The 70640-nt window shown below is 31.4% G+C and overlaps 3 protein-coding genes across 13 annotated transcripts; all 3 read right to left on the bottom strand.

Moving 5' to 3' along the window:
* Positions 1-33981: 33981 nt before the first annotated feature.
* LOC107417150 (1-aminocyclopropane-1-carboxylate oxidase) lies at positions 33982-35410 on the bottom strand. The gene is given in 4 exon segments (NM_001323868.1): positions 33982-34407; positions 34534-34867; positions 34978-35204; positions 35301-35410. Coding segments are annotated over 4 exon segments (960 nt in total). The 5' UTR covers positions 35406-35410; the 3' UTR covers positions 33982-34113.
* Positions 35411-50993: 15583 nt separating this feature from the next.
* LOC107417154 (uncharacterized) lies at positions 50994-52342 on the bottom strand. 2 transcript variants are annotated; one of them, XM_025073072.3, is made up of 2 exons: positions 52142-52342; positions 50994-51876 (listed from the first exon to the last, which is right to left on the bottom strand). In XM_025073072.3, the coding sequence occupies exon 2, from the start codon at positions 51861-51863 to the stop codon at positions 51285-51287; it is 579 nt and encodes a 192-aa protein (XP_024928840.1). In that variant the 5' UTR covers positions 51864-51876; positions 52142-52342; the 3' UTR covers positions 50994-51284. The 2 variants fall into 2 exon arrangements, with proteins under 2 accessions (XP_024928840.1, XP_015881224.1); XM_016025738.4 differs by having other exon boundaries at positions 52146-52338.
* An 892-nt stretch (positions 52343-53234) lies between these two features.
* LOC107417153 (uncharacterized) lies at positions 53235-60538 on the bottom strand. Of its 10 annotated transcripts, none has more exons than XR_007240462.2 (14): positions 60203-60535; positions 59476-60113; positions 59199-59362; positions 58523-58583; positions 57963-58028; positions 57552-57637; positions 57097-57160; positions 56600-56812; positions 55361-55426; positions 54870-54949; positions 54667-54788; positions 54106-54170; positions 53815-53877; positions 53235-53559 (listed from the first exon to the last, which is right to left on the bottom strand). XR_007240462.2 is itself a non-coding variant. In XM_048472334.2 (12 exons), the coding sequence occupies exons 1-11, from the start codon at positions 60342-60344 to the stop codon at positions 54674-54676; spliced, it is 1695 nt and encodes a 564-aa protein (XP_048328291.2). In that variant the 5' UTR covers positions 60345-60536; the 3' UTR covers positions 53235-53559; positions 54667-54673. The 10 variants fall into 10 exon arrangements, 2 of the variants coding, with proteins under 2 accessions (XP_048328291.2, XP_048328289.2); XR_007240463.2 differs by having other exon boundaries at positions 53235-53726; XR_007240465.2 differs by having other exon boundaries at positions 53815-53883.
* Between the last annotated feature and the right edge of the window lie 10102 nt (positions 60539-70640).

The following is a 70640-nucleotide window of genomic DNA, read 5'->3' on the forward strand; positions in this document are numbered from 1 at the left end:
TGAGATGGAAAAGCTAAAGGAATTGTCATTTGATGCATTTAAGTGAATGAATGAAAAACCTCCTAGATATTGGTCTAGGTCACATTTTGGCACTTGGCCAAAATGTGATATCCTTTTGAACAACCTGTGTGAGGCATTCAATGGATTAATAGTGGGGCCAAGGGATAAGCCTATTCTAACTTTGTTGAAGGAGATTAGGTGGAAGATCATGAGAAGAATGACATTCAAACGTGAGGCAGTTGCCAAGTGGAATGGAGAGGTTGGACGAAGGATTTTCAAGAACCTAGAGTCTTTGAAGGCTAATAGTAGGCAATGTATACTAGTATGGGCTGGTGAGATGAAATTTCAGGTTATAGTTGCCTCTAGTAGTCAATATGTTGTTGATTTAAGGGCATGCACATGCTCTTGTATGTATTGGAATTTAACAGGCATAACTTGTTTCCATGCAATTTCAGCCACTTTTAGTAGAAATATAGAACCTGAATCGTTTGTACATTATTGGTAAAAAAAAAAAAAAATACATATATCAAAACTTACAGTCTCATTCTCAATCTAATGAGTGGTCCAGATTTGTCTCCTAATACTGGAATATCCCTTTTGCACCACCAATGTTTAGAAAACAACTAGGTAGGCCAAGAAAGGTAAGAAGAAGAGATCGAAATGAGCAACAACCTGGTACCATGAAAAAGTTGGGAAGAAAAGGGATCGTCATGACATGTAGTAAATGTGGGCAGCAAGGGCATAATATGAGATTGTACAGGGTATCCAGAAGCACATCCAAGTTCCAAGTAATTATGTTCAATGCCTTTAATTTCAATATCAGTAATGACATTATCTTGTCAATTTATATGTTTATATTCATTTCAGGTATCAAGTAGCTCAGCAGCCCCATATGAGGTAATAAGGAACATAAGGAGAAAAAGGAGCACAACTTAATGAGTTCTACTTTGTGCATGCAGTTTAAGAGACCATCTAGGACAACAAATGGCTGTTTATTTGTGTTGTTAATAAAATTTGGTTTTTATCTATCTTGTAAAATGGAGCTACTCTATGACAATTTAGGGTAGTATATGTTGTTGAGTTGTGAAGTTGACCTTTTGTGACTACTATATGGCTGGGGTTGTTTATGTGCTGTTTAGGGTAGTTTATATGTGTGGTGTCATGAATTGGGCACAATGGTATTGTATACATGTATTTTGGATTTGTAAAAAAGTTATCATGTATTTAAATACTTAGACATATATTTTACGATGTATTTATCACTACATGCCTTGATAAATTTTGTTGTATTGTTTAATACAAATTCTCTTGCCAGATTACATTTACAAAATGGATAAACAAACTAAAAATATCAATGAGCTAGTAAATACAAGCTGGTAAACATATTCACAGGGTTGAATAAATACAAGAAAACATTCATATAAGCTGCTAATTATATATATATACTACATACAAAGTTGATACAAGCATACTAACATATGCTATCGTCTTCATCGACTCTATTACATATATCATTAGGGATATTGGTAGTTATTACATTCTCCATTTATCATCATTCTATACACCAACAATACACATACAACAAATCCAACCTAAATTATTTTCTTCAGTCTGGCCTTATCTTCCTCCAATCTTGTAATATCTTTTAGTAGTCCAAGTATAACCCTTGTTGAAAGCTGACACATTGGTGGATCATACCATTGGAAGAATCCACATTATTTTCTCACATTTTTCTGCAAACATAAGCCAAAAAAATTAAGTAACAGTTAGTAGCAATGGAATTAAGAAACCAAATTTCCTACTGAATAATGATCTTAAATCAACATTTCACTCAACAATATCAAAAATGCAATATCTTTAGAATATAAAAATGTAATCTTTGTTTTTTTCTCTCTGTTTTCTTCGACATATATTTAAAAAAATGTTTACAAAATTTTTAAATACTTTTCATAAATGCATAAACATGAATGATAATATACCTTATATTTTGGATACCCATGAAATCTCCTGCTTGAATTAATGTTAGTCCATGAAGTTCTTTCCACGGTTGGCATTCCACAGTGGCAGAAAATTTCCTCTATCAATTTGTTTGTTTGTTAATATTCTTCAATGTAAATTCATTCATTTGCTGCAGCTTGAGTCACAGTGTCTCCACGAGGTGCTTTCTTCTGCAGCTTGAGCTACTTCGTCAACTTTCTCGAGTCCTACAATCTCTTTCTCACCTTTTTGCAACTTTCTACAACTTAACTCGTCCATTTCACAATTGGGGCTAAAACTCCATTTTTTATGCCCTAATTTCTAAGCTGAAAACAGTAAGATGACCTGATCTACCCTTGCTTGATGATTTAGGATACAATGTGTCAACCTCGATAAAGTTCGGGGTGCATAGCTGCCAATATCTCTTGAATTTATGATGGGATATCCATTCTATGTTTCTTTGAATCATCATCTTCCACAATATATAAAATAACACAATGTTATTGCTTTTGTAACTTTTATTAAAGAAAGAGAGTCACTTATCTTCGTCATGTTGGTATGCCCTATAAAACTACTTTATTTTTCCAAGACAAATTGGCCGTGAAGACCTAAATCAAATGGTCAAAAGAGTTAATTGATTGGAGGATAATTCTTTGAACCATTGCATCGCCATAACTGATAATGTGAAAGAGAAAGCCTTACATCTAGGAGGCTTTAACTTGTATTACATGTTCATCCATTCATTATAGTTATGCAATTGTTACAAAGGATTGTTGTTCCTTTCATAAGCATGTAGTTGAGGCATTAATTTTTATGGTAATGTAGCTTGTAAGATCTATGTGGCAAATGGAGATGAGAGTTTTGAATCCTAGAATGTCATTGTCATTGCATTTTGAAGCTGAAGGTCATCCAATCGTCTATTAAGGTGATGGAGCTTTTCTTGAACACCATGGGAATAACTGTGTGGTTACAATGGCATACTTGGGCTTGTACTTTAGGGTACGCTTCTAGGATTGGATCGTGGTGGATATCATAATGCTAAAATTGGTATAGGACATCATGGGCATATAGGATACCATTAGTGGTACATATGCCAAAAGATATTATGGAACGTGTTGAGGAAAGTATACAAGTACCTAGGATGAAATGTGAAGAATGAGAGGAGCATCTTCTACTCTTAACGCATTACCATAAGGGTTTATCTTAGCATGATTTACATGGGAATCACTACTCGTATAGCCGCAACTTTCATGAGAATAGCTACCCACTGACTGGCTCCCCATTGAGCCCATTGAGAAATGTTGTTGAGGCAATGAAACATTTGTGGAAACAATGGTACAACAATTGCTTCATTGTCATACATTATTTATCATTCCTACGTCGAAACTCTATTAATCGTGGATCCTGATAGCTACCTATCTATGACCAGTTAGGATATGAAACAAGTGGAGGAATGCTTTTTGTCCATAAAAACTGTTCATGCCCCCTCCCTTACTATCTAAATGAATGGAAGTCGCAGTCTGATTCAGATCCATTCACCGAATTCTCCTTCTTAATTGAAATAAATGTGGACAATGCCAAATGATGACGCTCTTTCTCCACACCTAGGCTTAAACTTCAATCCCCATTATGCTCCAAGCTACTTGCATGAAGGCCTGAAGAGGGAATAGAAGTTTACTTTTTTTGACCCACCCTTCTGATGCTCTAGTAAGGAGAAATGCTAGCCCAAGCTTCTTAATATTAGAGAAAGGAAATGCAACATACCTCTATCATCTAGTTTATGGTGTTTATATATGAATTCATGTCCAATAAGAAACAAACAACACACCTAACTATAGTCACTTACACCTCCTACATGGACCAATGAGGGATGGACAACTCGCTTATCTTCCTAATTGATTGGACCTTCCCTATAAATGCATTTGGAGGACCACTTCATATCAAGATCGTTGATTTTGTGGATCTAATCTTCTAAGTTAGTTCAATTGGATTTGAGGCCTAGTGTTCTTGTAGCCTTTTTCCTTTTACACACCTTTAGGTCGGTTTTGGGCTCTAGCTTCTCCATTCATTTTAGACCCATGGACTTGGGCTATAAGCAGTTTCGATTGGGGCCAAAGCTAGGTCTTGGAGAGTAGCTTATATCATAAACAAATAATTAATGGTAGAGAAATAGAAAACTAGCATTAACAAATTTAAATCAAAGTCAAAGCAACAATAAAGTAACTGATCAACCCTAAGTCTCATTCTCTGAATTTGAACTCCTCAAGATTGTTGTTGTAAAATTTTCCCCTTGAAGTTTCAATTTTTTTTTTATATTTTATTTTTCACAAATTGTATGGTTAGCCCATTGGTATGCTTTGCACACCTATAATCTTAATGTTGTGGGTTTGAGTCATGCCTTTCTCTTTAAATTAGAAAATTATTGTAATTCTATCCAACCAAAAAAAAAAAGTTGCCTTCATTTACTTAACATGGTTTATTATTATTTTTTATAATGATACAATACCATTGATGTAAAATATTAAAAGTAAAAAAATAATTATTCCTTATCTTTGGAAATTATTTTATAAAAAATTTATTTGTCAGAATATAAAAAAATAAAGGATAAAATACCCCTCTTTGACAACAAATAATATTTAACTTTGTTTAACTTTAAAATATGTTTATTTGTATATGTTATATAAGGGCAGATTACAATAATTCCCCTTGTATATTGTTGTTTAATATTTTTACTTTGAAAGCATTTTATCACTATAAAATTTAAATCTTGCTAACTATCAAATTTCAAAGTTTGATATAGAAGAAGAAACTGTGCAAGTAAATTGAAACTACAAAAGGAGTATGTAATTTTTTTTTTCATTTTTTTAAAAGAGGGAAAATGAAGGTGTATATGCAAAATCTTGAAATTGAAAAGGGATTTTGTGTAATTTGGGCATTAAATTTTAAAAATTAAATGGGAGATATTAAAGTATAAATATATTATACACATAACCCCTCTAAACTATTATGATAGTTACAAATAATCTATTAGATTATAACATATAATCCATACTCATAGGCTTAATTCAATAGTTGTACCATTGAAAAAGAAAATCTTTTAGTCCAAAGGTTCAATTTAGGTTAAAAAAAAATAATAAAAAAAAAACTTCCCTTATCTCAATGTAAAAAAAAAAAATTAAAGAAAAAGGAAAGAAAAACTAATAATCCACCATAACTAGATGCAATAATAAATTAATCCCCTTGTGTTAATTTTGCAATAAAAAAATATTAAAATAGATTTTAGGATAGGATTTTCATTATGTTATACGGACAAATATTTTTCATTAAAGTGATAAATAATACGATATTATAGTTCTGTAAAAATAAAATAATATTATACTGAAGCATCATTGAGAATATAAATAAATTTAATTTTTTTATTATAATATGAAATATTATACAAATATTTTGTTAGAAAAATGCAAAAAATTAAAAGATGAATTTTTTGGTTACTAAAAATTTTTTGGTTACTAAAAAGATTATAAATAACTAAAAGGGTTAAAATATATTTGCATTCCTAAATTTTCCAATGGCTTTCATTTTGCATCACAATCTGTAAAAACTTTTAATTTCCACCCTAAGGTTTTATTTTACTCTCATTGTACAATTATTAACACCGTCTAAAATTTAGATAAAAAACCATTTAGGCAAGTTACATGCCTTCTAATAAAGGATATTTTTATACAATAGTTATTCAAATGAATAAAATTGAAAATATCTATTAAAAAAAACCATGTAAAAAAATTGATAAAGCGTGCTGTCATTAAAGTAGAGCAATGACTGTCATTGACTTAATAATTGAACAATTTTAAGCTTTTATAATTATTTTTTTAATTTTTCGATTTTCTTTTCACTCTTAGTTTTTATTTTATTTTATTTATTTTTCAAAAATATACTTTATTTAAACATAAATTTTCTTTTAGCCTATTGCATTTAAGGTGTGTTTGAAAGTGCTTTTAAAGCTCCAATACATACTTTTCCAATAAATACTTTTAATAAAAATATGGAAAAATTCCATATACCTCCCATGAGGTTTGCCATAATTCAGATCTAATCTCTCAGGTTTTTAATGTTATATTCAGCTACCTTACGGAAGAAACATAGGCTTGACAACATGTCATGTTATATTATGTTTGTGTGGAATTAAATTAATCCAAACACGACCCATTAAGCTTTCATGTAAAAATAGTTAAACCCGAACCCATTCGAGAAATTATCATGTAATCCGTCACCTAATCCGTTAACCCATTAACAATAAATACAAATTTAAAAATTTAAATTTCGCGTAGCTTTAAAATAATAAAATAATATTTTTTTAAAAAAATTACGAAAATTCTTGTTTGTTTTTATATTTTTTAAAAATTAAACTAAAAAAACTAAAATAATATATATTTAATAATAAATTAAGTAATTTTAATATTATAAAACTTATAAAATTACCAAATACCTCTTTTTAATGGGTCGAATAGGTTTATCGTGTTTCATCTGTTAAAACCCGTTAATTTATTGAATCTTATTAGGTGACACTTGTATGAGTAAAATAATTTGATAGGGACACGTCGCAAGACACGTCAGCAAAGTTTGTCTAATAAGCAGCAATGTCAACGGTAACATCCTAATGGCTACAATGCCTCGGTTAAAAGGGGATGGCTCGGGTCAAAAGTTCGATACATCCGAAATAATTAATTTTAAGCATCTTAGACAAGGCAAATTATCCGAAGGTAAGACACAATATTACAGGATCCGATTTAAAAGCAGAACTACTCGAAAGAAGTACATAAATAAAAACAATACTTGAGCAAATATCGGGATTTCTGAATACTAAAAGAAAGAAGAATCTAATCAAGATAGGTCAAAATCTCATAAAATCATTTCAAACAGAATTCAAATGGAAGTCAAAACGGAACAACAGAATTCCTAAAAAATCAGCCTGGGATATTATTATCAACCAGATAATATCATCCAATTCATTATTAAAAAAAAGAAGAGGCACCCCCGTTCAAGGTACGTAAGAAAAAATACAATCAACTACAGTTATTGAGTAAAAATTACAGCATCAACTGTGAGTTTGTAATCTGACTTGAGCGTCAGAGTGCCTTTGGCCGGTACCACACCGGTGTTAAGGTTACTAGTTGCCACGTCAGCATTTCGCCTTGCTGGAAGCTGTCCAAATTTCAGCACCAACAGTTTGGCGCACCAGGTAGGGGAGAAAACAGCAAACAAAAAGATCTGTTGAGGATTTTTGGTAATGGCTTCCCAAGATAAACCCACCCAAGGCGAACAAATTTTTACTTTACAGAATGAAGTGGAATCACTCCAATCAAAAGTCCAAGAAATGGCAACTATGTATAAGCAAACTCAAAAAGTGAACCAAGAATTGATACAACAATTACAACAATTACTCCCCATTTCAAGAGTAAGGAGAGAAGAAGTGCTAGGAGAACAGCAGTGAGACATAAGCCGAGAAAAGTCACACGAAGACAGGTTTTCTAAATCTCAACCACTTCGCAGTATCGCCGTAAAAAGTTATAATGACAAGGAACGAAAAAGGAAACATGACCAAAATAAAGGGACTTAAAAAATGAAGAAACCGACTTAGGGAGACAAAGAGGATTTGAGAGAAATAGTACAGAAAGAAGTTAAAAGACAGAAGGGTGTGGCCCAATTTGACCTACGATGGGTCTCAAATCTGGTGCATACCCTATTTGCCAGATGGATAGCCGAGACAAACCTGCCATCTCGATTCGTTCCCCCGAAGTTCGACCTTTATGATGGTACGTTCGACCCATTGGAACATTTGATGCAGTATCATCATGCTATGTTCCCACTCGGCTTACTCCCTGATAGAAAAGAAGCCATAATGTGCAAAATTTTTTGCTATAAGTCTCATAGGAGTTGCGCTAACCTGGTTTGACAGTCTCAAACTGGAATCCATTCATTCCTTTGAAGAACTCATCAACCATTTCGGAGCACAATTGCTTCTAGCATGAAGGTAAAGAAAGAAGTAAACCAACTTTTCATTATAACTCAAGGAAGAAATGAGTCTTTGAAGACCTACATGCAAAGAGGAATTACAGTTTTGTTATTTGCTATTGTGAAATATTTTGTAATTTCTACTATCTCTAAATAAATTTTTGTTATGGCATTGCATTTACTGGGTTGTGCTTATGGCGAAGTGAGAATCATCAAGTCTTAGCTCTTGGACTTGTGAGCTTGATGATTTGTCTCAATTAGCAAAAAAGATTATAAAAAAGAGTTAAATGAAAACTTCATATAAATTGATGATAATTGATGATAAGAAGCGAAAGCCACACAATGAGTAAAAAGACTTGTAATATTCTAAATAAGGAGTTGTATTTATTTGGCAAACAACTTTCATAGTTCAAAGTTACAATATGTGATTGGCTTATACAAGTATATACCCCCCTTATTGTTAAGCTTTTCATTTGAACTAGAAAAGGCCAAAAAGGCTTAAAACCATAGGTTCAAAAAAGCTCGCACAAGAGCTCATTTGAATGCACCTAATAGATATTTGCAAGAAGACCCTGTGAATGCAAAAGAACAGCTATTAAAACCACCACTTTATCATTAATAGTTCTATACCATGTCAACTGCGTACCTAAACCAAAAACCCAGTTCAAAATCTGCAAAAACACTAGTAATGCTATATAAATCGTGAGAAAAACCTGTTCAGAATATGCAAAAACTCTGTAAATTTAGTGACTTTGAATTTTACTTTAGTAACTGAACTATGCTCTTGGTCTTGGTAGTTGATGTGGTTTAGATGACAGAGTAGTGTTCTTAATGGATATATATATATATATATAAATATATATGTACATATATAAGGAAAGATATAATTCCATTCAACAAAGCTCTTGGGCAAACATGTATAAGCTTTTTTGCCTTTACGAGTCTTTCTGCCTTTTTTTTTCCTTTTTTTTTTTTAAAATACAGATTAAAGGTGTATGAGAGCCATAATCTTATTTTGCAGTTTTGGATTATGTATTAAAGCTCCTTACCAAAACATTTTCCGAGATTCCAATTATTTGACAAATTGTTGATCATGTTTCCTCTCTGCACCCTTAAGTTGTAAAAGTACTACATCTACAAAACAAGTATTAGTGGAACGATTGAATTGAAATATTTTTGACTTGGTATCAAAAATAAAAATATCATCATGGTTGAGTGATGACCGAGCAAAAGGAACCTATAACAAACGAAAAATGAAAGTTAATGAGGAACAAAGAATTCCCATTAAAAAAGAAACAAAGAAACAAAAACATAAAGGTCAAAAACCACCATATACACATAAGCATGCAATGCATATGACACACACACACACACACACAGAGACAAACAAATTTAGACCACAAACTTGTCATCTTGATTTTTCTGTCACCAGCAGAGAATTAATTAACATAGACTTGCCTCTTTTACATTGATAACATGTTTTCCTTTGCAGACAAACAATCGCGTCTTGTGTTCATCAGCTTTAGCATGTTTGAAGCCAGATGCAACTCCACCTTCTTGAGGTATAATACATGGTTTGAAATAGGATAGGAATTTCTCAGTTTCATGACCTTGTACTTCACGATATTGCATAGCACGTCCTCCAAGAGCTGCATCCAGTTCAACTGTCTTGATAGCTGCAGTACCAGTTTCATCCTGTTTTAACATTTATCAAAAAATTATAGAAGATATACTGGCAAATAAACACTGCAATGCTTGAACTAAGTAAGACTCACCTGAGAGGTATCTTTACCAAGCCAATAATGGATATCATGTCTCAATGCACCACTTTTTAAGGAGGTTGTCTACATTAAAAGGTAAACAATGCGTAAGTTATTCAACTCAAAAAGATTACAAATTATAACATAAATAAATAATTCATATAATTTAACAATCAGGTAAATCCAATAAGCCAATAAGTTGTAAAAGTACTACATCTACAAAACAAGTATTAGTGGAACGATTGAATTGAAATATTTTTGACTTGGTATCAAAAATAAAAATATCATCATAGTTGAGTGATGACCGAGCAAAAGGAACCTATAAAAAACGAAAAATGAAAGTTAATGAGGAACAAAGAATTCCCATTAAAAAAGAAACAAAGAAACAAAAACATAAAGGTCAAAAACCACCATATACACATAAGCATGCAATGCATATGACACACACACACACACACACACACAGAGACAAACAAATTTAGACCACAAACTTGTCATCTTGATTTTTCTGCCACCAGCAGAGAATTAATTAACATAGACTTGCCTCTTTTACATTGATAACATGTTTTCCTTTGCAGACAAACAATCGCGTCTTGTGTTCATCAGCTTTAGCATGTTTGAAGCCAGATGCAACTCCACCTTCTTGAGGTATAATACATGGTTTGAAATAAGATAGGAATTTCTCAGTTTCATGACCTTGTACTTCACGATATTGCACAGCATGTCTTCCAAGAGCTGCATCCAGTTCAACTGTCTTGATAGCTGCAGTACCAGTTTCATCCTGTTTTAACATTTATCAAAAAATTATAGAAGATATACTGGCAAATAAACACTGCAATGCTTGAACTAAGTAAGACTCACCTGAGAGGTATCTTTACCAAGCCAATAATGGATATCATGTCTCAATGCACCACTTTTTAAGGAGTTTGTCTACATTAAAAGGTAAACAATGCGTAAGTTATTCAACTCAAAAAGATTACAAATTATAACATAAATAAATAATTCATATAATTTAACAATCAAGTAAATCCAATAAGCTATAGGGGAAACATTGCTAGCTTAAAAGGTAAATTTTTTTATGAGGAACGTAGAAATAGCACTGCTTTTACGATAAGCAGACATTAAATGCCATGAAACCTAGCCGAACCGAAAGAAAATTCAGAATATAGGACTAATCCAAAATCTCAAAGTCTTAATCATTAACTCTCTGCCTATTCCCTCTATGGCTTTTCCCCATTAAACGAGGAGCAAAAGAAGAACATAATTGGATTGATTAAGACAAAAGTTCTAAACTTTACTTCTTATTCAGAAAAAGTTGTTAGGAGTTATATCTGTTTCTTACTCCACCCTAGAAGCCTCATACATGAACTGGTTCAGATAGGGCATTTTTTAGTTGAGATAAGTATCAGCTAAAAAAAACTGAGATTGAAATCACATTTCAAACCTTTTTCAAGTGATTAATGCTACAGCAGAAACAAAGGTCAGTATATTAGATTGCAATGAATCAATTGCGATAGAGGCTTTCAGGAAAGGTCTTTTGAGAGAAAATTGTTTGTACGAATCATTCACTAAAAAGGTCCCCGAAATAATGATCGAAGCAATGTCTCGAGCGACTAAGTACATCAACCTGGAAGAAGATTGAAAGATGGAGAAAAGAGATAGAACCCGAAACCTTAAGAAAGAAGAACCCGTGATGGAGGTAGATTGAACTTTGCCTCGTCAGAAACCTACTCGGCCCCCTCGATCCCAAATAAAGGCAACAAGGGTTGAAAGAAGAAGGCAAGATGAAGATAGCAATTCGTTCAAATACTATTCTCTGACCGTCACCTCCGAACGTCTGATTGAACACTTAGAAGGGAAGAAGTACATGAAATGGCCAGGGGAAAAAACAACAGATCCCCGACTCCGAGACACAGGAAATTTCTACATCTTTTACAATGACTACGGTCATCTTACTGCAAAGTGTAGATAGTTGAAGCCCTCATCAAGAGAGGGTCCTTGAGAGAATTCATATCGAAAGGAAAGAAGATGGACACAGAGGATGAAGAACCTCAGAAAAAATACGATAACATCATCAATACCATTCACGGCAGCTTTGCATCTGGTGGAACTTCGATGAAAGAAAGAGAGCAGTATATCAAGCTGGCAGAAGTGGCATCGGTAAGCTCTCCTAACCGAAAAACTCTGAAACTAGAATCATCACCCTTGATCGTGTTCTCAGATCACGACATGAAAGGTTTACACATGCCACATGATGATGCGTTGATCATCAAAACGGACATAGCAAACAACTTGGTCTTCAGAATCTTAGTAGATATCGGCAGTTCGGTCGAAATTTTCTTATCAATATTAAAAAAAATGAAGTGGAAAAGTGACAATACATAAAAGGTCGACGCCATGAACCTAGTCAGATTCAATGGGGAGACAAGCCGAGTTATGGGGAAAGTCACCGTGCCCATTCTCACCAAGGATAAGACAATGCTATCAAAAATAATTGTAATTGATGTGGATTGTGCATACAACGCATTTTAGGGAGACCTTGGATCCATTCAATGGAAGCCATACCATCTTTTTATCATCAAGTGATGAAGTTTCATTTCAGAGACTAGATCATGTCCGTAAAAAGTGACCCAGTCACCACCCGAAGTTGCTACATGGCCACCATGAAAGGAAAAACTTATAGGGATAAATAGCAACCACGAAACCTCAGAATTTCGACGGAAGAGATGAATGAAGTTGAGAATCCCGAGACAATTTAAAAAGTCAGAATCGGAGAATGTTTATCCAAAGAAATGAAAGGATGACTTTTGAGTTTTCCAAAAGAAAGAAGGCACTGTTTCGCTTGGGATGTTTCAGACATGGAAGAAATAGACCCAGAAGTAATCGCACATCAACCGAATGTAGATCTAAATCACAAACCGGTGAAATAGAGGAGAAGGAAATTTGCACTCGAAAGAAGTCGGATCATTAATGAAGAAATACAAAAGTTGGAGGATAGTGGACTCATCTGGGCAGTCTATTATCCGAAATGGTTAGCAAACAAGGTGGTAGTAATGAAAAAGAATTGAAAGCCACGAGTCTGTATTGACTTTACACACTTAAACAAGGCATACTTGAATGACAGTTTCCCATTCCTAATTATCGAAACCTTGGTAAATGCAATAGCTGGCCATGAGATGTTAAGTTTCTTGGATGCATATTCAGGGTATAATCAAATTCTGATGCATCCAAAAGATCAAGAGAAGACTTCATTTGTGACAGACCAAGGAATATACTGTTATAAGGTAATGCCTTTTGGTCTTAAAATGCAGGTGCGACTTATCAGAGACTGGTGAATAAAATGTTTAAAGACCAAATTGGAAAGACGATGGAGGTATACATAGATGACATGCTTGTGAAGTCAGCTAAAGCTAAAGATCATTTAGATCACTTGAGACAAACCTTCGATGTATTAGAAAAATACAGAATGAAGTTAAACCCGATAAAAGGCACCTTCGGAGTCCCGAGAGAAATGTTTCTCGGTCATGTCATTACCAAAAGAGGGATTGAGGCAAATCCAAAACAAATCAAAGCCCTGATTGACATGCCCTCACCTCGAACCAGAAAAGAAGTGGTGAAACTAAACTACAGAATCGTAGCTTTAAGCCGATTTATATCAAGGTCTTCAGATAGGAGTTACAAATTTTTCAACATCCTGAAAGGATGTAAAGATTTTGTTTGGACTGACGAGTGTGAAGCAGCATTTTAAGAGTTAAAGGTATATCTCGGTTCACCTCCCCTATTGGTGAAGCTGAATGCCGAAGATGTGCTTCAGTTATATCTTGCAGTATCGGACAAGGCAGTTATTTCAGTTTTAACAAAAATTGAGGACAAAAGATAGTATCCAATTTTCCACGTTAGTAAAATTTTTTCAGGTACTAAAACCTGATACAAAACATGGAGAAACTAGTACGAGCACTAGTAATAATGGTTCGAAAGATCAAGCCATACTTCCAGAGCAACAAAGTAGAGGTCGTAACAGCATACCCTATATGATCTATGCTACATAAACCGGATCTAGGAGGATGAATGATAATGTGGGTAGTGGAACTTGCAAATCATGGGATTGAGTATGTCGCAAAGTCAGTTATCAAATCTCAAATATCAGCCGATTTTGCAGTATCCGAAGCAGAGTTATAAGAAGGGTCCGTGCAAAGAAGGGCCTGTTCGTAGATGGATCTTCAAATGAAAAAGGTTTGGGAGCAGGAATACTGCTGAAAACACCAATTAGAGAACTTATTGAACATTCTCTCTGCTTTGGATTTTAAGCCTTAAACAATGAGGCAAAGTATGAGGCTTTGATCAAGCATTGGATTGAGCTCACAAGTTTGGAGCACGGAGGCTGAAGATACACAATGACGTGGCATTGGTAGTAAACCAGGTAAATGGAAATTTTTTGGATAATAACCTTGTGATGGCAGCATACTTGCGAAAGGTGAAACAGTTGATCGAAAAGTTCGAGGATATCGAGATAAAGCAACTGCGAGGGATGAAAACAGTCATGCAAATGCTTTAGCGAATATAGCCTTCTCAGTCAAATCTAATCATAAGAGAACCATCCCCATAGAGTATCTTACGGAAAAAAGTATATCCGAGGAAGAAATATCTCTCGATAACTGATCAGGTCGAAGAGAAAAGTTGGATGATGCCAATCTTTGAATATATTAACATCAGTGGTCAACCATTAGATAAATTCCAACCAAGGAAATTGAGAATGAGGTCGGCCAGATACTGTATCCTCAAGGGAGAACTTTATAGAAGATCCTATCTAGGGCCTCTATTGAAAGATCTAGGACCAGCGGCAGCATTAAAAGTCATGGCCGAAGTACATGAAGGCCATTGTGGCAATCATTGCAAGGGAAAAGCACTAGCCAGAAAAATAAAGCTACACGGTTTCTACTGGCTAACCTTGGTGAGACATTGCAAAAGGTATGTGAAGGAATGTGATAAATGCCCCATCCCAAAGTACATCAGAATTTTCTTCGCATTGATCGAGGTTGACCGGGTTTGACCGCCATTGATCGAGGAGGGGTAATTTTGACTTTTTGTTGTGGGTGGAATTTTGCATTGACCAAGGCACCGTTGTGAATTACGTGTCATTCTGAGGTCGTAGACTAGTAGTATGTTGAAATTGGAGCTACCATTTGAAAGTTATAAGCAAGACAAGTTGTGGTCCAAATTGTTCGAGGGTGCCAAGTTTGACTTTTTATTTATGAAGAATTTTGATTTGACTCTTTATGGTTATAAAATACTCATCGATACGAGTCCGTAGACTAGTGGCACGCCTAATTTGGACATTTGGTTGAAAAGTTATGGATTTGCAAAATTTTTCGAAGACCATATTATTTTAATAATAATTTAAACATGTATAAAACATGTGAACAGTGTATGCCATGTGTCATATTCTCAGGCAGTCCTGTGAGTGAACATTGTCACCCATAGGTGGCTTTTATTTGGCCAAAACGTGTGTTGGCCATGCGTGTGTGAGAGAAGAGAGAGAAAAAGGCGATAAGGAAGAGAGAAACCCACCGCCGGCCACCGCAGTTTCAACCTTTGCCGGCCACCCCTTGCTACACACACCTGATGGCCTTGTAGCGCATTCCATTTTCGTCCAGTGAGCTGAAAATCATGGCCAACTAGCCAAGCACGCGCCAGGATCGAGACAATTTTGGACGAGTGGCCGAAACTCTTCCAACCTTGGTTTCGCCCCAACCAGACCTCTGTTTGCTTCACCGTTGGTCCCATTGAGACACCCATCCTCAGATCTACCTCCCCTCCAAATTTCAAGGCCATTAGCCATCGAACGCACTACCGACGGTTGGCGTTTCTGGTTGGCACGGTGGCTAGTCGGAAAACACAGTTCTGACGAGTTCCAAGTGATCCCACCTACCTTTCTCCACTAATTCGACCTCCCTGGACCCAAATTTGAGGTTGGTTTCCTCCAATTCATGATGGTTTGAGAGGATCGAGGACTTGAATTTCGAGAACTTTTCGACGAGATTCCAGCTACCACGGGTCCAATTTTCAGAAGGTGAGACTCGATTCCTAACCCTCGTGTTGTAAGCTTCGTTTTGATATATTATTTGTAATTTTGGATACCGTTTGTGTTAGCCCCCCCGGTACCGTTTATTAATTACCCGAATAAAATATTAGTTTATTTGATCTTATATAATATTGATATTTTAGGAGCACGTGTGGGTTGTGAGATTGATCCTGTGGAGGATCTTGATTGATATGTGTGTTCGAGATGAGTGACCCACCTTCAAAATTATTTTGGGTTGATAAATTGTATATATTTTGTGTTGATTATATATTTGGAGATTATATTTCATGTATTAAATGTTTAGTAAATTTCTATTTGAAATTTTGATGCCGAATTGAATGATTTTTGAAAAATTATGAATTTAATTTTATTAAATTATTGCAAGTAAATTGTGGATTAATTATATTTGATAAAATGTTTTTATGTGAAATTATGCATCGTGAGTTTTATTGCAATTTTAAATAAATCTTATTTAAATTGGTTTCTTTGAGAAATTAAGGAAATATATGATTTGGAGTTATTATGCTTAAAAATATTTTATTATTCAGTTTCCATCACTGGTTTGAAGTGATGAATTTTTATGGATGATTAAAAAAGAAATGTGAAAATATTATGGGTTTAAAGGTGATGTGAATCAATCGATTTGAAGAGTGGAATTTATGAGATATCGATATTTGAAAATATAATGATTTATGATTTTTAGAAGCACTTATACAGTACTGACAGTACTGGTGTTCTGTACTGTATTTACATGGATATGATTAGCGCGCATGATTAGGCCATTGGACTTGAGGGTTGGTAGGGTATACTGCACAGTGAGCATAAGTCTCCCCTTCCATGGCCAGGTAACTGTTGATAGGATCGGCCCGGTGGGATGTCACGGTGACCAAATGCAGATTCTCTCTTAACCTCCCTGTCAGAAGGTGCTTTGGAATGCTGGGCACCATCGGACATCACTGATATATAATATGGTGCATCAGGATGTTTCAATATGAAACTTCTTCTACACAAAATTTATTTTAAAATCATATTTAAAATTTAATGGATTTAATCGTATTTTATCCTATTTGTAATAATTAATGTTTTCAAATTTTATTTGAAACTAAAGGTATTTAATCGTGATTTTATTATTTAATTAATTGGTATCTCTCATTATTTTATTTATTGCATATCAATTGCATTTTATTTATTAAATAGTATTTCTTGATTATTTCATTGATTCAATTTTTGTTAATTAATTTGATTTGTGCTAAATCTTTCCAATATAATTTTATTATTTATCATGCTTCGATTATTGATAATTTATTTAATTAATTGTACACTGTTCACTTTAATTAATTCTGCTTTCATTTTAAACCTATAAGTTTAGATATTTAATTTATTGTATATATTTGCAATTCATTTGATTAATTATTTTCTTGATAATTTTGGAGTAAATAGATATCAGGTTTTGTGAAATGTTTTAAAGGGACAACCTTTCTAACGGAGTGGATTGTGAAAGTTTTGAGTACAAATATTATTTTCCAATTATTGTTTATTATTATTATTATTGGTAGTAAATCGGGTCGTTCACTGAGATGATTAGCATCCCATATTTTGAAATTCTGTTCCCCTAGGCTCATGTTGTAGATGTAGATCGATCGGGTGAGCTCGACTACTTGTTCGTTTCGAAAATTTGAGAAGTCTTCATTCATCACTTTCCATCTTGCAATTTTCCTTTCTATTTCATGTTGTAATAACTACCCTACTTAGAATTTTATTAACGCTCTGTATCCTATGTTGGGTGTAATATTTAATTAACTATGCACTGTTTCCCTGTTAATTTTGAAATGCTGTAAGTGTGGAAATAAATTGTAATAAGGTAGGAGGAATAAAGTGGTGCATATAGAAGTGTATTTTTCTGTGCAAGGAATTTTTGTGGTAAGTCCAACCATTCGAGGAGATGCTGCAGGATTTTTCATTAGAGGATCCGGTATGATTTCTCTAGGATCAGGGCTTATCTAAAGTTCCGATGAAGAATTTTGGATAGGTCCTGACATTTGAGACAATGGAAATTCATCTTGATAGCAACTGATTACTTCTCAAAGTGGATCAAAGTCAAAGCCTACTCAAAAATCAAAGAGTGTCATTTGATAAATTTCGTATGGAAATTTATCATATGCAAGTTCGGTCTACCAAGGATGTTAATCTCTGACAATGGGTCCTAGTTTATCAGCTAAGGGTTAAAAGACTTCTGCAAGGAATGGAAGATAGAGCTCCGATACTCCTCACCAAGACATCCACAAGGAAATGGTCAGGCATAAGCATCAAACAAGAGTATACTGAATACTCTAAAAAAGCGACTGGAGGATACGAAGGAGTCCTATGGGCTTATAAAACAACAATCTGAACCCTGACAAATCAAACCCCATTTTCTCTCGTCTATGGAACCGAAGCAGTCATTCCTGCTAAGATATCATAAAGGAATTTGCGTACAAGTGGAAACCTCGGACAGCATAACGACCAGTTAATGAATCAGGTGCTTGATAAAACCAAAAAAATGAGAGAGCTGCTTCTATCAAACTTTCACAGTATTAGCAGATAGCAGTGAAACATTATAATTCGACAGTCAAGCCTCGGATCTTTCGAGAAGGCGACTTAGTCCTCAGAAAATTTTTTCATGGGGGTGAAGAACGTAATGTTAGGAAGTTAGGACTGAACTGGGAAGGACCCTACAAAGCTACCATGGTCGTTCGGCCAAGAACATACAAAATTCAAAGTCTTAAAGGCAAAGTTATCCCGAGGAATTGGCATTCAGATAATTTGAGAATTTATCATTCAACGTCATTCTTCTGAAATTGAAAAGCTACAAAATGTAATCAATGTATTTGCATTCTTTGAAAGTAATAAAATTGCAACAGGATTTATTCGAACACAACAGAAGTAAAGAAAAAAGAAATTTTATTTATTCTCAACAAAATTTACAAGAAAAAGCTACAAAACCCAAAACTCTGGGTATACATCGGATGTATAGATATAAAAAAAAAAAAAAAATTTCATGTCTTCTATGGCTTTCTACTTCGGACAAGGAAGGGAAAAAAAGAAGGGGATATGTCATGTCTTCTACGGCTTTCATTCTGGATGGGTAGAAAGGAAAGGAGAACCTCCTTCTCGAAGAAATCCCTTAGAAGATGAAAGACACGAAGCGAAGGTTGACGCTATCTCCTTGTACGATCAAAAATACCCCCTTGGCACTTCCGGAAGGAATGAGGAATACTTTTTATCTAAATTCTTTGAACTCCAGCAATAGTCATGCTAGAATTCAGGGAACAAGTGGATGGTTTCCGAGAAGAAAAGTGTGATGACACTATCCACACTCTCCACTAGAATAATTGCCCACCCAAGAAGACCGGAGACACTGTTGCAAGTCTCTGATCGTTGAGATCAACATTGCCAGTACCCAAAGGCATTCACCGAGGGAATAAGATCATCAGTGTTAGCATCCCCTGAGCAACCTTACAACACAGTGAAGACATAGAAGATATTGGCAATGATGATCTCATTGCCTAGGCAAGGCAAGAAAACCCAGAATAAACAATTTTTCTCTCATTTTTCGAGATTAAGAAAGGAAAAGCAAAAAAGAGAAAATTAGAAGGCATATTCAAAATGCGAAAAGCCACACCCTATTTATGATAGAAGGAAGAACTGCCTCCATCCCGCCTTTTGCATGACTTTCTAATCTATGGCTCAACACAGACCTAGAAAAAAAGGAGAGAATATCTACTTTGTACACGTAAGTGATACTTTTTCACACTATAAACAACGTATGTCTTTTCATATCCAGATAAGCATATCTATTGTCATGATTATCTTCCAATGGTGATAAATGAAAATTAAATGATCCGTGGAAAAATCATAACACTTTGATATTATCGAAAGAGGAGACTTGAAACGTCACGCACAAGGAGAGTTTGACTCAAAAGTAAGACACCCATGCAAAGGTTTTGAGCTTACAAAAACTACAAACTAGTTTCGGACTAGTATCATTAGGGATAGATCGATACATATCAAACGAAAGATAATTCGGTTCTCACCGAACAATCGCAACAAATCAGGCTAATTCGACAAAATCAGCTTGACACATATACATCGAATAAGGGATAACTCGACCCATAACGAATTAGAGCTTCAAGCTAAGCTCGGATTAGCATGGTAAGTAATAGTTTGGCTCATACGTATCAGCAAGAGATCATTCGGCCAGGACCAAAAAATAGGAACAAACTAGCCGTGAGGTTAGGTCGATCATAAATAACTTGACAAATGCACATCGGATGAACTATAATTTAGTTACGCTAAAGGGGAATAACAAAAAATCACAGACATGACAATAGACAGCACAAGCTCGGTCCTGCATTCAACCTGAAGGGTTTAACCAGACATAAATGAGCAATAAAAGAGTTACATCCAATGTCCCACAGAAAGGACTAGTAACCAAATCAAAACGCTACAAAATGTTATGTTATTATGTGAATCACTTTCCAAGTTTGAACACATAAAACCGATGGGTTCAACAAAGGTTGGCAAATGGAAAATGAGCAATTCCCTTCGATTAGGTCAATCTTCTGACTCAAAGTGAAAATCGAAGAACACCACAATGCAAATACAATAATATTAGAACAAAATCATGTACAACGAAATAAAATTTTATTCAATTTATGGATAAAATTACAAGACTAGATCGGATGACATAATACTTCTTAAAAACTACAAAGTGTATAGTATAAAAACAAGTTCCAAGAAGAAGAAAGGCTACAAAGTGGCAGAAATTTTGATGCCATACAATTTTATGAACTACCAAGGGGTAACTGCGGAGATCAAAAGACAAAAGTTCTCCATCCTAAAGCGGATGATTAGATCTACTCATCAGTTGGATCCCTTCTTTTTGAGAAACATAAATGCGTAGAACTTCAGAGCCTTCTTCAAAAGATGGTTGCAAAACTCGAAGAAGAACCATTTGAAACTGAAGTATTGATCTTCAACAGAACACTGCAACAATATTTTTATTATCCAATCAAGCTTTGAAAGTAAAAAAAAAAAAAAAAAATGTAGATCAAAAGATCTAGTTATCATTTTATTACCCAAATAAGCACAAGAGCTAAAAGTGGAACATTCTAAGTTCCACCGCATTTTGCCAAATCAAAAGCTTGATTGAATAATAAAATGAAAACCAATGCTTCGTAGGAATACTGCATAACTATGATATGGCAACAAAGGTTATAAGTATATATATAAAAAATAAAAACCGAGGATAAAAAACAATGTTTATCCATAAGCGATAAAGGAGAGCAACAAACATAAATGTTTATCCATAAGCAAGAGCAACAAATTATGTTTATCTACAAACATAATTGGATGTATCAACAAAATTTATCCAAAGAAAAAATAAAAAGGTACATCATTGATCAAGTTTGGAATTTTTAGCTGTAGCATCAGAAATTTCATCTTCGCCACTAACGATGAGGGACTTCAGACCCGCGGAGCTAGGAAGAACCGAACTAAGTTGCATTGTATCAGAGCTCGGATCAACAACAACCTCAAATCTTCCTTCGATGGTGTCGCTCGAAATCAGACCCGAGACTTCATCCTCATCCTCAACGTCCGAGATTTTAAAAACAGCATCGCTTGACCAAGAGGCAATAGGAGATGCAGCTGGAGGATTCTCAACCACATACTTCTTCTTGCACTCATTCCAGCCACGATGATGCCCCTTGTCTGAGCAATTTGCTTTGATAATACTCGCCAAAACCATGGCTCTCTTTAAATCCTTGGAAAGCTTTAAGGCTTCCGCAGTTTTCTCTTCCAACGCTTTAGCGGCATCCCCAGCTTCTGCTATTTTTTCTATCAAGTATCTCTTCATAACCTCGAGCTCAAATATTAACTTGTACCTCTCCTCCTCTATCTTAGCAAGCGTTTCCTTAAATACGAGTAACGAAGTCTCAGCATCACGATTCTTCTGAGTTAAAAAGAAGTGTTTAAGATGATTAACCTCTTCACATTGTCTTCCAAGGGCTTAACCCTTTCAATAGCCACTGCACAGTTCTGAGCCATCAAATGCATATGAACAGCAGTTTGCTTCATGAGTGACGAAGAGGAATAAGTTACCATCTTATTCTCATCCTTGCGAGGAAGCATGACCATACTAAAAGTAAGTAAATCCTGTTTCGAATTACGAACTGAGAAACCTTCAGGAAAAGTAACCACCACCTTTTTTCTATTAGAAGAATCTGACTGAAAGATCCTTCGGACGTCGCCTACACCCTCGGATCTCACATTCTTTGAAGATTAACTTCTCTCCCCTTGGTTTGAAGAAGAACCAGCCAAAATTGTTAAACCAACAAGAGGGTTAGATGTGACAACTTGAGTTCCATTAGCGGTTTCCAAAGCAGAGGGAACAGCCTGACGCTTCTCATGCGCAACCTCTTTGACATGGGATGCTTTAGAGGCTTCTTTCCTCTTCCAGATTTGGCTTTACTGGCTTCTTTAATCTTTTGAAGCTCTAATGGGTCCATATCAGCGACAATTCTCTCATTAGCCATGTGAATACCGGCTCTTTCAAAATTCTCAGTAGTAAGAATCTTGGGTAAAGAAATAACTTCTATGGATGCAAGTTGAACTAACATTAGCCATGTGAAGACCAGCTTTTTCAAAATTCTCGGTAGTAAGAATCTTAGGTAAAGAAAGAACTCTTACGGATGCAAGTTGAACTGAAGCTGCAATTTGATCCTCGGAACACTTTAGAAGAGTGTTCAAGTTAGGGTCTGCAATTTGATCCTCAGACTACTCCGGAAGATAGTTCAAGTTAGGGTCTGCAAAGAATAATATACACAATCAAAAACCAATAGAGGGAAACTCGCATGTCAAGGTGCAAAATGGCATAGAAGCTTACCAAAAAAATAAATTCCAGTTTGTCCTAACTGGCCTCGAATCTGAGACCTCGCAACCCCATTCGCCCGAAACAAAGAAATATTTTTTCTTCCAATATTCGTCACCAGAAGAACTATCGGTGATAGTCCCAAAAATTCTCTCTTACTTCATACCAAAATAGAAGGGTATTTACTCACAGGTTAATGTTATAAAGGTTAATCAAAATTTGAATGGTTAGGAGAATATGCAATGTGTTGGGCATCAATTGGCCAGGAGAAAGATTGAAGTATGAAAGGAACCCATGAATAAAAGGAGGAAGACGAAGACAAAGACTTAAGTCAAAAAAGTATTCATACATGCACACACAACTAGGATGACGCGAGGGTGCGTGTTCTTCCTTTATGGCCGGAGTTAACCTAACCGAATTAGATACCCTATCTCTAGTTTGGATACTGCTTAATGCATCTACAGTTTTATAAATAGAAATAAAACTATTTGGATCGGCCTTCTTGTTCTTAGCCAAAGGAACAAATTCCTCATCTCCCTTACCTTCTTCGAGTTCGTCGAAAGGGATTGGATCGTGATTATGTTTCGTCCTGGTTTCAGCCCAAGAGGTGTATGAGTCATCACTTGAAAAAGACATATCACTACTACTAATGGGTGAATCCCTATGTTCACTAAAGGTTTCAACATTGTCCTTTGGAGTTGACATCTTAAGCCGGCAAAGGAAAGCAGATGCACAAAAAAAATAAAATAAAATAAAATAAAAAATTATGGCTAGAGAACTAACTAGGAAATCAAAAGGAGCACCAAATGCAAAAGCGACTCGATGACAAAGGGAAGTTAGAAGTTCAAGGACCCACACCATATCTTCTTCAGTCACGCAGTTTCTAGAAAGAAATAATAAATTTCTGGTTAGGGCTCCACTAGCCTCCACAAAATGTTAAGTTACGAAATAAAGAGAAAAGTTTTTTCATAACCTTTATGTAAGCTTATGACTGTCCTCTGTGCATCCAACGGTTGGGACTGTTAACATCATTTTAGAGAAGACTGAAAAGATGGGAGTCAAAAGGCATCGATAAATGAAACACTTAGAAAGGTTACAACTCTTTCAAGTGACATAACTCTACACTCGCAAGAGTTCAGGGAGGCTAACTGTATGGGTAAAATAATTTGATAGGGACATGTCTCAAGACACGTAAGCAAAGTTCATCTAATAAGCAACCACGTCAACAGTAACATCCTAATAGCTACAATGCCTCGGTTTAAAAGGGATGGCTCGAGTCAAAAGTCTAATACATCCGAAATAATTAATCTTAGGCATCTTAGTCGAGGCAAATTATCCAAAGGTAAGACACAATATTATAGGATCTGATTTAAAAGCAGAATTACCTGAAGGAAGTATAGACATAAAAACAATACTTGAGTAAATATCGGGATTTTCGAATCCTAAAAGAAAGGAGAATCTAATCAAGATATATCAAAATCTCGCAGAATCATTTCAAACAGAATTCAAATGGAAGTCAAAATGGGACAACAGAATTCCCAAAAAATGAACCTGGGATATTATTATCAACCAGATAATATCATCCAATTCATTATTAAAAAAAGAAAGAGGCACCCCCATTAAAGGTACACCAGAAAAAATACAATCAACTACAGTTATTGAGTAAAAATTACAGCATCAACTGTGAGTTTGTAATCTGACTTGAGTGTCGGAGTGCCTTTAGCCTGTACCACATCGATGCCAAGGTTACTTTGCTCTTGTGTCTCTTGTTTTTCAGTTCTATAACTTACATTCCAGTTGCCACGTTGGCATTTCACCTAGCTAGAAGTTGTCCCAATTTCAGCACCAACAACACTGATACAGACCAGATACGATATCGTCAATCCAAACCCGTAAATTATCATGTGGATTCGTGTCGTGTGAGATTTTGTCATACCTAATGAAATCCAGTAATCAAATCGTTTTCTCTCTTCTATATGGCACCTTAAATGTCAAAATTACCTTCTTCAACTTCTAAATATAAATAAATTTCAATAAAAGATAAGCTATTATTAAATTAAAATTTTAAACTATACAATATATATATATATATATATGAGAGAAGGATGGACTGAATTTTCAAAAATGAAATATTCAACTATCATATATAATAAACAAAATTTCTTAATCCATTTTTTCAATAAAATTTACTTTTAACAATTTTGTTAATTAATTACTGTCCATGGCGGCTTTGGACACAATTTCTTTTCTTCAAGGGAAGATTGATGTTAAGTCAATAGTCTATGCGGTCAATGCACGACGGAAAAGTCAAATTCAATCAATCGGAAAAAATAATCATCCACCATTAAAACCAAACCAGCAAACCTTCTTCTTCCTCTACTAATCAAAACCTCCCATTTGCACAACCAACCAAAACAATTATAATAAAAATAAAAAAAAATAAAAAAAAAACCACCCTGTCTTCCATTTCAATGTTCCTCTTCTTCATCTTCAATGTCTTCCTTCTCTCTAATCCATCACCATCTTCTGCTTAGAACAATAAATCATCATCTTCCTCCTTTTCCTTCGCAGACTTCCCATGGAGCCCGACCGACAAGAAAACACTTCTCTCTCCCAACTCCGACTTCACCGCCGGTTTTCGACAACTACCCAAAAGCCTAAACCTCTACACCTTCTCAATATGGTACAACAAAATCCCACAAAACATCATCTTTGTTGTTTGGTCCGCCAATCCCAAATCTCTTGTGGGTAGCTTCGGCGAACTTGTCATCACCAACTCCGGTGAGCTCATTCTAAGAAATTCATTGAGGGTTTGAATTTATTACCAGGAAATGATACTGGTGGGAATTCCAACACCTCCACAAATGAATTTAAATGAAAATGAAAATTTTATATATATATAAATAAATATATATTAATGTGTGTGAGAGGGAGTGAGAGTGAGAGCGAGAAAGAGATGAGGGGTCCATATTTTTTTGGGGTAAAAAATAAAGATTTGCACGTTTTTCTATACATTAAATGGGTTGCCAATAATTTTTCAAAGTCAAATTACATTAAATGATAAGGCAAATGAAATTACACTAAAATTATGGGTATAATATGTAATTATACTAAACGTGAGGGGTCTAAATAGAATTTTCCCTAAAAGTATCTATGATTATGTTTGTTAAAAAAAAAAAGAAGAAGTATTTTTACAAAAAAAGCACTGATAGTGCTTCTCTTAGAGCTTACTTGAAAGTATTTTTTTATAAGCATTTTTTCTGTAACACTTATTTTGCATCACACTTTTGTTAATAAGGCTCTATTTAAGATTGATGTTGGAGTTTAGAAAATGATTATTAAAGAATATAAAGCTATTTTAAATATTAAATTTTACAAGAATATATTCTCTGCAACTATTTTTGCGAAGCAACAAAATACTACTTTTAAGATTTTGATTTTAGCTTCTCTAACTGTCCATAATTAACACACAAATTTTAACCTTTATTAAAAAGTTAATATCTTTTTTCTCCTAAATCTATTGTTATTCTACTGAGCAAAGTTATAAATTTATTCTATTGGATTTTGGATTCTGATTGATTATGTTAAAAAATAATTTTCTATATTTTTTTAACCATTGATAGATTATAAACAGTATGTATGATAAACTTTTTTGTTTTTTTTTTTGGGGGGGATCAACATTTGCTATCGTTATGATGAAAATAAAAATTGTTCTAAATATTTTGCAATATATATTACATATAATAATAACAAAATTAACACTGCAAATTAATAATGAGATGATAATAAGTAATGTACTTTTTTAGTTATTATATACAATAACAACATTTTAACTGTATTATTTACTAAACATGTAAATACTAATTTTGAATTATATAACAATTATGAAATAATATTTTATCAAATATTTAACTGATTATTTTTGTAGCAGATTTTTTCTTGCAGTACAACTAAAGTTGATTTCCTTAAAAATTACGGCAATACCAAATCAAACCTGAATATTTCATAAAAATAAATGGTAGAATATTTGGCTATAAACAATAAAGAAACACTTTTAAATTTATATTTGATCTTTTTATATTATAATTAATGCATTCAATGCCTAATTTTTTTTCCCCCCTCTAGAAATACTTATTTGCAGAAGCACCACCTAAAATGCTTATTTTTTTAAAAGCACTTCCTAATATTTTGGCAAACATGTAATCAAGCGTTTTTTCCCTACTTTTATAGACTAATTTTAGCTCCAAAAGCATTTCCAAGCCCACCTTTAGAAGCACTAAGGTTGGTGTTTCTCTAAAAAAGTGCTTAAGGATGCACCAAAAAAAAAAAATAAAATAAAAATAATAATAATAATAATAAAAGACATTTAGTTCATTAATTAAAAAATAAAAATGCCAAAAATAAATTTAAAGTATTTTTATTGCGTATAATTAAACATTTGATCATTCATTTTATGAAATACCTATTAATAGAAGTGCTACTAAAATAAATATTACGAAAATAAATGATTATAAAAAAAGTACTTCCAAACACCCTATTAGAAATTTAACAATAAAACTTTCAAAGTGCTCTCCACAAAAATGAACCCTGGTTAAAAGGGAAAGAAAATACTTTTCCTTACTAAACGGACTAACTTTAGTGGGTAGGAAATAATTATTTTTATAATTGATTATCTAATAAGTATATATTTATATATATACACACACGATTAGGCTATAACGGGATTATTCTCAATTTTTTAAGTTTAGGATAACATCGAATAAGTTAAATTTCTTGAATTTGATGACTACTTATCAAATCTAAAAGCTCTAAATGATTAGACTTGGTGATGAAAATGTTGATATTGATAGAAATATCTAAGTTATGATTTTATGAAAATGTTAGAAAAATTACAGAAATTACAAATATTTAATTTAAAACTTAGATTTATGCATATAAGATAATTAATGTAGTAAAATAAAGAAAAAATACAGTAATTAGAATAAAATGGTAATAACATAATCTATATATTGAAAATTATTGTATATAAAGTAAGTATGGTGTTTTTTTTAGTATGTGTTTTTTTTTAGTATCAAAATATAGTGTATTTGATAAATATATATATATATATATATATATATATATATATATATATTATCAATACAAAAAAGCCCTTTTGGAGGTCCAAATTAATCATAATATCCATACGTTTGTTGATTATAACAATATGCATATCAATTAATCATACTAAAGAAAATTTTCATGTAATTGTGGATATGCTAAAAATGTTTCTTTCTATCAATTCTAACTATCTATCTAACTATAAGGTAATATAAATTTCCACAAGAAGTTTGGTATTTGATTAAAGACATGGAATAGCTAGAGACACCAACACCATAATTATTGTAAAGATTATGTGATCTTATATGACCAATAAGATATAAAGTTAGAATTTTGAATTTCTCATGATGGAAAACAACTTATATATTCAACCTCATTGTATCAAAAGAATGAGACAGATAATTTTTCTCAACTTTATTTTCTAACAAAATAATGATATCAACTATATTACATGATAAATAACGAAAAAAAATAAATTCCTATTGGAGATGGTTGGTAAACATTAATATTTGGTTGCTCAAAATCGACATTTATGATAACCTTGATATTATTGATAAGTCGTCAATATGTCCATAAAAATCCATATTTAATCCTCAATTTTCGTCGATAATTTTCGACATCATCAATATATCATTTGAGGAACTGAACAGATATATCTTACACCCTTTTGTTGGTGTTGAGCCTATGGAAATTTCGATAATATCAACGATTTTTGCATCCATGAATGGAGCTATCTATTATTTAAAAAGTGAAGGTATTTTCATTGGACCTTATTATAATATATATATATATATATATATATATATATGCGAATTTGATACACTAAGAGACTTTAAGGTCCAGTTTGGGAAATATTAAATTTGAAAGGAAAATTGATTCTCGACATTTAGTTTTTTAGAATTTAATTTTTTGATAATTAATTTTTCTCTTGATCTGTTTGATGAGTAAGAAGAAAGTTGAAATTTATAAATAAGTAAATTTAACATTGTATAATAAATTAAGGACAAAAATATATTTTAAAAAAAATTCAAAATTATTTTATTTGGAATTTTCAAAATAATATACATAGATGGAAACAATTTTTTAACATATTTTTCTGCATTGGTGGAAATCTAATTTCTTGGACTCATATTTTTCCACTTTACAATAAATATCCAAATAAAAAAAAATCATTACTTTTTTAAAAAAATTAAATTTTTATTAATTTTATATTTATCCAAACATGACATAAAAGATATATGGAGAAACACAACCATAAGGTATTTGACAGGTGTAAATAGTTGTCTTTCTCCATAACTGCATATGGTTGTCTTTCTTCAAAAATCTTTTATAATTTTTTATGATATAAAAACTGTAAATATATATATATATATATATATATAATATGAACTAAATTACCTATATATATATATATATACACCTTTCAATTAAAATATGAGAATTCAAACTTTTTCATTGATTAAAAAATAATAATAATAATTTTGTGATTAGATTGTCTGAGACCATAAAAATTTATATTTAGATTCGAGTAATGTTAGTCCGAAAAGATATATATCAATATCTTTCCACTCTATATTCTGAAAGTAATTATTTTACGTAAGTTTTACATAACACATTGTGGGCGTCTTACCGACAATTGATTAAAATAGGGGTGGACGACTGGAAGGAATCCATTTTTTCACTTTTTCGAATACAATACCCTTTTTTACTTAATTTGTTGTCGGTTTTCCTTTTCAATTTTTTGTATGTCAAAGCGAAAAAACTACCTTTGTGTCATCTTTCTTCTTTTTTTTTTTTTTTTTTCCCTCCATTTTGCACTCTCGTTGAAGAAAAATCGTGATTCTGCTTGAAATGTTTAACCTTTAATGAGACAATCTTGTCCCATTAATCTTTTTACGATGTAAAACAAAAACTGTGAATTTAAAAAAAATTGACCCGACAAAGCCTTTTTTAGCCACAAAATAGAAAAAGTAATGAGATTCTCCTCCATTATCCCCCATTACATGCTCATTATCTAAACTTCTTTAAAATTTTGGATTTTTTGGTTTTTTGTCCGCCATCTGATCCCAGTTATGATTAAAAAGCTAAAAAGGGTGTTTGTCTACCGATGGAGATCGATTCTCTCTCTCTCTCTGAGACATTATCTTATTTACTTTTTTTTTTGGGGGTTTCATTCATCATCACCAGCTGCTCCACTCACAAACACAATAAGTTGAAAGCTTATGTGGAAGTTAAAGAAGAGTCTTATAAAGTTGAGATTTTTGTGGAATACATTGTCAGCTTGTTTGGGAAATGAAATCTCATAGCAAATCATTAATTCTTTGACTTTCTTTTTATGGCCATCATGAAGTTTCCTGTCTTTAAAGATATGCATATTCGACGAAAGAGAAAAAAACTAGTCTTTTTTATTTAATATGCCGGTTGTTTTAGACATAACGAGAGACAACTAGACATATATATATATATACATATGTATGCCTTTCTTAATAATTAATTAATTTACTTTTGCATATATTATATACATACATATATATATATATATATATATATATATATATATATATATATATATATATATGGTTATGATTTAGCAAGCTACTTAAATTTTTTATGATTGACTATTTAAGAATATAATCAAGAGATCATATAATGCAATATTAATTTATGATTTTTTTTATTTTTTAATATTAATAATAAAATAAAATAGACATTTTAATAATAATTAATTAATTAAATTATTACATAACATCTAAATAATACTAATTTTTTTAAAAAAATAAAATTTTTTTTTCTTTCATTTATTATTATACTGTATCGTTATTATGCACTACAAAGTGAAGTGTATAGTTTACTAAATCAATATATATATATATATATATATATCCAAATATGTTTCATTTGGAATACTAGCTTTATAACGTGGGCCTACAGCCCTCCATATGTTGCGACCAGAAAAGTCACTTCCCAAAAGAAAATAAATAATAGCGGCTACAATTGAAGTCGGTGCATACTTTTCCTTTTCTGCACCGTGTAGAGAAAGTAATTAATTAATGGGATAATTGAACTTTGACATTGTAAAATTTTTAAAATTTTAAAGTTATGTGATTTTAATTTTAAAATTTAGAATTATGTGAATTGAATTTTTAAGTTCTGAATGGGATACAAATTGATCCAATTGGCCTATGAGGTTAATAGTATTAACATCAAAATTTTTAACATGCCGATGTCATACTAATGTTATAATTCATTTTTGAATTAAAAAAAGTAATATTGTTATTTTTCTACTTTATATTTATGCTTTTTTTATTTGATAGTTATATCATTCCTATTTTACTTAAATTAAAATATCCTAGAAATAAAATATTTTGAGATCTAAAATTAGATCAAAAATAAAAATAGAAATAAAGTAGGATCTATTGGTCTACAACTATTTTTATTAGATAAAAAATTAAGCAAAATAATTTTATTAAAATATCCACTGTCAAAATTAAATATTTTTGAACCTAAATTTTTTTTATATTTTGGTTTAATACAAATATTACAAAATGAACCCTAAAAATAAAAATTAGACCAATGCAAAAAAATTATGGTTTTTCTATTGTTTTTATTAGACTAAAATTTGTATTTTTAGTTTTATTTTTATCTAATTTTAGATTAAAAAAATATTTACTATTGACTAAGCACATTCTAATTTTATTTTTATTTTTTTCTATTTTTGGTCTTTTTTTTTTTTTTTTTGATCTAATTGTTTATGGTTTGGGCATAAAAAATTAATATCAATTTTAAAATTATTTTATTTAATTTTTGGTCTAATAAAAATATTTTTAATAGACAAAAATTTCTATTTTATTTTTATTTTTATTTTTGTCCAATTTTAAGTTCAAAAATATTTAATTTCTTGGATAGTTTAACTTAAATAAAATAGGAATGAATATGGTTTTATAAATAAAAAATTCATAAATATAAAATAAAAAAATAATAATTTTTTTTTAATTTTTTTTGTTCAAGAACAAATTATGATGTCAATATCATATCAGCAAATGAAGAACTGACAACATCTAACAACATCGATAATCTCATTGGCCAATTAAACTAATTTGCATAAAATTTAAAATTCGATTTGTATAATTTTAAATTTCAAAGTTCAAATCGCAAAATTCTGGTAAACTGCTTTTTTTTTTAATAAATTGCTATTTTAGTAATTAGCATTAGCTATAAATAAGTATAATTAAAATTTTGGAAGCAGTTTGATGATGATTCTACAGTACACTTATTTTGTTAACCTCAACGGTTTCCCACCATCCAATTATGGGAAAGATTGGTTTAGATGAACTTACCTTGCCCTTTTTTTTCCTCTCTCCTTATCATCCACTTTTCCTCCCTAGCAAACAATTATTAAGGCCTTTTTTGGATTGATTTTAGAGTCTCAAAATTAATTGTGAAACAATTAAAAGAGCTAGTTTAGATGTTTGAAAAAAAAATTAAAATAAAATATTATTCTAGAAGAATATAATCCTTTAGAAACTAATTTTGAGAAGCGGAATAGTGGATAGCATTTTAAATTTTAATTCAAAAAATACTATATATTACTTTTGGTGAATGATTGTTAATAGAATTTACATGTTAAATAATAATTTGAATAGATATTATTAAAGGATTTCTTTTATAATTTTAAAATAAAAAATAATAGAATAAATATTGCGATTAAAAATTAACTTATAGGATGCTGATCCTCATCAAATAGCAAAACTCTTTTAATTTTGACTTTTCCAACAATCTCTAATATCTATTATTAAAATACCAATTTTAAACATCATTTATCAAGCTAATATTATTTTATTAATTTTTAAAAAGCTGACATTTTGGAAATTATATCAATAGCAAACATAGCCTTATTATCGAACAATCAAAATGGTTTATGGAAAATCTTTTGTGAAATATTAATTTGAGTTTATCATGTATACCTTTTTCGTTTTTCTACTTTTTAATGAGGGTATTTTGTGGATATATACTTAGCTTGTATCCTAGTACACAATGTATCCAATTATCGTTTTTTTATTAGATAGTACGATAATACTTGAGAAGACTCGAAATAATAATTTTTTCAAGTGATTTAAAAGATTATGATTATAGTAAATGGGATAGGATATTGAGTTGAAGGTGCTTTATAGTTACACTTCCATTATAAATTCGAAAGTGATTATAAAAATATGATTTTCAGAATAATTATTCATTATTTCAAAATAATATGATTGTATGAACTCGATCTTTCCCTTCTTAAACTGTCATATCAATTAAAAAATTTAATATGATTAGCCATCTTATTTCCTTTGGAAACGACAAAGAAAAATTAAATGAAAAGTATGGAAACACCAGCTTATTGGAAACGAAATGTTTCCTCATAACTATGATAAACTGGTCCCAGAATTTGCAAAAATTTGCTAGGATGGTAATCATAAAGCCTACTCTAATTTGGTCCTTTTTTTAATTATTTATAATTATTTTTTCTCTATGGTCAATTATTGGAATCCAGATTCCATTCATACAAATCTGATCTTGTATATATTATTTTTGTTTGCATAAATTTCAGCAAGTAGCAACTATTTTTAGAAAACTAATAGATTCTGGTTATGGCAGAGTCTGGAGGGCTGCAGATATTGCTTAATTCGCTTCATCTCCTTCTAAACTATATTTATATAATATGTATTTGTAAGAATTTATTGATTTCCAAGGTTGGGTCTTGAGTAGTGAATATAAAATTAATTTAAATCTGGTGGAATCCAGTTTGTGTTGAATTCTTGGAAAAGGAAAACTAACTATACCTAACAGTTGAACAGAATGAAACCACTTTAAAAGTAAATGTTTACTATATATTATATTAGTTTGCCTTAATTTCATGCATATGACTTTATCTACGAGATCCATCCACCACCCATATCAAAAAATTAACAAAAATAAATAAATAAATAAATAAATAAAAAAGAGAGATTGGAAACAGTGGAGTGAATAAAAATTCTTGAAATTTATTATTAAGAAACCAGGTATAACTTTGGTTACTTTCTACAAATAGCAAATTGATTCCCACAACAGTTAAACTATGGCCCTCATCTTGTTTTTCTCTGTTTTTTTTTTGCTTTTTCTTCAACCGGTCTCTCTTGCTCTAAAGAAAACACCCATAAGTAGTACTTATTCAAGCAAATAATCTAAATATAATATCATAGAGCAGATAGTATATTTATATCTATATATATATATATATTTATCCTTCCTCTTTAAGCTGTAGCAATTGGACCCAAACCAACATTAGTTTCCACTGCTTTCATGGCTTTGAACCTTGGCTCTTTGGGCTCGAATTTCAACGCAGTATAAAGCTTCATATAATCTTCAAAAACAAATTTTGGGTAAACTTGCTTCTTCTCCTCTGCTTCTTTCTCGACAAGGACTGGTGCAGGGTAAATAACAGCATCACTACCGGGGTTGTAGAATGAAGCTATGGACATTCTGGTACCATTTGTTTGTGCAATCACTCTGTGTTCTACACTCTTGTATTTCCCATTTGTTATAACCTGTAAAAAACATATTTTTCATAGTTCAGATTTTCACTATCTTTGTTTTTTTGGGGTATTAAAAAAAATAAAAAGACAAATTTTAATTTGGAGTTGGATTTGTTTATTAAAACATGGAGGGCTTACCTCAAGTTGATCGCCAAGGTTGACTACAATGGAGTGGCGCATAGGAGGGACATCAATCCATTGACCATCCTTAAGTAGCTGGAGGCCGCTGACTTTGTCATCCTGGAACAGCAAGATGATGCCACCTGCATCTGTGTGGGCTCGGAGACCTTTGATCAACTCCGGTTTTGGGCATGGTGGATAATTGCTCACCTTGGTTCCAAAAGTTGGACCTTTTGATCCATAGAAGGCCTTTTTCAGATACCCTTTTTCAAGTCCAAGATTCTCACATAACAGGTCTAGTAGTTCCTCAGCTAGTGTCTCCAATTTCAAAGCAAATTCCTTCATCGCTTTCCTGTAGAAAATTAATTTTTTGGATTTTTTTTTAGAACTCTGCATTGTGTATGATTTATCAACATTTTAGATATCTGGGAATTTTTTTTTTTTTTTTTTGGAAAATAATACCTGTAATCATCATGGAGATCTGGAATCTCTGATATGGTAGAAACAGGAAGGTGGCGCAAGAAGAAAGTGCTTTCCCAATCCATGTCACTGACCTCTGTCTGAACAGCTTCCAAACCTTTGCTTGCAACAAGCTCTTTGAACCTCTGCTCCATGCACTTCCTGTAATGCTCTTTTGTCATCCTCTCTATTTTGTCCATAAACTCAGGGGCTATACCATGATTCACAAGCTGCCAATTTTTGTTTTTGTTAAGATAAGCACCAGAATCACCGTGCCAAAAGAAAATAATGTGCTATAACATTAAAAAAATAGCTAGCATTTTTACCTCAAAGAAACCCCAGTTCTCACAAGCATCTCTAATCTGTTCCATTGTAGCCTTCCTTCCTTCACCATTGAGATTCTCCAAGTTGATAACTGGGAAATTTGCCATCTCTCTCTGTTTATTTATTTATTTTTCTCTCTCTCTCTCTCTCTCTTTGAAGTTGACTTGAATACTTGTTTCTCTCTCTCTCTCTCTCTCTCTCTGAAGTTAACTTGAATACTTGTTTGTGGTTGTGAAATGGAGTTTGGGTAAGGGGGGGTATTTATAGGATTTTAATGACTGAACAGTGGGTAGGTTTTAGATTGAGGAAGGGAATTATTAGTGTAATTGTATTCAAAATGAGGAAAAAAAGGTAAAAATTAAATAATAAAAAAAAAATGAAGCGAAAGAACATTCAGAACGTAGTGGGACCCTCTATGTTATGGGGCAAGGTGGTGTTTAATTTGTTTGTTGCCTTGTGGAACCATCTCTCTTTCTTCATCTTCCTCTCAAAAGTGGGGGTTTGTGGACCAATGACTCTCTGCAGCTTTGACCAATTTGGGGAAGACTGACCACCAGCCTCCTGCTTGGCTGGTCATATAGTGTTTGTGTTTGTGATGTTGATCAAGGTTATATCTTGGAAGCTGCCCAGCTTTATGGACTTTCAAATAGCATCTTCTCTTTCTCCCAAAAAATATTAAGAAATTAAAATCAAAATTCAATTAATAAGAATCAAAAAAGAAATTGACATGTTGGGCATAAGCTACTTTACTGTGTTTGTTCCTTTTACAATTTTAACCCTAGAATTGGAAGGGTGAAATTGGAAATGTAGTAAACGTAATAGAAAATGACATGCACGTTGTTCAATCTAGTTCAAGACTCAAATTGATGTTTTAAAAGGTGTATGCATCAAGTGATTAATTTGATTCAATTTATTCTTCCAAAAGACAAATAAACAGTGTTATATCTTATATGTCACTATTCAACACCTAATGAGAAAAATCACTATTTCTTTTGGAAAAAATTTAAAATTTAAATTCTCCCATGTCATAATTAAAAAAAAAAAAAAAAAAGCAAAATGAAATCAAGACTTATATTAAAATTTTTTCATTTGTTATTTTTTGTGAAATGGTTACAGAAAACCCGCGATTTACCTAAATTAATCGCGGACATAGCATAATATAATATAAGGTTTTATAGAAGCCAAATTCAAAGGGTAGAATTATATGCAATATGCAATTAACAAATCAAGTTAATTGCAATTATGCATCTTTATTTATTTATTTATTTACCATCTTGAATTAGATTTCTGAGTTGAGAATCTGACTTTCAGAACTTGCTTTGCTTATCGATCGATCTCAGCTTTGAATTAGATAATTTATAGGCTAACGTAAATGAAATTAATCTTTATATATTTGTTATTTAACGTTTGCTACTCCCAACACGTTTTTATTCTTAAAGAATTAGAGTATTTGACAATAACTAAGAAAATTTAAATTGAATGCTAGCAGCAACTTCTAGCAGCCTTATAAATTAGATGGATAATTAGATTTTCCATAAAAAGATGGATTAAGGTTAGAAGGTAGGACCCTTCTAGCAGCCCCTCTACTGGCACGTTCTGGCAGCCCTCAATTTAATTACAGCTCTTTCTTCTTCTTTTGGTTTTGTAACTTTTATTCGCGTGAAAAATACAAAAAGCTTTTTAATTTTCGTTGCTATACTGTCCAGTGGGTACCATTGAATTGTAATTTGGTTGCTCATTTTTCGTGCTCTTTTGCCAGTGATTCTTATACACATACATTGGATTCAACCTTTTCCTTTTTGGCCTAAATTTTCCCTTTCTGCTGTTAGAAAAAAAGGTTATAGACCCTTACTTTAATTGTACTAATGTAGAAAATTTAGTAAAATAAATAAATAAACAAATAAACATTAACGCTGATGACAAAAAGATGAGGACAGTAAGATAATATTAATAAATACATATATATTTATATAATCTCGGTATAACAGGTATAGACGTTCTCTATAGTATTGGATGTAGGTTTTATCTGCAAGTTACTATTGATAAAATGCAATAATTTATATGAAAAAAACAATCTTTCTGTCAAAAGACCACTTATACCTATTATAGTAAACTTGTATGTTTTATATATACAGGTTTAATATAATAATAGAAGCCTAAAAATTTAAATGTTTGTCCTTTTTAAGCATAGATTTAAAAAAAAAAAAAAGGTTATATACATATTCTTTTAAAGATAGGCTTGTAAATTTTGTTAGGGCATTTACTGTAGTAAAATTATCTATATGCAATATTTTTTATGGTGTAGATTCTGATATATTTTTAATTTATGGATACACGAAAAGATGAATTTTTTTTAAAAAAAAAATCATCATCAATATATTACTCATAAATGATAATTACTCATATACAAAAACTGTCATTTTTATATACATATCCACAAGTTAAAACTTGTAGATATTTCATTATAAAAAAATTATATATATATTATATAAAAAATTTTAACAGTTATTTCATTATACTTTAATGGATGTCTAAGTCATTGTATATATACATTTTTTATATGTTGCTAGATATTTTCACATTTTATTTAAAACTATACAACATAACAAGTTTTTATAGTTGTCATTTTGTTTAAATTTTTAAAACTGACTCATTAATTAAATTGACACCTTCAACACTTACAACATTTAAAATTTCCAATTTAAAATGAAAATATATTCCGATCATATCAATACTCTTTTTATATATCAACCTTCTTCTTCGATCTATATAATTTATGCTCATAATTTCCTTCAATTTCTTACATGATCTCATTTTAATTTGTTTTGCTCAAGTCATGAGGTTATTATCTCAAATAAATAAAAATAAAAATTCAGTGTTGTGGTTATTTGATATATTTACGAAAACGAAGAAATTTTATATGTTTTTTTTTAGCTGCCGACGTCAATTAACAAGTTTGGCTACAATCAGATAAAGAATTAATGGGATACACAGGATACTTTTGTGAATTTATTTTGTTCTCGGGTTCGACTTATAAAAAAGAGATAACGTCGGTCTCTCTTGTGGGGGACTACAAGGAAACATACAAGTGTGAACAACATCCACTACTTTCTTATAAAAATTAAAAAAGTAAAAAAAAAAAAATAATTAATGAAGAAAAATCTTCGATATGCTTAATTAATTTATTCAAATATATTTTCTGAACTCAACAAAAGCTGGGTACCACCTATATTCCTCTATACTTCCATATTCATCAAATATTCTGTTGGCTGTAGGGTATTAAATGTACATGTATAAGGGTATAATTGCACCATTATGAAGATTTTTTTTTTTCTTTTTCTTTTTATATATTAAAAAAATTATGTGGTTGTAGTTCATTGGGGTCCTCATTTATTGAGAAATAAAAAGACATCCAAAACCGCCATTGGCCTTTGAAGAATCATACAGAATACATAGAAGGTGACATTGACACCGACCATCGGTTTTGTCTTCACTCATCGGCATTTTAATATTAGTTTCTTTGCAAAGTGATTAGTAGGAAGAAACTAGATTAATTAATTTTAAAAATACGTACCCTGTAGACTTTCACTTGAGGGGTTAAAAAAGCTTTAAGGGAATAAATTAAGGGATAAAAACCCTTTAGTTAGCTAGTTAGGCTTTCTTTAGCTAGTTAGGCTTTCTTTCCCTATCCAATTCACTAATTAAATAATATTTTATGATTAGATTTAGAAGCAAATAAAGTAGTTTCTTTTATGGCCGATCAAATGCCAATTCTATGTGCATTCTCAATGGTAGTGTTGGATAAAGTGGTGTTGAGTTCTTGGAGGCCAACCCAATTTGGACAAATAAACCACTTTAGGAAACTATTGCGCATGCTATGCATAATTGCTGTCTTTCACTATTTGCTACCATATTTTAATTGCTTAATATGTCTATCAGTCTCTTGTAAGTATATTTTAATAAATTTTTTATTAAAATTTTTTATCAGTATTTAATATTTTTTAAAAATTGATATTTAAAGATGTCTTAATGATTTAAATGGATTGGATAAAATACTAAAATATTTAAAAAACTCTATCTAGAATCATTTATATTTAAAAAAAAAATTTATATTTTAATCCTTAAAGTAATCAAAAAATTGAGAAGTTAAATTTTTATAGAAAAACTATCAAAAAATTCTGATAAGTAAGAGAACTCTCCTCTAATGAATTTTGTTTTGGAGACTTATATATATACAATAGATGATAATTTTTTGAAAAACCATCCTACAGTATCCCAAACAAAATTTGTCTAGGATTTCCTGTAGAAGAGATTCTTTGTGTGTGTGTGTATATATATATATATATATATATAGATTTCTTACCGGGTGCGCCTGATGCTCATTATATTTTGTTTGTCTCACATCATAAGATATGTTGTGGATTGAAAGCATTAGACAGCATTTTGCCCGACCTAAGGTGTGTAAAATATGGTGGGGGATGAGATGGGTTTTTGAGGAAATTTATATATATATATATATATATATACACATATACATGAACGCTACTATGGATGAAGTCGGACACCACATAGTAGACACAATCAATTACATCCGTCAGATTTGCGTGATCTGTGTAATCCAACCACTGTGTATAACTGTCCCCCACCAAATGGTTGGCACTTCCCCCATAATTATATATATATATATATATATATATATGTATGTATGGATATATAATATGTATAAGTAGCTTCTTACCACCGAATATGATATTTTAACATAAAAAAATCACTCAACTATTATATATACGAATTCGAAAATTATATTCAAATTTTGATAAATTTTATCATTATCTTAAATAATCTTATACTGTTATATTGTATAGCAGTTTTTTTTGCTTACCCAAATAATAATAATAATAATAATAGTGGCTCCTTACTTTACCAACCCATGCTCTATAAAAACCCGATAATATATTTGGCATATTGGCTGCGTTTATAATTCTAATGTAACAAGTCAGAATCCATTGATTTTGATTATATGTGGGATCAGATTTTTCAAATTATTGGAATATTTAGTGTCCAATGCCGGTTTATTCTCTTTTTCTTTTCTTTTTTTCTTTTCTCTTTCTCAAATAATTACTTGAGGTTGGATATACAGGACAGATTAAGGTTCAAACCGAAAGCTTTATATTGAAACAGGAACACATGCAATCACGGGAATGACAAGGAAAAGTGAGAACTGAATTGTCCGGATATGCTTAATTACATTTTCAAAACAAACAAAGAAAAACCCCACAGATTTTTCTAACTATCATGTGCGTTTATTTCCTTTTTTGCTTGAGCGAACTTTGTCTAAATTAATGTTGGATAATATGTACAAACATTCATAACTTAATTACATATGGATGTTTATTTTGCACCCACCAGATGTGATTCTCATGTGATCGATTCATATACATGTAATAAATAATTCTAAAGGCACCATGAATTTTGTCAATGTATTATCAAATAATTGATAATATGATTATTTAATTATATTTATCTTTTTAAATGTTTACTTATTTCTATATAAATTATGTTAATTAGTTTTTCAACCAATAAAATATTAACATTTAATCATTTGATAGATTTATCGGTGATTTTAGCATTATTGATATATAATTTATTATTATACCATTTACGAATTCTAGATAAACATTAGGATTTTGTACATGCTTCTCTCACAAATCTCCATCTCAGCTCAAATATATATATATATATATATATATATATATATATATATATATATGTATATGTATAAAATTAATATGGTAAGGGACTTATGGATATAAATTGTGAAAGACATAATCACAATTGTCAAATTTATATAATTTTGGCAGATGACTATCTCTCATAATTCATTTTGATAAATTTTTTACCATATCAAAATTAATATATATATATATATATATGTTAAACTTATATCTTGTCTACTTTAATGATTTTATGATTAAGATCTTGGGAATATTATATTTACACCCCTTGAAGATAAATACAAAAATTTCTTGAAGTTTTAGATGAATTATTTATACTTTTGAAGTGGTTTTAAGTTTACCTTTATACTTTTACTAAAATTAAATTATTTTTAAAATCCTTTTGTTTCTTTTTTTTTTTTTTGTGGCAACAATTAATTTAAAGATTTCAATTTTTTTCTTTTTTTTAAATAAATTTTTTTTAAACTATGTGATAATTATTTTTTTTAAATCTATATGATAATTTAATTACATAATATTTTTAAGTAAGTTATATATTTGATAAATACATTTAATTAAATATATTTGATAAATTATAATGCATTATATTTACATTTAACTAAATATATTTGACAAAATATTATTTAATTAAAAAAGCGTATACTATTAAAATTATCACATGGATATTTTTAAACTAAACAACTATCATATAGTTTAGATAAAATGAATTAGAAATATAGATTACTAAAACGTTCAAGTTTTCAAATCAACTTTTGCAAAATCATAAAAAAAAAATAATAATAATTTTTGAAAAAAGAAAACAGAAAACTTTAAAAATAATTTAAATTTATTAAAGATATAAAAGTACTTTAATTTATCAGGGGTAGGAATGGTTTATTAAAAACCTCCGAAATGTTTTACATTTATCTCAAAGCTAGTCTTATAGTTCTATTTCCACTGCAAAAGTTATTAGATACATAACATTCTAAACACTCACATTAAAATTTATTTTTGCTCTTTATACTAATAAATTAGGCCAATTTTATCCTTAATGAATCAAAATAAAACCTAAATACACTACAAGCTGCACTTTTCTTCAGCATCCTTGATGAACCAAAATAGTTTGATGTGTAGAGCCCGATGTTTTTCAGAAAAAATTAAATAAAAATCAATGTATCAACCAGATCGAATTGAAAAGATGGAATGTTCTTCTGTACAAACTCCCTCAGAATAAATAAATAAATAAAAAAAGCTATGGTCGACAAGAAGAGCAATCTTCATATATACCCTTTACAATGAGCGGCACAACTTCCTTGGATAATGCTTCACCAATGTTGAGTCCTCAGAGAAGTCTTTATCATATGGATTGCAAGATTCCCAATGGCAAGCTGGAGATGGGAGGTTTTGAGCGATAGGAACAGTAAATGGAAGAAAAGAAGTGGTTTGGAACCTGGGATTCCGTTATTTGATAATGGTGATCCTGAAAGGATGCTAGAAGATGTGGTAAAGGATGCAAATTCCATGGCGTAGAAGAAAAGTGAGTGGTTAAAGCCAGAGGGAGGGCGATAAGGAAAGAGATGAGAGTATGTTGTTGTATTTTTTTTATTTTTTGTTTTTATTTTTATTTTTTTATTTTTATGTAGTGTATTATTATTATTTTTTTAAGTACGTAAGGATATTAAAACTATTTATGATAGTTTATGAATGGATATTGTTGGAAAATTCAAAAATTATTCAAGTGGGAATTTATTGTTAATTTTTGTACTGTGAACAGAACTAATCCTATTTGACAATTTAAAAATTATAAATTAAATAATTTATTAAATTAATCATCGTGTTTAATATATAAAATTTTAAAATTGATTGACAGCCTAAATGTATTTATTAAATTATTAAAATTTAATATGGACAATGTAAAATCCTACATGAACCTATATATATTGTTAAAATACTTTAAAATTTGAATCATTGAAGTAACTCAATAACTTATTACATATATAAATGGTAAAATTATCGAATCAATTTAATATGGGTTGAGGACCTCCTTTTATTTGTCTTTAAATATTTTCAAATGTGTTGAGATTTGAAGACGCGTTAATAGTTTTTTTATAATTTTAATAATTTATTACACTTGTATATTTTTTAGTTTATCAATATATTTTATATACTAATCATTGAAATGATTTAAAAACTAATAAATAAGATTTAATAGTAAACATGATAAATGATCATCTACTACTAATATTCAATCTTTTTTGAACATTGATCGAGTCTTTTAGACCAATCATATTATGTGGACATGTTTCATTTCCTTAATCTAAATTAAACTTTCACATGTTTTATTAAAGGTAATATCTCGGATATTAAACTTTCACATGTTTTATTAAAGGTAATATCTCGGATATTAAACTTTCACATGTTTTATTAAAGGTAATATCTCGGATACATGGAAAATCACATCGGTCAGCTGTAAGTCTATGAATTTGCACAACTCACAAGACCAAATAGTTGAAAAGAAAAGAAAAATTTCAACGCTAATCATATACATGTTTCGTGAGCAAATAAACTTTCTAATTTCAGTCATTAAGAAACAAAACTGTTATACTGTGATGCTTATATAGAAACGTCATGGTGTGCGGTGGGTATTCACCAAACTCATATTTTTCATGGTTTGCTAAAAACAACCACGTGGCTAGCTTTCGGCATAATCAAGCCAGCATTGTCTTTTTCCAAATGCACCCCACCTTTTAGTGATCTTTTATTTGTATGAATGTGTAAAGTAGCTTTTCTTTTTTTCCTTATTCTTTCATTTGAAAAACATGTCGGATACATGTGCAAAAGGAGGATTTTAATTTTGAGTCTTTTTATTTGATATGGTGGTCATCTCAATTCCGTGTGTCACTTTATGTTCTTCACTCCAAATTTGAAGAGAAAATACTATTTTTTGCCGTGTGTGACATTTAATTTTAGTTGGTTTTAAAGCATGCTTAATTTTTTAGTATATTTTGTTTGAAAATTTCAATTTTTTGAATGAGATATTGCATTACAAGGAAAAGATCGTAAAGGGCTTTACTTTTAATTTTAATTTGAAACTTTTAATTTTAAATAAGCAAGACAAGACTATGAGAAAAGATCACAAATATAAAAGATAAAGAAATTTTTTTTTTATTGATTAGCAGTTAATATTTAAAAGTTAATGTTATATTTATTGTTATTTAGAAAAAAAAAAATTCTACAACTTTCAGAGGCTTTGCTTATCCGCTTTATATATATATATATCATTTTAATTCAATAAAAATTATTATTATTATTATGAAAAAAAAAAGTCAAACCAAATCATACAATTTTAACTGTTAGGACATCCTTTAATTTCCTTTTTAAAAATAAGAAAATTGATTTATTGAAAGAGACCTAAATAATAAGAAAATTGCCAGCGTCATTAATGATGTAAAAACGACGTTATTATATTATACATGTCGTTGGTTATTACTCATCGTCCTTAGCATTACCAAACAAATAAAAAGACACGTCGTCTTAGAGAACACCTTCATTCATATTAATGTTCAACACTTATTTGATAACTCTTTAACGAGTTTTAATGTTGAATGTATATCCATTCTAGTTTTAGTACAAATTGCCAAGTAAGCCATATTCATCACATGGTGACTTTAATATTTGCGTGCAAACAAAGATAAACATACTATATGTATATATATAGATATAATATAATATAATTAAAATAATAGCAAATTCGTAAACAAGTTTTTGCGGTAATGTAGCTAATCTTAGAGTTTAGGCAGCTTTGTAATCACATTTGTTGATAATTTTACTCAAATAAAATAAAATAAAAAGAAAATATAGGCTTCAATGAACTTAATTCTTTCTACGGCTGCTATAATTTCTTGTACGACCTTTACTTGTTTCTGCCTCCAAATTGTATTATTTACTTTTGGAATTTATTTCGCTTCTCTGTTTGACCAATGTTAACTCCCTTATTCACCAAAATAAATAAATAAATAAATTCCTCCCTTTAGAAACAAAGAAAATCTTCGAGTTTTCCTTGAAACTTCTAGGTGTGGAATTATATTGTTCAATGCCTGTAAATTTATCTGGTTATAAAAAATATATATATATATATATATAAAGGATAATGTAGTCAGAGTGCCAAAGTCAATTTCTTGAGTACTGTTTTGGTCTTGAATTTTGATGTGATATAACGTTTCATAGGATGGCTGTTCATATAATATAGATATGTATTATGCTTGTTTTAAGAAATTATGAAGACAAATTAAGATTCAAGATTGGAGAGCAAATTACTCCCAGCAAATATTTGGATGAACATGATCTTTTGATGATGGAAGGAATGTGGAAATTGCATGCTTAACGTAAATCATATTCAAATCGATTTTTAAGTCTTAGAGTTTCAAATATTGTTATTATTATTAATATTAGTGATGATCAATAGTAAAATTATTGCTCATATAATAATTATTAATTGGTAGGATTTAATTATGTATTAATTTTTTATCTTAAAATTTTAATTTGAAAAATTAAATAGTCATTTAAGTTACCAAATTACATATAAATTTCGGTGATAATGATCATAAATGGTGACAAATAATAGTTTTTGAAATTTTAACATTTTCATGCATTTGAGATAATTCTTTTATTATTTCATTTTATTTTTATTCGAGTTTTGTTAAGATAAAATACCTTTATAATAAAGCCCAATTGTAAAGAATAAAAATAAAATTAAAATTTACAATCAAGTCATTATGTAGTATGTTTGCAGCGAAACCTTACAAGTTACAAATAGATTAGATTAAATATAATTTGTTTTATACTTTATGTTTTTTAAGGAAAATAAGAAATGTCTTTGCAAATAATATTGAACTTTGAATTTATTTTTAAAACGTTTTCTAAATTTCTACAACCAAGTCAATTACATTTATATAATTTTAATCTGAATAATTACCAAAAATTATTTTAAATTTGGATTTATATGGAAAAAAATGTTATTATTTTATTGATTGAAAAATTAAATCCAAATATGATTAATTGAATATTTAAATAAATAAGTGAACCTTAATACAAATCAATAATATAATGACATGTAACTTTGTCTTGATAAATTACCTGGTGACATTTTTTTTTTAATAAACCAAATTAATTAGACACACAAGTTAAAAAAATTACTATATTGAATATTCCAAGATTTAATTAAGTTCCATATTTTTCCACAAGCACAAATGGAGATTATAGGAATTAAAAAGTTTAGTTAAAAGCTTGTATTCCGAAACCAGATTGCTGTTTCATTTTTATTATTTTTCATAAATTATACTCTCTTTTTTTTTTTTTTTTGGATAATCACAAATTATAACTCGAAGATTAGCATTTTGTGGTCTCCGACAATTCTGTGCCATTAGTTTTGAAGGGTAATTTTGCTTGACTTTTTATGCTAATAACTTAACAAAATAAAAACGCAAAAAGAGTTCCAAAATTAATTTGTTTCAATTATGGGCATTCATCATTGAAGAGGCACTCCCACACAAGCATGTGGTGGTTAAGCCATTTCTTTCAGGTACCCAAAAATTACAAATTTTTTTTTTTATTTTAGAAAAAAAAAATGAATTAAATATGAAATATGTGCAAATGGGTTTCAACCCATATGAGATTCTAGACTGTTCATTTTCAGCTTAATAAATTTGGGGACCAAACTTCTTTGAAAAGGAAAGTTTCGGGTCTTGTATGGATTACATCAATTGTTAAATGTGGAAGTAGATTTCTAAGGAAATTTTCTCATGAGCCAAACACAATCCATTTAAACAAAAAAGCATAAAACCTTTATTTTTTATTTTTTATTTTTTGGAGACTTTTAAGTTACCCATTCAACACGGAGGAAATGGGACCATTCTACTATTCCAAAATTCATTTGGACCACCATAATTTCCTTGTAAGGAGAAAAAATCAATAGAAGACATAAAACTTTTAACCAGTTTTGAACTTTAAAAAAGAAAGCAAAGATATTTATTTTTAAAAAAATAAAATAAAATAGAATAAGATAAAATAAGATAACCTTTACATTTTAATTAAAAAAACGTTGCAGGAAAAATTGCAATAAAGTTGGTAAAATGGATGGATTTTTCTTTGTTTTAAGGGGTGGTGGATGAAAAAATAGTTAGGAGTTTTTTAAAGAGTAACAAATAGTCAAATAAATAGTCAGAAACAGTAGTCAAAATGTAGGTTGAAAAGTCATGACTATGTGTTGGGATATATTTGGGGGCGATTCGGTGTAGCATGGGAGTTGTAGCAGCCAAAATACCAAGAATGGGGTAGCCTAAGTTGCCAAATCCTGGAGCTGACATGTATTATTATTATTATTTATTTATTTATTCATGTATTTATTTTTTTCTGAGTAAAAACAGATTAAAGTCTTCTTCGTAAAAGCCAGGCTTTTTAGTCCTTTGTTGTCCATTTGCAGCCCACGTTCACCACACTGGTTTATTATTATTATTTTTTTTTTTCTTTTTGGATTTTGGATTTTTTTTTTTTTGTTTTTTTGGTTGAATTCCAGTTTGGATGGTTACGTGAAGTTCACGTATTGAAGTAGAATCAATAAAAGTACTGTATGTAAATCCCACGTAGAATTATAATCATTGAAAGAATATAATTTCCAAGAAGAAATGAAAATACACCCACATGGTGGTGGTGGAAATTTTATGTTGTAACAGGTGGTAATTTAAACAGCAATCAACAAACTATTTACTAGCAATAAAATTGTGGATGACCAACCATCTGCCCACAAATAATATCGTCTATCCAGCACTAGAAGCTTCGGGAGACAAATTAACAAAAACATAACTAAGATTCTAAATAGTGATATTTGTGTCCAAAATATAAAAATATTGATATTTGATAAAAATATAAAAAAATTATGATAAAAATTTATAAAAAAAATATAAATATACATTGAAAACTAATAAAAAATTAAAAATTTTATTGAAATTTTAAAATTAATTAATTTAATCAAATAATTATTAAATGGACCATAACAATTTTTAAAAAAATGTGAATGTATATCATATTTTCTTAATTAGTAGAATTATAGTAAATGTTAATGGATATAAATATAATATTATTGATAAATATAAAAATACATATATAATAAAATTATTTATTAATTAAAATTTATAATACTAATTACATTATAATTTATTAATATCATCTTAATACTATATATAAATTCAAATTCTAAACTATAAAAAATAAAAATAAAAATAAAAACAAACATTTAGGCTTTATCACATCTATTTTCATTTTTATTATTATTTTTTTTCCTTAAAGAAAAGGTTAAGTCAAAATGTTAGATTTTTTTTTTTTTTTTTAAATGGGACGTAAAATGCACCATCTTAAGCACAAAAGCATTTGGTGACTTTTGGGGCTTGGGCTCCGATTCAATATTAAAAGGCCCATTAAAAGATTAAGGACTATTATTTTATGTAAAACCCCACGTAGGAAAAAATACTCATCCACGCCAAAACATCAAAATTTTGCCTATATTAGCCTTTTTAGTTTACATATATTTTCTTAAAACACTTTTGTTTTCAACTTTTGTATGCCCGGATCCTAGAAAATCGATTCACCATTTCTATACTCTTAATTTCATTTTTGTTTCTACTTAACTCTTTCAAATATCAGAAATTTAATCAAAAGGAAAATAGCATTGAGATAACAATATTTTATCAAAATCCAGAATCAAATCCCTCCATTGCCTCTCAACCTAGGTTAAAAAAAAAAAAAAAAAAATAGAAAAAATATCATTTAGTATCTTATCAAGGAACAATATCACAGTTCCTTCTCAGGCATAGTAAAATATCATTGATCGTATGAGGTTTTCAAATTTATCATCCAGCCCCTAGTCGTTAATTCCTTCAGTTAAAGGTCAAAGGTCAAACGGTAAACTTATATATTTTTAATATAAAAATGCAGAAAAATGTTCTTGGATTACATAAATATTTGAAGTTTAAATTGCTTTGTATTTTTCAGTGAATCTTTTATATGTGTTACTTCTTTATTTCATATTCATAATTAATAATATAAATATAAACAATAGAATTTTCTTAATTAAAAGGATAAAAAGATAAATATTTAAATTAATATTTATTTTAATTAACATGAGTGGAAAATAGACTTCTTATAATTCAAATCGATCAAAACAAGAAATTTTTTAACAGATGTTAACAATTAGAAGATAAGTGATTGAATGATAATTTATCAAATCTCAATGGAATTTTTAATTTTATAAAATAAAGAAGAAGAAAAAAACTCAAATTAAAATATTAGAACTTTATAAATATATATATATATATATATATATATTATATATCTATGCATGTCACAGCAAATAGCAACAAGTCGAAAGTAGTAAAACAATGCAGGGGCTCGTGCAACTATTCACACTGGACATCGAGATTCCCCCAGGTAATCCCCAAGTAAATCACAACATAACTCATTTGCATTTGAAGACGCAGAAATCAGGAGCCCTCTCATAAAGGCCCTTCTTCTTGAAGCCAAAACCTACTAGCATCAACAAAAAAAAGTTACGGATTTTTTGCAGATTTGTTTTTCTGTTTTTTTTTTCTACTTTTTATTTCCATTTTTAGAGTAAAAATTTCCATTTAAAGTTGGAATTTTTGGTAAAGAGCAGATACTCATTTTTAAATTTGGATATTTAAATTGTAAATTATACACATATTTGACATATACATATACATTAGCATTCTAATAACGACTATTAATAGCATTTTCAATGATTTTTTTTATTGGAATTTATGTGGCATTAATTTTGAAAAATATTTATATTTTTATAGCATTCGTTCTATTTAATAGATAATTTTTAAACATTTTCTTTTCAATTGATTTTGTGTAAAATCTCCTGAAATACTAATATGTAATTTTTTATTTTAAAATTATATTTAATTAAAAAAACAAAAGCCCATACAAAAGTTATTTTTCTTTTAATAAAAATTAATAAAAATAAATAAAATACTGACTCAGTTTATATAATAAAAGTTTTAAAAGTAGATAGTATCTATTCTATTTTTTTTTTTTGTCATGCCAACTTTACAGAATTAATGTATAGAACCATTAAAAGGATTTTTTTAAAATTTTATCTATTTATCTAATATGATAAAAAAATTTTAAATGAAGAGAATTAAACCATTCAAAAGTATCCAAATGGTGCATTGAATGGATGTGCTATTATGTTCACTTATCGGTTCTTTTTTATATTAATAAAAAAAATAAGTAGAGTAACGTAAGTTTTGCCCCAGTTTGGTCGATTTGAATGGGAAAAACAAAACAAAAATAAATAAATAAATTAAAAAAAAAGGCGTGTTTGTGTTTTAAGGATTGAATATACAAAAGTTGAAGACAAAGGTATTTCCAAAAAGCTGTGTAAACCAAAAAAAATGGCATTGACAAAATTTTAATGATTTAAAATGAATTTCTTTCTTTCTTTTTTTTATTTTTTTTTATTTGAGCGTAGAGGGGGCATATTTAATATAATTAAGGTATGTGATGGCTGAAGAAGCTGGGTCGAACATAGCCACTACTAGCTCATTTTTGAACCCCTTTTTTAATTTTTTAATTTTTTTTTCTTCATATTTTTGGTGAACCCATGTTAGTCCCATTATTCAAAAGTAAAGATTACTATACTTTAATTTACCAAAAGAAAACATTACTATATTCTATGCCCTCAAAAGAACATACAGTATTTTGCCTTTTTGTTTGTTTATTTATTTATTTTAAAAAACCTTGCTTTTTCTATAGACGTTTCTTTCCCCGGTCTCTTACTTATTAAACTTTTTATGGTTAAAAAATTAAAAAAAAAAGAAGGTAAAACCAAAATAGAATGTAAAATGAAAGCTCAATGTAAGAATTGGAGCAGCACCGAATCATATATTTTGGTACACGAAGAAATAATATTTATCAAAAAATATATTATTACCGCATATACAGAAAAGAAAGAACAACAAAGACAATTTGCTACTTTTCCACTAAATTTAAGATTATTTTTTTTTGCCCTTTTTTATATACCGTGCATTTTAATTTACTCCTATTAAAAATTTGCCAAATTCGCACTAAAATATGAAGAATATAGTACGTGCGGTGTCAATTTGTCATTAGCAAAGACTGAGAGCAAGCCAAAACCACGTGATATAATGATAAAAGAAAAAATCCCTGGAGCCGCGTTAAGATGAAACATAGATCTTAATAGATATCAAGGATCTCGATGATCGAACGGATGCAGATAGGACAGGAGCCGCGGTTGACCCACAATTCCCTGGAGCAGACCCTACAAAACGTGTGGCCGCAGGGAATAAAAGCCGCACCTTTACTTCTTTCCATGCAGACGCAGCACATCCAATCAGTATCGTCGCGTCCCTCGTCTCTCTTCCTCCTTTTATTCAATCGTGGACCGTCCGTCTCTTCGATAAGTCTCATCAAAGACTTTACGCGGCCAGCCCCAGATGATGTGGGACCACACGCCTTTCCCACCCGTGAATTGCGCTCGGCCGCTAATGCCGTTGCAAGGTTCATACCTGGGACTGGCAGAGGAGCGGATGAAGTGGGACCCACATTGATGAGCACTGGTGCGGTTTCAGTTTGAATAATAAGTTGATGGTCTTCTTCCTCTTCTTGTTCTTCTTGAAGCGTTGAAGGAGGAGGAGGAGGAGGAGGAGGAGGAATGGCAGTGCTCCACATGGGCCCACAGCAGCCCATGGACTTCAATTTTAAACGCTGTTTAATGTTTGACCACCTTCTGCGTCGTTGATCTCCACCGTCCATTTCACCAACAAGCCTGCAACAACTCGCTCGATCGGTCAGCTCCTTTAATGGAGTTGCTTTCACTAAATTTCGCTAAATGTTTTCGTGGAAAATTTAATTGAAAACCCATTATTTCATATGTATACGCAAAGTATAAAGCTCTAATCTCTAACATGCATGGAAATTAACCCAGAAATTTTTATTTTTTTTAAAATTATATAGAAAGAAAAACCACCCATATAAATCACACATGAATGATGAAACAGTGGCATTGCATCAGGCAAAGAGTAGGAACGAACTTACTTGAAAAGATTTGCAAAAGCAGGCGCTTCCTTGCTATAACATGCTCAGCTTCTTCAAGTGCTTACCTTATCCTAGCCATTGTGGCCTTTTTCTTTTTTCTTTGTTTATTATTATTTTTAAACTTATGTAGAACTAAGTGAAACATGCAACTTTAAACGCTATATATATGCGCGTCCAAACAATCCAGTTGAGCTTGGGAGAATGTGGTATGCTTCATTATTATTATTTTTTTGTTATAGGAACATAATTATAAACGTCGTCGTCTCTCACTTGTAATCGGCCAACAGTGAGAGGAGTAGAGGACCCACATGCATGGGGTGAATTTCTGATGTGGATCCCACACTTGTAGCGTAGAATTTTTTTTTTTTTTTTTCCCCCCACATATCCGGACGAGATCCTAATACAGGTCGGCCTTCCAATCATACGAGCGTTTATGTTGCTAAAGCCCTTATTATGATTATTATTGTAAAGTGTTGCTAAGCCCTCATTTCCCTTACATAGGTCGTTTTTCCATCCCACTAAATTGGAGGGGAACAAAAAAAAAAAAAAAAATTTCTTAAAAACACAACTAAGGTGCGGTAACATTGTAAAGTGATTAGCTTATTGTTTTTGTTTTAATTTTCTCAATATAATGGTGTTTGATTTGTTTATGTTAAATGTAAAATGTTAGTTAATAATTGTCAAAGTTTGTTAAGCATTTAAATTAATTATAAAGTTAAGAAAGAAAGAAACACTTCAAAGTTTTTTATTTTTTTTTCAACTTTATAGTTGTTAAAGATGTTTATCCAACTATAATTATTATTAGCTAACACTTGATATACACAAATTACACACAACTAGATAGAGGGGGAAAAGAAACTTAAAAAAAAAAAAAAAAAAAAATCACATGCTTTTTAGGTTTTACTAAACTTATGGAATAGGGGGAAAAAGAAACTGAACAAGTGTGGCCACAAAGCCAATCTAATCCAGTTCCTCATGAATAATGCAGAAACTTGGATTAGAATGGACAATTTAAACTTACTCCAATCAAAAGTCTAGAGGCCAAGCTTATATAATATATATTAATGCGCAAATCTGAACCTTACAATATAAAAAGAAGAGAGCCTGATAACCAAATGAATAATAATCTGATAAAATCTATTACAATCTATAAGCTTTACATTCAAGTCTACCATGCCTTCCTTCAGTTCTTTTGCTCTTTTTTGCTTTTTGTTTGTAAATTATTGGATTGAAATTCAGGGTAAATGGAACAAAAAATACATTTTCATATCCGCACCTAAATGGGTAAACTATTCAATCGGTCATGTTGTGCTAAACTCACCTCCTACCTCTAATTCTGTAATCTTTGATTTACAGTCTTCAAATCAAGTCTTGAAGATCTTTGATATCAAGGGTTTCACTTGATAGCACCGTCCTGCGCAGGAAGAAATAAGTGCAGTTTTAAAAGGGAACCGAAGGCTACTACTAGAGCAACCCACATACTACAAACTCATCCTCATTCAATACAAACTCATCCTTATTCAACTTTCATCGCCAATAAAATCCATAACAGTAAGGATACTGAGCTTGATTGCACTCTATCTGGAGATAGCCCAAATAATTTAAACAGAAGACAAACCACTATACCGGTTGAGGCAGATAACATAAAGAAGGATAAGGAAATTCTTACATTACTTCAATATCCATATGAATCAGTGCTTGAAGATTCTGATATCTTTGCACATTGTTAAAACTGAAGCAAAAAAGAAGTGTTGATATATTGTCAAAAGATCATCCAAAAACAAGTATGGATATCTGGTCAAAGAGTATATGTGCAACTCAAGTGATATTGGGGATCTATGTCTGGGTGTCTATGCAAATATGTGCAACAGTGCATGTGCTGCCAGCCAAGTAAAATGGAAATAACATGGACTAAATGCACATCAAAAACATAAGTTAATAATGAATAAGAATCACTTGCATGTTTATGTGATCCTCGACAAGCGAATTCCCTCTTCACATGAAAAAGCCTTGGCCAAAAGAAAGCTGAAAGGAAAACCACATAAATTTGGTTATACCATGAAAGAAATAGACCTTAAGGGTTGCTTAAATACCCTACTAAATTGACCCTACAAAACTTAATAAGAATATTAAACCTAACAAGATAATCCCCAACTCACAAGGAAAGTGAATAAATAATGAAAATTGGCTTGTGAGAAGGACACAAAAGAGAACATAAAGGAGGACATTTACAAAAACCTCCGTACCCATTAAACCATAACTGCCCAAGTTTCTTATTGTAACTTCTATATCCTTGATTGTATCGAAGTGAAAATCCCTATGGCACTTAAGAGCCCTCGAAACCCCAAGAAAGCATTAAATGTCAAACAAGCATTACCTATCAACTGAAAGACTTAACTCCAACCCATTTAATTCTGATGGATATCATATTGCCACCTCAAATTGTCACATCAGAAAATTAAAAATGTATAATATGAATTTTCACTCAAGAAACAATCTACAAATTAGACAGTGGACTTACTCCATCTTTATTTGTACCCTTCTTGTAGCATCAAGTGACGATAGCTGCGGCCGCGCATAATTCGCTGCCAGAGATATCTAAGCAAGTTCCCTGAACTCATTTGCATTCGCTCTTGGACTAGCCTGCGACCAAAAGGCTGCATAATTGAGCAAATAATACTTTGGAATTACCTTTCTATCTCCAATACAAGAAAGATTGCTTACCATCTTACTAGACACCTCTGAATACCTTTAGATATAGGGCGAATGAAGGATGGATCCCGTTGAGAATAAAGTAAACCAATCTACAAAGAGATGGAAGAAAGATCAACTCAACATAGCAATAAATATCTTTCACTAAATTTAATTAAAAAAAAAAAAAAAAAAAAAAAAAAAGAAGAAGCAACACATATTTATCAGGAAATGGCTGCTGTAGAGAAATTCATATATCATGAAACCTTGACAGCTCCATGATTAGAAGGAAATAAAATAAAATTTTTAAAAACATTTTCAATAAGAATTTAGGTAAAATATTTCAAAAATCAAATACATGATCCTGTAGAAGTTCAAATATAAAGATTCTTCATCAAAATGGTATTTTCACTAACTTAAAGATTGCTGCACTTAAACCTGCAACTACAAAAATCTTAAAGAGACCAGAATGGAAAAAATCAAAACCTATGTAACAAAGAACCCATCAAAGAAAAGACATGTACCTCTAACAATGCAACAGCAGAAGGATCATCAAAAATCTCAAGGCTACAGTCAGCCAGATAATTGATCTGCAAGGAATGTAGGGGAAGCAATTAATAAACTACTGAGGGGACTAAGAAAGAGTGCATAAAACAGTAAACAGAGATTAAAAAAGTAGATCTATGATGAATACAAGTCTACACATTCTCCAACTACATAATAAAATATATACTGTTAAAATGGGGATACATTTATGAAACAAACATGATTGACAGACTAAAAAGCAGAATTGTAGAAAATCTTCCAACCGATAGTAGTTTAGATATGCTAGTGTATGTTTGTGTTAGCTTGGTACGCATAGTTTGACCATTGTCGTAATCTTAAGCATTTAGAATGATGGTAACTTAACGGTGTTTATTTATAAGTCAGATTTCTTAGCCTACCTTTGCATTTATTTACAATTGAAAACAATAATAAGTTAACAAGAAAGTTATGTACCTTATGGTAAGCCTACTACATGACAAGTCTGCGTGCCCCTAGAACTAAAAGCATTCACATTTATTACTTAATCTGTTGCCTATATAAACAAATTCGGATGTAGGCGCTATACAGTAGTTTCTCTTGGATTAAAAATGCCACTCATAAAAATATATTTTCATAAACTTAAAGATTAGGTAAGGAAGAGATGTTACTTAATAATGTACATTTCTGTTTTGGGTTTATTGCACTTTATTACCCTCTAATTTTGGGGTTGTGCAATTTAGGTCCTATGTTTTAAAATCCACCACATTAAGCCCTCAACTTTGGATTTCTTGCACATCGGTCCAATTGGTCCATGAGGGCTAGACATGGGAACATACATGAATTGTACCAATGTACAAGAAATCCAAAATTAAAGCCTTAATGGGTATAAATTGCACAATCCTGAAACTAAAGGGTAAACAAAAGTATTCTAACCAGCTACTCATGAGGTAAATAAAACTTTTGTATCGATGTTAAAACTTTTGTATTAATGCACGACATTTATATAAATCAGAGATATGTGAACAAATGTAACATAAATACTTTTAAAAAAAAATTATAAAAAAAAAAGGTATGACCACAATCTAACAGCTCTTAATCAAAAAGTTTATACAAAAAATAAAAAAATAAAAAATAAAGAAAGATTTAATTTCTAATATAGAACCAGAAAGATTTAATTTCTAATGTAGAACCAGAAAGATTTAATTTCCAATATAGAACCAAAAACAAAGGCAGCATACCCCAAATTCTGTGTTGACCAGAGACTGCACAAAATCCATCATTTGGATCTTAGCCCACTCAAAGCACAAGGTGGGGTCATCTGTCTGTGGAGGATGCCTCCAAGGTGCACCAAAACGTAATTTATCTTTTGAAATTTTGCCACTTTGTGCATCAACTGCAAACTTTTGCACGAGTGCCAATGCTCTATCCATGGCAGGATTCACCACAGTAATCTACAAAATTGAAAGTAATTGAGGTAACAGAATCATGCAAAACAATAACATTAAGGAAGTAATCAACACGCAAGAAATTCAAAATTTTAAAATATATCACTATTCAAGTATGCATATTATACAAGTGCAAAGCAGGTGAAACATATAACATTGAAAGTTAAACCTTCCAGACTTATGCTCGTTAAATTTACAAAGGAAAAACTAAACATGAAAGAGAAAAATAAGAAATAAAAGAAGAGAGAAATAAACAAAATGTAAACTTGTTGCTCATCTGTAAAACTTACTTGCAAATATGCTAGATATGCATCTATAATGTCCTCAAATGAGCTACCTTTCTCATCCATCACCCTACGATTAAACAAAAACAAGAATAAATGGGTCAATTGGAACACATAAATTAAGAACCCCTACAGCTGAGTAACAAGGGGGAAATGACTTCCTCATGTGGTGTACATCTAAGTCTACCAAAAATTTATGGTCCCACATTTTAATAGTTATTAGTGATTTATTTTTGTATCCAGATATTTAAAAAAAACGATGAGAGTCCACATAATATCATCAAAGGTAAGAATGAAAAATCGATATAATTTGTTAATAATGCAATACCATTCAATTCTATACTAAGGTAGCCTCAACGTTTATACATGGAATATAACAGCATTCCAGCTTCTTTACATTTAACACCTTGGTATTATGTCAGATGAAAATTGACAAGATAAAATATATAAATAAATCTTACTTCTGATAATAATTGCTTTGTTTCAGTGCGTAAAGCTCAAAAAGATGTCGTGGGTTTGGGCCAAGCACCTCAACAATTACTGTCCACTACAATTTTGACATAAGCAATTCCCATATTAATATGCTAGTATTCCAGGAAACCCAGATAACAAATATTGCTTTTATATATACATAATACGTGAGAGTGTGTGTGTGTCATCATCAAATATGATAATCTGTTGTGTCTTCTGCAAGAGTATGCATGTGTGTCATCATCAAATATGATAATCTTTTGTGTCTTCTATAAGAGTGTGTGTGTGTGTGTGTGTCATCATCAAACATGATAATCTTTTGTGTCTTCCATAAGAGGGTTTATTACAGGGCGACATATTCCCAAAAATACATATACTTAAGACTGATCTAACTTTCTTACCTCTGAATTATTGAAGTAATCAGTAACCATATGTATTTTAGCTTCTTGGGGAGTCCAGCCAAAAGTCTGCAGATCAAACAATGTTTAAATAAGCAACATACATTAGCATCATTAAAGGTCACAACATATACATATTCCATCAAGTGATCTCTACTTGCATCAATTATCTAGAACTATATAGTTGAAAAACATTAGTGTACAAATATGCAAAACATTTTATGAATGGTGATTTGTTTGTGTTACTACAATAAAATTCCAATCATTTGAAGGTAACACCAACGATTCATCCCTAAAGCAGTGTAATATAAGGTCATATTTTGAAGGTGAAGGCAACATGGGCAGCACAAAATTTCAACATAACTGCAGGGAAAAAAATAAAAAAATAAAGAAATGTGTACAGAAACATTTCCAGGAAGAGGAGTATGCATATTTAGGAACATTAAACGGCTATACTTTCTTCAATATGGGATACAGTTTAATCTTTCTGCTATAAGCGATAAATATGTGAATAGACATTGAAGTATAGCTTGAGCATTTAATTACAGACTTGGTTAGAGTACCTCACGGGAAACAAATATATCTGGAAATCCAAAATCCATGTAAGCTCGGTACGAATAGTAACTGTTGCATAATATCAAGAATTAAAATTACAAAATAGATATTCAAAAATAAATAAAAAATAACTAAATTAATAAATAACCAGGAAAGGCAGATAAGACACTACCAAATAAAGAAATATGTATTGTATAACCAAAAATCTCTATGAATTTGACATTTTCAAATATTCAAAAGCAGAGTAAGCAGAATGCAGCCTTTATTATACTGATTATGTTGAAGGCCAAGTGAAAGTTGAATGTCAAACATGCAAAAGACAAGCTGTTATTTTTATACGTTTGGTAGCATCAGCTTGTAAGAGGACCGAGTTTTTTGGTTTAACTGGCAGATATGGTTAAAAGAAAACACACTTTATTATGGTATCCAAATTGACCAGCATATATCCATAAAGAGTAACATGGAACCGCCTAAAGCTATTTAACGACGTTTAAGTCACAAAAGTTACCAGAGTTACCTAAAAATTAAAGTCTCTGATTAGGTAAAGGATGTGCAACAATGGAGCCAGAATATGGCCAACAAATAAAGAACAGGTATAAAGATTTTTTTATATTCGGGAATTTGTGAATATTAAATAAAATACTATAAATTCAGTATAAAAGAGTTGAATAGGGATGAACCAACCTATCCGATGTCACAAGTATGACAGGCAGGGACCTCTCGTTTGCACCTAAAGCAATTATTCTCCATATCAGACTGTCATGATACATTGATGCATTGACTGATGACTCTCCAGGCAGCAAAATTGCATTCTTTAAAACATCAATATTATTTATAACCAGCTTCGGCTGCCCAATATAAAATATAAGTCAATTAAAACTAAATGATGCAAACACATAAACAAACAACAATCTTGATTATAGACCACAATGCCTCAGAGATAAACAATGACTATAGCTACCTGAAAATTATCAATTTCAGCAGCTTGTGACAACAATTCCAACAACAAGCAAGGCCAATCAGTACACGAATTAGCTAAAGACCTCGAAAACCCGCCACTTTGATTCAAATGAGCTATAGCATTAGCTCTCCAACCATGCTGTATACTAATGACCTCCTTCGCCAATCTCAGCGCCACAATCGCCTCCCGGTAATAGGAACTCTCTTCAATGGGCAAACTCTTCCCTTTCTCGTTCAAACCCAAAACCCCATCAATCTCTTGGGCATTACATCGAGCAGATAGTGCGAAAACCGCCCGATCCCACAAAACTGATTTGGAGACCTTCTCGGCAATCTTGGTTTTCGATTTGTCATTGCCCCCAATTACTGAGGCAAGTGCTGTGTTAAGGCCGTGCCATTTGTTAAGGGTAGAGAAAATTTGATGAGAGCTAATGGTACCGAGCTTAACACCCATATGGGCCATAGATTCCAGGCACTCTTCGAGCTTGTTTCGGCAATCTGATAATGTTGGTGGTGGGCAATTGGACCAAGAAGCCCATGGAAACGACTGATTGAATTGAGGATGGTGGTCTTTGATCGATTCGGCGAAATCTACGTAGCCAGTGAGGTGGGGGCCTTTGCTCCACTCGCTGAGCAGACCTGGAAAGTGAGAAAGTGTTAACAGACATGAGGAAGAAATTGAAATTGATAAAAGAGAAAAAAGGAAGGTGAGGGGAGAGTGTTTATACGTTCGAGGAGGAGAGTGGTTTTGCCAACGCCTCTGGGACCGTGGAGGATAAGAGGCTGAGGGACTCGGTGGTGCTGAGCATGGTTGTTTAGCACTGACTCCATCAATGGCCTTGGAATTATCCTCCATGGTTTGCTTACCATTTTCTTGCTATTTGCCTGGTTTCTTTTTGGTTATAAACAATACTGTGGCTGGAGAATTTCAGTGGCTGCTTGTGCACTGCTGTATTGGTAGTGAGGTATTAGGAGGGTTTTAGGGACGAGCCGGCTTCCGCTTCCAGCCACAGTCAATTTCTCTGCTACCCGGCACGCTATTTCTTATTTTACCATGCACCATTTTTTTTTTTTTTTCATTTAGTTTTCTATTTGAAATAATTACACTTTGGCTTTTTTTTTTCTTTTTTCTTTTTTTATTTAAGGGTAAGTATTATTATAACCCTTTGTAATTGGTTATTTATTAAATACTATATTTTATTTTGAAAAATATTAATATAACTTTTTCAAGTTTTACTTTTCTTTTAATATAGTATCATTTTTTTAAAAAATTAATAATAAAATTAAAATTTAATCAATTTATTCGTCAGTTAATGAAATACTTTTTACTCCTCTTAAACATAAAGAATAATGAAAATTGATAAATAAAAATAATATGATCAAATTCATAACTTATTTTTTTTTGAAAAAAAAAATAGCTGAAATCTATGAAGCTTAACTCTTAAATTTATGTGTGAAACAATTGTGTGTATTATATCTAACTTATTTTTATTATTATTATTTTTTGTTAAATTGGAAAAGGAAGATTTTAATACCAATTTTTAAAGATTAAGCAATTTTATACGTACCATGCATTTCCATGTGTGTTTGATTTTCGAAGTTCTTAGAAAATAAAAAATAAAAAATAAAAAAGTTAGAGGAATAGTAAATGGATCAACTTCATTCTATGAATAAGGATTTTAAAAAATTATATTATATTGAAACAAAAGCAAAATAAAAGAAAGCTATAATGATACTTTTCATAATAGGATTGTAACATTAAAAAAAAAAAGAAAAAAAAAAGAAGGAAATTAAAAGATACTATAATGATATTTACCCTTTTTAAAATCATATTATTTCATTTAGAGGTATGTACAATTTTTTTTTTACATCATGAGGTTCAAATCTATTAAAATTAAAAGAAACCGTCTAAAATTGCACTTCAGTACTTGTAAAATTTTTTTGAACTAATTCTTTTCATTTTTTTAAAATAAATTCAGAAAAATAGATTAAATAACCAAAAAAAACTTAACACCGAAATAAAACGTAAAAACTTGCCGTTTAATCCAACGAAACAGCATGTATGTATTTATTTTTATATAAAATATGTATTTTTTTAACAATTTTTTTTTTAACAAAAAATTACATTATTTTTTAAAAATTATTAGTTCACTTTTTTTTTTTTTAGCTTTTTATGTTTTGTTATTTTATTTTGAATCTTTATAATATGTATAGGTTGTTATTTTTATCTTTTGAATAATTATATTTGTATTTTTTAATATTTTATTTATTTATTAAAAAAAATAATAGTTCTCTCTTAAATAAGTTTATAAATTTTAAGTTTCTTTCCAGCTTTTTAGTACCAAAAAATGTTATAAACTTTGGAATATAAACTGTTTTCAAGAGATAACTATTAGAAACTTTGTAAATTTTAAGTTTCTTTTGGTAGAGCAAAGAAGATTACTATTGTTGATGTTGAACTGCTAACTGATGAATGCTCCTACGCTACTGTAACGTGAACGAGAAAAATAAATTCCTCTACAGGAAGGCAATCGTGAAAGGAGAAGGCAAGAGAAGAGTTAGAACTGACACCGAGAATAGAAAGATGAAAGGGAAAGGAGGAGAATCAATTCAAGAGGTCGTGAAGCAAGAGCTGCTTCATCTAATAGTTCAGTCATTAGGCCTCCCAATAGTTAACATCTAGGAGTAGAAAGCTCGAAAGCAAATGCTAGGCAACATTATATTGAAACCCATAATGCAAGGCTTGTAGCATATTTTTGTTAGCATTGCATTGTTATTTCTTTGGTTGAAATCTCTATTAGGTTCTTAGCAGCAGGTGGATCCTTTAGGATCTTCTTTCAGATTTGCATCCAACGTGTTGAACCTCGTAGGTTGGATCCTCATTCACTAACAATCTTACCACCGCCCCATTCCTAGAGGAATAGTTATCCATCATTCTCTTTTGGGTGGATCATCTAGGTCTTTCTTCATCAATCTAGAATTGTTATCCATTAAATCTGAAAACATTGTCCATCTCTTTAAAGTAGGTTTCTCCTCTTCTAAATTAGGTATTTTCTCATTTTCTATCTTTGAGTCTTGGTTCGGTTATTCTTCTTTATCTAATATCGTTCTTTCTTCAGTAAGATTGTTCTTTATTTCTGTATTGGATTGAGTGTTCATCCTTTTCTCTATTTTACTGGAAATTGCTAAGGTGCTTACTGAAGTAGTAACCATTGGCTAACCTTTCATTCATATACCATTCCCGTATGTCATACCTCTCTCTTATTTAATCTTGCTGTACGTCCAATCCTTCTCCCATCAATAGTTGGAAGCAGAACCGAGATTTGATGTAACTGAAGGGAAGGGGATATAGGTACAATAGGAGGGCATAGTTAAGCAGGTAGGCAAAGGCTTTCTCTCTTGCCCTGTGTTCTTGTGTAAAGCCTTTCCGCCCATCATTGATCTTCATTCTAATTGAGCAAGTTGAAAGCAGTTGAGGTGATAGCAAAAGTAAGCAGGTTAGCAGAAGCAAGAGGTCTTCAAATCATTATTGTGTAATAAAGCTTCTCGGTAGCATTTCATTGATCTATATGGTGCTTAATTGTTCACCGATCTTTTCTTCTTTCTTCAACCAGCCATATTTGATTTGTAGCTGGTAGCAACATGTTGAAAAGGTCTGGAATGGTCTATTTCATTTGATAAATCACTAGTTTAAAAGGTCAAATGGGTTAAGTACGGCCTCTAACAATATGTGATAATTGACCTTTTTAGTGGCATTTGTCCTTCCCGGCCTGCTGTAATTAACGATCCACTTCCTTGAATGAGAGTTGGTCTTCCTGATCCACGAATACTTTCTGTTGTTCTTTACTTGTTTAGTGGCTTCTGTCTAAAGGCATTTGGAATTGTTTGTTTTGGCATTCACTTTTGTTAACGGTCGCAAACGCTCATCTATCCATGAATACGGTTTCCTTCTTTTATTCAAGATAGCTTCTGTTAAAAATACAAATATTTCTTGATATGAACCTAGGATGACCTGCTCCTAAACCCATATTATATTAGTCCGGAACCTTAGTATATAGTGAAGACGCCACAATAGGTGATGGAAGGCCTATTGATAAGTCAAACTAAAACACTCATTCACTAATGGTGTTTTAGGTGTTTAAAGAGAATTCAATCTCACAAATAATTTTCTGTATGAATAAAGTACTGAATGTTGTTGATAAAACCAGCCTTTAAATAGGCTAAAAAGTTACAAAATAAAACCCCAATTAACTAGGTAAAATGGGCCACCAAAAGAAAAGGAAACAAGTTGGCCGAATTTTACACTAATTTCCTAAACTAATTTGTATTAATTAATTTTTTTATTTTGAATAAGGAATTAATTAATTTACAATGAAAAAAATAATAAAACAATAAATTTCCTAAGTTGATTTGTCCAGCCAATAAATAAATAAAAACAAAACAAAAAGTCAAACGCAAATTAGGTAACGAGTTGACTAGTTTGACAATTAAGCTGACTTATGTCTGATGTCCGAGCTAACTTATGTCTGCTTGATGTCCAAGCTAACTTATATCTGATGTCCTAGCTAACTTATTTCTGCCTGATGTTCAAACTAAGTTATGTCTGATGTCCAAAGTCCAAAGTTTGATGTCAGATGTCCGATGTATGGGTGTTCGATGGAAAATGTTCGAAGTCCGAAATCCGATGACAGATGTCTGATGTATGGATGTCCGATGTATGATGTTTGGTGATAGCTTCCAGGGTCCATATCAACCTCCACCACTTGAATGCTTAAAACAGGCCTTGTATCTTTGGGTATGAACAATCCCTTTTAAGAATGAATTACTCCCCGGATAAAGGCAGCAATGTTGTCCTTAAACCTCTTAGCTTGAGCCCTAGTAATCGGCCCGGTCTTCATCCATATTTGATTAGTACCCCAGTGGGTTATCGGTTGTGCGAGCTCAGGCTGATTCGCATCATTCTCCTTCTCTTGAAAAGGATTTGCCCCCAAATCAAAGTCATCATCTGCAGCAAAAGCAGATAAATCAGCAACATTGAATGTAGCACTAATATTATACGCACCCGGCAAATAAAGTTTGTATGCATTGTCATTTATCTGCTCCAAAACTTGAAAAGGTCCATCTCTAATTTTAATTTTCGCTGTTCAGGAAACCTCTCTTTTCCTAGGTGCAACCAAACCCAATCTCTAGGTTCAAACACAACTTGTTTTCGGCCTTGAATAGCATTCCTTGCATATTGATTGGTCCTCCTCTTAATATTTGCCTTAGTCTTTTCATGAATCTGCTTCACAAAATCAGTTTTTTGTTTCCCATCTAGAATAGCATGTTCACTTACAGGTAAAGGTGTTAGATCTAATGGAGTCAAATGATTAAAATCATAAATAATTTCAAAAGGAGTAAATTTAGTTGCTGAATGCAAAGACCTATCATAAGCAAATTCAACATGTGGCAAACAATCCTCCCAAGTTCTCAAATTTCGACTAATTAATGCTCTCAACAATACAAAGTTCTATTCACTACTTTGGTTTGCCCATCAGTTTGTGGATGACAAGTAGTTGAAAACAAAAGCTTAGTATCTAACTTAGCCCACAAAGTTTTCAAAAAATAACTTAAGAACTTAGCATCCCTATCCGATATTCCTAGGCATTCCAGGTTACCTCACAATTTTTTTGAAAAATAAATTAGCAACATTAGATGCATCATCAGTTTTATTACATACCATAAAATGTGTCATCTTAGAAAATCTATCCACAACAACAAAAATTGAATCCTTACCTATCCTTGACCTAGGCAAACCTAGAATAAAATCCATAGACAAATCTACCCAAGGATGTGTAGGAATCGGCAAAGGTTGGTACAATCCATGTAGCTTCAATGTGGACTTAGTCTTTCGGCATTTCAAATACCTTTCACATATTTTCTCAACATCTCTCTTCATGTGAGGCCAATAAAAATGTCTTGCAGTAAGGATAAAGTTTTAAAAACACCAAAATGTCCCATTAAACCACCTCCATGACCTTCCCGCACCAACAATTCACTAATGCCACAATTAGGCACACAAAGTTTGTTTTCCTTAAACAAATACCCCTCAAATATGTAAAATTTATTAAATCCATGTTTCAAACAGGTTCTAAATATTTCTCCAAAGTCACTATCATGCTCATAAAGTTCCTTTAATTGTTTAAAACCAAGCAATCTCGCATCTAAGGTAGAAAAGAGAACTAAGGTAGAAAAGAGAACATATCTTCGGGATAATGCATCAGCAACCACATTTTCCTTGCATTTTTTGAGCTTTCCTTGACCTTTAATGTGCTTCAAAGATTCATGATCCGTATGAATCACAAATTCTTTTGGCATGAGATAATGCTGCCACATTTCCAAAGCCCTCACCAAAGCATACATCTCCTTGTCATATGTCGGGTAATTTAGTACAGCTCCATTTAATTTCTCACTAAAGTAGGCTATGGGCCCTCATTCTTGCATTAATATAGCTTCAATACCTACACCCAAAGCATCACATTCAATTTCAAAAGTCTTAGAAAAATTTGGCAAAACTAATAAAGATGCATTACATAATTTTTCTTTCAACAAATTAAAATATTGTCTTGTACTTCCCCCCATTTAAAGCCAACATTCTTCTTTATAAGTTCATTCAAAAGTGCTGCGATGGTGCTAAAGTTCTTGACAAATCTTCGATAAAAGCTTGCCAAACCATGAAAGCTCTTCACATGAGTGATATATGTTGGTGTCGGCCACTCCTTGATTGCTTGAACTTTAGATTGATCAACTTTGATTCCTGCAACACTTACTACAAATCCTAGGAAAACAAGCTCATCTTTGCAAAAGTCACACTTTTTCATGTTAGCAAACAACATTTCTTTCCTAAGAACATTTAAAACTTGCCTAAGATGGTCTACATGTTTATCCAAGTTTCAGCTATACACTAAAATGTCATCAAAGCATACAACCACAAATTTACCAATAAATGGACGCATAACATGATTCGTAAACCTCGTAAAAGTACTAGGTGCATTAGTTAAACCAAAAGGCATTACTAACCATTCATACAGCCCATATTTAGTCTTAAATGCGGTCTTCCATTTATCACCTTCTTTCATCCTAATTTGATGGTATCCACTCCTAAGATCAATTTTAGTGAACATGTAAGCACCATGCAATTCATCAAGCATATCATATAATCTAGGAATTGGATATCTATATTTAATGGTGATATTATTTATAGCCTTACAATGAACACACATTCTCCAAGAACCATCTTTTTTAGGCACTAATAAAATAGGAACAGCACATGGACTCATACTCTCACGAATATAACATTTATCAAGTAACTCACTTACCTATTTTTGTTGCTCCTTTGTTTCTTCAGGATTGCTTCTATATGCAGGTTTATTTGGTATGGCAGCCCCTGGAACAAAGTCAATTTGATGTTCAATCCCTCTAATTGGTGGTAATCCCTTTGGAATCTCATCCGGAAAGACATCTTCAAAATCTTGCAAAAGAGAAAGAATTGAACTTGGCAATTCAAATTCTTCAAGGTTAGCTTGATCATTAAAATAATTATCTTTATAAATCATGACTAGCAATGGTTTCTTACTTAAAATAGCTTTATTTACATCTCCAAAACTCAAATAAATTTTTTTATTCTTTCTCTCTTTCCTTTCTTTCCCTCTCTCTCTCTCGGCCACCACATAATTTCCCTTACTCTTGGCTTTTCTCACACTCTCAAGTTCCTCTCCCCTTCTCACGTCACTTTCGATTTTCTCTTGGTTTTTCCACTCAAGTTGAGTCTTATAACACTTACCTGGTTGGTCTTGCATGACTTGGACTCCTTGGATGGGTGTTGTTGCCGTGGGGGCCATGCTAGCTCTCTCTTTGAGTTGTTCAGTCACCCTTCTTTGTTGTATTTGTATTTGATCTTTGTACACTTCTTTAGGAGTTAATGCCGCCAGCTTGACTTTCTTACCTTTAAATGTAAAAATAATACTTTTCTTTCTACTATAATGAATAGCATCTCTATCAAATTGCCAAGGCCTACCAAGTAAAATATGTCTCCCATGCATAGGCACAACATCACATAAAACCAAATCCACATATTTATCAATGCTGAATTTTACTTTAGCTTGTTTATTAACTTTCATCTCACCACTATCATTAAGTCATTATAACCTATATGGTTCTAGATGTTTAATTGTTATCAAGCCTAATTTATCTATCATAAGATTACTAATTACATTAGTACAACTCCCACTATCAATAATCATGCTACAAATCTTACCTTGGATCTCACATCGGGTGTGAAAGATGTTCTCTCTTTGAATCTCATCCTCATCTTTGTATGCAGCCAGCACTCTTTTTGAAACCAAGCTTAATTTAGCATGGGAAGCATTCAAAGTTTTGGCCTCACCTTCAAGCTCTTCCTCCTCCTCTTGCTTAGTTTCATCACTACTTTCTTCACTTTCCAATTCTAGCTCACCATTACCCTTCAACACCATGATCCTTCTATTCGGGCATTGGCTAGTGATGTGTCCTCATCCCTGACACTTAAAACAAATAATTTCTCTTGATCTTGAAGGTTTAGGATCAGATTTTATCTCATTTTTATGTGCTTGGATAGAGTCGGCTTTAGGCTCCCTTTTTGGCCGATTGGTGCTTTCTTCTCCCACCTTCGGCTTTGGCTTGCTTTCATAGGTAGGATTGTTTCTCCAGCCACTTGGAATTGATCTTCCACTGTTGGAAACTCCTCGAAACCGTGAGCCTACACCCCTCCTCTTGAATTGATGCTCAATTTTAATAGCCACATGCAACATCTCCTCCATTTCCACATATTGTTGCAATTCTAGTTGATTGGCTATCTCATGATTCAAACCACCAAGGAATCTTGTCATGGTTGCTTCTCTATCCTCATTCATGCTTAACCTCATCATAAGCATCTCCATCTCCTTGTAATAATCCTCCATGTACCTACTTCCTTGATATAAAGATTGAAGCCTTTAATGCAGCAACCTATGATAGTGTGATGGTACGAATCGCTTCCTCATGGCTCCTTTCATTTGTCACCATGTAGTGATCAAGTCATCACCAACTCTCATTCGGGTGTTTTGCTCATTGGTCCACCATTGGAGTGCATAATGACCAAACTCCATTGCTGCCAACTTCACCTTCTTGGCCTCTGAATAAGTATGACAATCAAAAATCATCTCCATTCTCTCCTCCCATTCCAAATATGCCTCCGGATCACTTTTTCCCATGAAAGGTGGAATGTTTACTTTGATGTTCCCTAGGTCATCATCTTCATTCCTTGCTGATCTCCCTCAGATTGGCCTTTTTTAAGGTTCAAAAATTTCATCAAACCCCTCATCCAAATCATCTCCAAAGTTACTTCCCCCGAATTCCTCTCTTGGTCGCCCTCGGCCTCCTCGACCTCGACATCGGCCTCCATGAGCATCCAACCTTATATTCGGCCCTCTTTATGATGTTTCTATCATGTCAATCCTTTGATCAATGTTATCAAATTGGGCATTCATCCGCTGTAATTGCTCTAATATAGCCCTCATGTTCATTTGCTCACCACTCCCCATAGCTCGGGAACCACCATGGAATCCTACAGACTCCTCTTCATTAATTCTCAAAGGTAGATCTCCTCTTCTCACCCTTGAATCTGTCATGTTAGTATAAATAATGCAAAATAAAATAAATTCTCACCAAATATCACTCCCTCACGTGTTTCACTCAATTAAGGTCTCGACACTCGTGTTTTCACACTAGTTTCGGCTTTTTTCCTTTTTTAAGCTCACACACTCTTGTCTTTTTTCACTCAATGAATTATCTCAAAGTTCTAATTAAAACACCCACAAAATAGCAATTAGATTACAAGTATATTTTAATTAAACTTATCAACAAAACAATAGCAAAAAGTGAGCAATACCGAATGAATTAACAAATCCTAGTTTTCGGCTTTTCTAGGCAAAATAGGACAAATCAATGAGAAAAATTTGGAATTTTTAAGAACTGGACCAGATGGTAAGAGTTTAAGGATTCAAGAATAAAATTTATGAAAAGAATTTCAAACACGAACAAGCATCAAATCGAACAAAAATATAGAATAGTGTCGGTTGTTACTCTTGTAATTCAAGTTTTTATATCTATTCCTTTATCTAATTTTAATCCAAATAATTTAAGCACCCAAAATCCAAATATCCAGCAGCAAAAATAATTCTCCAGCAACTCCAAATAATGAGTAAATATGGAACAATTCAGCAACTCCAATAATTTCCAGCAAACAAATCAAATTTTAACAAACCGATTTTTTTTTTTATTCGACTTTTCTTCTTCTTTTGTTTTTTTTTTTTACTCACAGAATATAAAACAACTGCAGTAGCAAGAATCAAAACCTAAATTGCAATTCCAACACCAAATAATCACCAAACCCATTACCTTCAACAAAATACAAAAGTACAGTTTTTTTTTTTTATATATATATATGTTCGAATTTTTATTTTTTATTTTTTTGAATATATGAATGCAAATATTGAAGACTAAAATAGCAAAGAAAAATCCATAAAAAATGAAATTAACAAGAACAATGATAAAAGACAACCAATAAACTAGGAAACAAAACTACGGTAAAAATAAGAAATCCTAATTTAACTAGGAATGAATTTTCTTTTTTTTAATAAGATGCAGAACGTGTATAATGATAGAAGCAACCTTAAACTAATGCTAAAATTGCAAATGAACACAAAACAAAATAAAACAAATGAAGATAGATCAAACCTGAACAAAATTCATCTCTGATACCAAATGATACGAACCTAGAACGATCTGCTCCTAAACTCGTATTATATTAGCCCAGATCTAATTATGTTCAAGTTTTAATGGTCACCTTGACCCCTAACCAACCTGTGATTAGAAACCTTGGTATATAGTGAAGACGCCACAATAGGTGATGGAAGGCCTATTAATAAATCAAACTAAAATACTCATTCACTAATGGTGTTTTAGGTATTCAAAGAGAACAAAGAGAATTCAATCTCACAAATAATTTTCTATATGAATAAAGTACTGAATGTTATTGATAAAATCAGCCCTTAAATAGACTAAAAAGTTACAAAATAAAACCCTCATTAACTAGGTAAAACCGGTCAC

This window comes from Ziziphus jujuba, chromosome 4 (assembly GCF_031755915.1).
Source record: "Ziziphus jujuba cultivar Dongzao chromosome 4, ASM3175591v1".
Classification (NCBI taxonomy): domain Eukaryota; kingdom Viridiplantae; phylum Streptophyta; class Magnoliopsida; order Rosales; family Rhamnaceae; genus Ziziphus; species Ziziphus jujuba.

Bases quoted from the DNA above. Each gene is read 5' to 3' on its own strand.
- LOC107417154 (XM_025073072.3), bottom strand. From the start codon at position 51,863: ATGGACGGTGGAGATCAACGACGCAGAAGGTGGTCAAACATTAAACAG.
- LOC107417153 (XM_048472334.2), bottom strand. From the start codon at position 60,344: ATGGTAAGCAAACCATGGAGGATAATTCCAAGGCCATTGATGGAGTCA. The intron at 59,363-59,475 runs GTAGCTATAGTC...TATATTGGGCAG, and splicing joins CTGAAATTGATAATTTTCAG to CCGAAGCTGGTTATAAATAA. The intron at 54,950-55,360 runs GTACATGTCTTT...ATCTCTTTGTAG, and splicing joins CTGCTGTTGCATTGTTAGAG to ATTGGTTTACTTTATTCTCA.